The sequence below is a fragment of the Humulus lupulus genome, chromosome 2, assembly GCF_963169125.1.
Source record: "Humulus lupulus chromosome 2, drHumLupu1.1, whole genome shotgun sequence".
Classification (NCBI taxonomy): domain Eukaryota; kingdom Viridiplantae; phylum Streptophyta; class Magnoliopsida; order Rosales; family Cannabaceae; genus Humulus; species Humulus lupulus.
The window spans coordinates 67225067-67297155 of NC_084794.1; the positions used below are offsets into that span (position 1 = coordinate 67225067).

At 36.4% G+C, this 72089-nt stretch overlaps 2 protein-coding genes across 3 annotated transcripts; both read right to left on the reverse strand.

Moving 5' to 3' along the window:
• Nucleotides 1-17863: 17863 nt before the first annotated feature.
• Nucleotides 17864-18854, reverse strand: LOC133817979 (uncharacterized). Of its 2 annotated transcripts, XM_062250654.1 has the most exons (4): nt 18756-18854; nt 18432-18501; nt 18305-18351; nt 17864-18188 (listed from the first exon to the last, which is right to left on the reverse strand). In XM_062250654.1, exons 2-4 carry the CDS (start codon nt 18499-18501, stop codon nt 18075-18077), a joined length of 231 nt encoding a protein of 76 aa, XP_062106638.1. In that variant the 5' UTR covers nt 18756-18854; the 3' UTR covers nt 17864-18074. The 2 variants fall into 2 exon arrangements, with proteins under 2 accessions (XP_062106638.1, XP_062106639.1); XM_062250655.1 differs by having other exon boundaries at nt 18432-18772.
• A 41851-nt stretch (nt 18855-60705) lies between these two features.
• LOC133817980 (cyclic dof factor 2) lies at nt 60706-64091 on the reverse strand. Its single transcript, XM_062250656.1, has 2 exons — nt 63636-64091; nt 60706-62516 (listed from the first exon to the last, which is right to left on the reverse strand). Exons 1-2 carry the CDS (start codon nt 63858-63860, stop codon nt 61182-61184), a joined length of 1560 nt encoding a protein of 519 aa, XP_062106640.1. The 5' UTR covers nt 63861-64091; the 3' UTR covers nt 60706-61181.
• Nucleotides 64092-72089: the final 7998 nt, after the last annotated feature.

Here is a 72089-nt window from a genome sequence, read left to right on the forward strand (position 1 = left end):
CTTGCATTTTGTGGATTTTAAAATCTTAATAATCTTATTTTACATATCTCATTTGAAAACCATTTTTATCATTAATATTTTTATTACTTGTCTTTTATTTTTCTAAAACAAAATCTCATCAAATATTTGGAACTAGGTTAGAATATTCTTGCTTTGTTTGAAATAGTTTCTTTTGATGTTAGTCAACTCCCATGGGTTCGACATCGTACTTACATGAACATTATATTCCGAAACGATTCGTGCACTTGCGAGTTTAATTATTAAAACACACCATCTTTTGGGATCAACAAAAAGCAATATAAAAAAACAAATAAGCTAAAAAAATAATAATCAAATTTCAAACATACCCTTCCAAATTAATAAATCTTGATTAAGAGTAAAATTATGGCATAAACCAACTTTTATACAAAAATATGGAAAAATAAACCCATAAAAGTGAAAATTATTAAAAAAAAAGCCATAGATTAACTTTTTTTTTAAAAAAAAGCCATATTTTTGCACACTCTAATAAAAATCTCATATAAAATGTAATTTCCTCTTTATGCTATGGGCTCATTTCCGATCCATAAACACAATGGATCTGAATAAACTTGGCGACTTGGTTGTCATACAGGGAGTATTGAAAGGGAGAGTAAAGACCTTTTTGAATTAACATAATTTTAGAACTTTTTGTTTTTCTTTTAAATTAGTAAATTATATTATGTTTAGTCATAGCAAAATTTTATAGACGCTAAGTTTTTATTTTTTTAATTGGTAATTTTTAGTATGGTTAGTCTTAATAACAGTTTTTTTTTTTTTTTTGGAGTTTTTAACGGATCGTTAAATAAGTCTACTTTATAAGGGATAATAAAAAATAAAAAAAAATCTCTCAAATAAGTTTTAACGTATTAGTAATTAAAATATGAAATATTCAGTCATACTTATTGTATGAGTTATAACATAGATACAAAACTAACAATTGATCTTCTTCCCCAAAATGACATAACAAATATAATCCATATCTTCTTGAAAAAAAAAAAAGTTGTAATTTATACTTAATACTTGAATCATACGGTAATTATTGTTGTGCGTATTTATAATGTAACCTGGACCGTTGATAACAGAAGGGAAAAAAAGCACCATTAATAAGCTCGTGAAATTGGTCTGTAAATTACTATAAGTTAGATTCAAAATATCCAATATATATGAATTGATTAATTTAATTTGAATTTTGTGGAGCTTATTTGGTTCTCACCGACCTATATTAGTTAAACTCATTTAAAACTATAACAACCTTATCCAATGCTAACGCCTAGGATAGTGTGGGAGGATTTGACACTAGTAGTTCTTCTTTATCCATTCATCACCATTTTCCAAATTTTCATAAATTCAAATTAGGTGCTCTTTATGATCATATTCGTCTTTAAAAAAAAAAAAACAATTTTGGTTTTCTCTCCTCATCCCCAAAGAAAAAAAGCATACACAAATTTTAGGTCAATGGAAGGACACATAAAAGAAAATTGGAAAAATATAGAAGAAAAGGAAGCTCTTTATTTGGTAGGACTTTTCAGTGCTTTCTCATATCTTATTTTTTAAAATTCATCTCAAAACTTTACTCTTATTATTTTATCTATAACTTTTACAACAGATCATATATCAATTTTTCTATTTTTTTTTTTTAAATAAGACAAGAGAATGAGAGATGAGAGTGAAGTGAAAAATTATTATAAAACTACCTATAATTTATTTTTTATTTAAAAAAAAATAATATATACTTGTGACAAAATCATAAATATTAAGTGCAAATACAATTATTTTTGTTAACAATTATATTTATGAAATAAGTTACAGAAATATATTCTTGTAAACTAATTATTACCTAAGAAAAAAAATATATTTTTGTGCAAAAAAATTATAAAACTAATTTTGTAAATATAGATTATATTTTTTGCAACTAACATTAGGAAATTTATTCAATTTCGTAGATAAAATTTACAAAAATGACTATCATAAAAATAACTAAATTTGTAACCAAGTTACAAAAAAAAAAGTAATAATCTATTTAAAAAATCCAGAATTTGGGAATAGAAAAAGACGAAGAAAGAGCTATCATGGATGACTGGGCTTTGTTCTTCTTGACAAGTTGAATTCAATAATACAAAGATCTCCTTGTTTTGATATCGAAGTTGATTGGAAATGAAGATTGAATAAGGTGGTGCCACGAACTTCGAATGGCCCCTCAAGGTGGTCGGTGGTGAGTGAGGCAAATGTTCATGGAAGAAGAAGAAGAAGAGAGAAAATGTAGATTATGTAAATTTCCCCATCCATATATTTTTCTTTTAAAAAAATCAATTTAAGGTGGATTATATAATTTTTCCTAAAAGAATATATATAAAATAAAGAATCGAATTGAGTATTTTTTAATATATATTTTAATGAATATGTAGTTTACATAATTTTTTTAGTGCTTTTATTGGACTTAAGCTCTAGATCTTTTTGTGAATTTAAAAAAAAAAAATTATTGTCTAAATTTCCAGAGTATCTCTTCTTCTTTTTTATGTTGGTTGCAATGTTTTTAAACTAGTAATAAAGATGAACTTCGTATACTTTATAGCTAGACAATTAATTTTTTTGGATTAAAGAAATCTCTCTACCTAATTGTAGCTTTTTTTCTAGCCATATGACTAATTCACTTTTTTAAGAAAAAATATATATATTACCATTTGTGTACTTTATTTATTTCCCACATATAAAGAATTATTATATAGCATGTTTGAATATTACCATGTGTTGTCCATATTTTCCACCACCGACATGTGGCAACCCCTAGTGACTGGTTAGGATGTTTGTGGCCACCCTTGGGGCATGTTACTGTCTGAGGTCTGTAGTCGGAGCAAGGGTCTTCCTATATAAGGTTTTATCCTTGAAAGGGGCAATAGGTGTATTGGTGAGTTACTCCCCGATGTTCGGTCTCGGAGATGGAGGTTCTCCAGCTCAGACAATTAAGGCAAGGGATCTCGTATCTCGATCGCCTCTTAGGTCCGAGGCTCTAGTTCTCGAACCTAAGACAATGAGCAACGTGTCAGTAGGTGCGAGTTTTCAGAGTCGGAGGATCGTCTGACAACCTTTATGGGCGATCCGTCAAAAGTGTTGTCGAGTGTACGACTCGACAATTCACACACCCACTACACTGCTTGACACGGAAGTACATACAGCATGCCCTGATAGTCCCAGGGGCATGTTCCCCGTAAAAGGGTTACCTTTCTGCAGTGGGCCCCGCAAATCTCACCTGGTCCGTAGTCTCCATTCAATGCAGCCCAATGCATTGAAGTGTATTAATCCCCCAATTATGGACATAATGTGTATTAATTGTTGATGATTAACATTAATGACCTCATCCTCTATAAATAGGGTTGGGAGTCTCATTGTAAATGGTTCGATTTTTAGAGAGAAAACTACTTGTACTCAGAGTAATCTAAACGCTGCCTGAGAAGACACTATAAAAGTTTGCAATCACAAGCTTGCAATCTCCCTAATACTAGAGACTCGTGGACTAGGGTTCTTTTATAACCTGAACCACGTAAAAATCTTTAAGCTCTTACAGTGATTTCTTTAACCTCTCTTATAAAAGTTGATAGCAAAAAAGGCAGTCAACATTTTGGTGCTTTCATTGAGAGCTGAACACAAGGAAAAAGATGTTGATGTCATTGAAATTCACCCCAACAACAGCCTGTCCCAAACCATCTCTGTTCAATAATATTTCATACATATATGAACAGTAGCTGGCAGATCCACATGTCTAGGGTCACTTGGGAGTGCCTAAAGGGAGGAGTTACTTTGGAGCATTCCTTCTCCTGGGTTCCTAAACATCCTCTCACCTGGAGGACCTCTCGCTCAGACGACCTCAGGCTTGGAGGAGAACCTCAGGCTCCGGAGGACCTCTCGCTCGGACAACCTCAGGCTTCGAGGACCTCGGACGGCTCGGCCCTAGAGAACCTCAAAACTTGGAGCATTCATCTTGCTCGGTTCGTAGAGAACATCAGAACCTTTGAGCATTCATCTTGCTCGGTTCCTTGAGGTCCTCAGAACCTGGAGCATTCTTCTTGCTTGGTTCCTAGAGGTCTTAAGAACCTTGAGCATTCATTTTTCTTCGTTCCTAGAGGTTCTCAGAACCTTTGAGCATTCATCTTGCTCGGTTCCTAGAGAACCTCGGAACGTGGAGCATTCATCTTGCTCGGTTCGTAGAGAACCTCAAAACCTTTGAGCATTCTTTTTGCTTGGTTCCTAGAGGTCCTCGGAACCTTTGAGCATTCATCTTGCTCGGTTCCTGGAGAACCTCGGAACCTAGAGCATTCATCTTGCTCGATTCGTAGAGAACCTCAGAAGTTTTGAGCATTCATCTTGCTCAGTTCCTTGAGGTGCTTGGAACCTTGAGCATTCTTCTTGTTCGGTTCCTAGAGGCCCTCGGAACCTGGAGCATTCATCTTGCTCGGTTCGTAGAGAACCTCAGAACCTTTGAGCATTCTTTTTGCTTGGTTCCTAGAGGTCCTCGGAACCTTTGAGCATTCATCTTGCTCGGTTCCTGGAAAACCTCGGAACCTGGAGCATTCATCTTGCTCGGTTCCTTGAGAACCTCGAAACCTTTGAGCATTCCTCTTGCTTGGTTCTTGGAGAACCTCGGAACCTCTAAGCATTCCTCTTGCTCGATCCCTTGAGACCCTCGGAACCTGGAGCATTCATCTTGCTCAGTTCCTGGAGAACCTCGGAACCTTTGAGCATTCCTCTTGCTCGGTTCCTTGAGTTCCTAAGAACCTTAAGCATTCTTCTCGCTTGGTTCCTAGAGGTCCTCAAAACCTGGAGCATTCATCTTACTTGGTTCCTAGAGAACCTCGGAACCTGGAGCATTCATTTCGCTTGGTTCCTAAAGGTCCTTGGAACCTGGAGCATTCTTCTTGCTTGGTTCCTAGTGGCCCTCAAAACCTTGAGCATTCATTTTGTTTGGTTCTTGGAGGTCCTAGGAACCACACAAGACAAATTTGTCTCCTCGAGTCACTTGGATCTTCAAGCATAAGAATTGGCTAAGGTCTGTAAGCAACTCATATCTTTTTACTGTCACTATTTGCCATGCTCAGGTCTAAAGCATCTCAAATGGCTTACGAGACAACTCGTGAGGCTATGTGCACTAGAATCACTATTAAAAGATCGACGAAGTCAAATAATTATACGTCCAGGGCCTAAAGGTCTGGTCCTTATGAAGAGAAACCTGAATAGAGTTCACACAATAAGTCAGCCTTATGCAAACATGAAGACTAACTTGGGGGGAAATTGTTATACCCATTTTTGGAGTATTACTACCCATCATCCCAGATCATGCCTAGAGCCTAGTCAATAGTAACTTTGTATAATTCTTGGGCCAAGCCCAATAACATAAGCCCACACTCAAATGTAACCCTAACTCTTCAATAAAAATAAGAGGAGAAGGGAGAGGAGAGAAGGGGAGACAACTTTTCATAGAGAGAGTTCTCTCCATCTTCAATGGAGTCAAATAGCTAAAAGCTAAATACAAATGTAATCCATGGCTTGCCAGATCAATGACAGTGATTAAGTGGATGTAGGCCATCTTTTTGGGGTTGAACCACTATAAAACTCTCTCTATCCATTATTTCTGGGCACTAGACACATTTCTTATACTTTATTTAGCTCTAAAAAATCTTCTCAATATTATTCTTTGGGTGTTAGACGAGTTAACAAAAAAATGATTCAACCTTGTGTAAATAGTAAGTCATGTAATTATTACCTTAGTAACTGCACGGCCTAATAATTGCACTTTATTTTAAAATATTTGGATGTCATATGGTAATTACATATGAATACTTAATATCATATTTGGTAAGATCACTAGTAATTACACAATAAAATATAATATTATATAATAAGTATTATTTAAAATTGATAATAAGTATAATTACACTCAAATTTTATGGGGCTATGAGAATTGAATAATGTAATCGGGATACTTCAATTGCCTCTAATTACATATTTACTGTGTAATTATTTGATTAAACAAACATATTAAATCTAATAATTACCTCGAATTACACTTATGGTGTGTTTGGAAAGTCAAACTGTAATTTGAATTGGGTGTAATGTGAAGTAATTACTCAATTTGACGTATTTGTCTGACTATGTAATTACACAGTAACTATGTAATTTGAAGTAATTAAGGGGTCTCAATTACGCTATCCAATATTGTTGGGATTTTTCCAATTCGCCAACACCAACTCAATGACACATCAAATCACTTAGGGTTAAAACTGTCTTTTTCAAACCTGATTATTTTTTTCTATGCTTACACGTGTTTTGCTTTACCAATTATTTACTTTAAAGTATTGATGTGTTTCTTTTATTTCATATCAAAATCAAAAAGAAGAAAATGGCTTTCACGCACAAGCCTAGAATTTCTAGAGGATTTCATCTGCTATAATTCCACACACACAAATCATTAAAACAAGAATGCAAAACAGAGATTGAAGTGAGAGAGAGATGCAAACACAGATTTATCGAGGTTCAGCTCAGAATTTCCAATCCTACATCCTCGTGAGCTCTCCTCAAAAGATATGGAGATCTTCTTGCACTATTTGAAGCTCCATTACAATGATCTTGAAGGTTCCAGCCACAATCTTGGTCAGGTAACCTCTTTTTCTAACTCTCAACTCTTCTCCCTTTTTCTTTTCTTAGTTACAAAAGTTTCCCTCTTTGTAATGAAATTTTCTCTCTTGTTTTCTCAAGGTCCAAACACCCCAATCTCTTAGGCTTTTTCTTTCTTTGTGATTTTATTTTATATTTATGTATCTTTCACTGATTGGATCTGGAATCTTTATATAGGTTGTGTTAAGATATAGCTGAAAATTGAATTTTGTTAGAGTCAAGTGAATGCTGAGCTGTCTGAAGCCTTTTTCTTTTATTACAGTTAGGATACTGAACCTTTATGTGAGGACTTAACTTCTACAAATTTCACCTAAATCCTTACATAAAGGTTTTAGTTAGTGCAAATTCTTCTGAGGGTCATAGCTCAATAGGTCACCTTAGTCTCCCTTGTCAATACCTATCAAGTTCATACAGTGTTTGAACTTGTTAAGTGTGACAGTCTTAGTACCCATGTCAGCAGGATTGTCTTCAGTGGGAATCTTCTCTATCTAAACCAGTCCATGTATGACCTTTTCCCTTATAAAATGGTATTTTATATCCACATGCTTAGTCCTATCATGAACAACAGAATTTTTGCATAAGTGGATACAACTTTGGTTGTCTGAGTATACCACTGCAGTTTCTTTTAGAAGCTTCAATTCCTTCAATGATCCCTGTAGCCATATTGCCTCTTTAATTGCCTCTGTGATAGCAATGTACTCTGATTTTGTAGAAGATATGGCAACTATTGGTTGTAGTTGAACTTTCCAACTAATGAAATTCCCTCCAAGCATAAAATAGAAAGTTGATGTAGATTTCCTGTTGTCCTTGTCACCAGCAAAGTCAGCATCACTATAGCCTTCTATAGTGGTGCTTGTTGGTTGTTTTCTATATACCAAACCAACCTTAGTTGACCCAATAAGATATCTAAATACCCACTTAATAGCATGTCAATGTTCCTTCCCTGGATTAGCCATAAACCTACTTAAAACACTTATAGCATGGGCAAGGTCAAGTCTAGTGCATACCATTAGGTGCATTATATACCCAACAACATTAGAATAAAGAACCTTGCTCATGTACTCTTGTTCTTCTTGATCTTTGGGGCATTGTTCTTTGGTTATAAGATGCTGATGAGTTATTAGTTGCTTGGTTACCTTAGCTTCCTTCATAGCAAACTTTTCGAATAGCTTCTTGATGTAGATGCTTTGCTTAAGTGTCAGTTTTCCTTCACTTTTGTTTCTCATGATGTCCATCCCCAAAATCTTCTCAGTCATCCCTAAATCTTTCATCTCAAATTTTGATTTGAGTAAATCCATTAGGTTATTAGCATACCTTCTTTCCTTGCCCAAAATGAGCATGTCATCTACATAGTAACAAGTATGTAGATTCAGAATTTGAGTGCCTTGGTAGTAGATACATGTGTCAAAATTCCTTCAGCAAAATCCATGTTTTGTCATAAAGGTGTCAAACATTTTATCCCACTGCCTAGGTGACTGCTTAAGTCCATAGAGAGACTTTATGAGCTTACACACCAAGTCAGATTTGCCTTTTGCTTGAAAACTGTTTTGTTCCATGTATATCTTTTCTTCAAGTTCCCCATGTAGGAAGGTTGTAGTGACATCCATTTGGTCTATTTCTAGATCAAACTGAGTGGCTAAGGATAGCATTATCCTTATAGTTTTGTATTTTACCACAGGGGAGAAAATTTCTGTGAAATATATTCCCTCCCTTTGGGTAAATCCTTTTTCCACAAGCCTGACTTTATATTTCAAAGGGGTTTTTGGGCTCTGTCTTTCCTTGAGCTTAAATAGCCATTTACAAGCTACTCTTTTGTGTCCTTTAGGTCTTGGAACTAGAGTCCTTTGTGTAATGACTTCATTTCTTCCTCCATGGCTGTAATCCACTTCTGAGAGTCATTTCTTCTCAGAGCTTCTTCATAGGAACTAGGCTATACTCTATTAAGACTAGTGGCATTGATAAACGCATAAGCTAATACCTCTTCCCATGCATTGAAACTGAATTTATGAGTAGGCTTGGGAATCCTTCTAGCTCTGTCTCGAGTTAGATGACAGTCTCTTAATTTTTCTTGTTGATTTTGATTTGGTTCTTCTTGTTTAGTGTTATCAACTTCTTGTTCCACCTGAACCAAATTTGGTTCTGTTTTGCCTGGTTCCATCTAATTTAAATCAGGTTCTTGCTCTTCTAAACCTGCATTTTTCAATATTGCTTTAGTATTACATGCAGGGTTAGTATTCTTCTGATTTCCTGCATTTAGATTAGATGTCTTTAAACAAGGAAATTCAGTTTCATGAAATATCACATCTCTACTTGTTAAGGTTTTAAAACCTCCATTTTCCCTATCCCGCAATCTGTACCCTTTAGTGCCTTCTGGGTACAATAGGAATATGCATTTAGTTGCTCTAGGTTCTAACTTTCCAATACTTTGGTGTGCATAAGCTGCACAACCAAAGATCCTTAAATGTGATAAATTTGGGGCTTTCCAGTCCATTTCTCTTCAGGGATTTTACATTCAATAGCACTAGATGGGCATGTGTTAACTAAATATACGACAATCATAACTGCTTCTCCCCAAAATCCCTTAGATAGTCCAGAGTTTATTAGCATGCATATAGTTTTATTTAGTAAATTTATGTTCATCCTTTCGGCTACTCCATTTTTTTGTGTTGTAAGCCTAACAATTTTGTGTCTTTGTATTCCTAGGTCTTTTCAATAGTTATCAAACTCATTGTTACAAAATTCAAGCCCATTGTCAGTCCTTAGTGTTTTTACCTTTTTCATTATGAGGTTCTCTGTTAAAGTTTTCCACTGTTTAAATTTAGTAAAAGCTTCAGATTTATGTTTCAGTAAGTAAACCCACACTTTCCTAGAGTAGTCATTGTAAGTAACGACCCAAATTCCTTAATGTGGCTTGGAACCTGGATTAGGGGGCTGGGAGGTCCATAATTGATTTATTATGCAATTAAATGATTATATGCATGTTTATGTGAATTATATTATTATATGATGATAAATGCATGCATGTGGGTCCACTTTTCATTATAAGAGTATTTTGGTAATTTGGCCCATTAAGGGCATATTTGTATATTTTCATGCATGTTGGTGCATTATGGATGAGGCCATATTATTATGTGGATATGTTCGAGCTAGTCGGCATGAGACGATCTTAGAATGTAGTTAGCGGTTTAGTCATAACAGGGTTATTTACCGCGCTCGGGTAATGAGATATGATTTAATTATTATTGGAGAATATTGGGAATAACAGGAATTGGAGGACGTTAATTATGATTAACAGGATTAGATGGGAAATGACGGTTTAGCCCTTGGTGGCTGTTAAGGAAATAAAATAAGCTTGGGGGCATTTTTATCATTTGACCTTAGGATATATTTGAATTAAGATGGTTGTAGAAGGAAGTAGGCTGAAAACAGAGACTCTTTTTCTTTCTCTCCGATCATCTCTCTTCCTCTTTTCCTTTGAATTTTTGAAGCTAAGATTGAGGGTTCAAGCTTGGGAATTAAGGATGGAGGTTCTAGGCTAGTGTTCAGCCATTGAAGGGGGTGTAATTCTGAGTTGGAGGTAAGATTTCAGCCATGGTTTTTTTTGGTTTTTGCTTTGTTTTCCAGTTGGTTTTGAGTTTATAGTTTGATGCTAGTTTTGGGAATCAATGGGATTTTTGGGAAAATTTGATTGGGTTTTGATGTCTAAGACATGTAGAACTAATTTTTGAGTTCATTTGTGGGTTTGGTTGAGGTTTTGGGTCAGCTTTTGAGGTTTGAAACTCAGAGAACACGAAGAGAAAAACTCAGAGTTTAGCAACTCTAGTTCTGGCGCTACAGCACCCAGTATAGGGTGCTATAGCGCTGTTCAGGTGTTGGCAGCTCTGCCTATAGCGCCATAGCACCTGGAAGGCAGTGCCTGGAAGGCAGTGCTGTAGCGCTACCCTGTTTTTCCAGGGCATGATTTTAGGCACTTTTTAGGGCTTAGGCTCAGGGGTTCAATTCTTAAGGCTTGGGATCGAATCTACTAACCGTTTTAGTACGGTTCGAGGTCCCCGGAGTGAGGTTTTAGACCGTGAACCTTTTATGATTTATTTTATTAATGGGATTCCATATTTGGTTGTGACTAGGTGACCGCTAAGCGCTTAAGGACCGATCTTTCTCAAAGGTCGTTCTTTTATTAATTCTTGCTCGAACCAGAGGTAAGAAAACTGCACTCAGTATGTGACATGCATGGTTATTGATGAGGCATGTTGAGTGCTCTATATATTAACATTGATTGCATAATAAATGCATAGCAGCTTTGCTTATCTGTGTATGGCACTGTCCTATGAGTCAGGAAACAACACGAGTCGTATGGTATTGGCTTATGAGTCAAGAACGGTATTCGCGTGTGCAACGCAAGCTGAAAAGATTAGATCTAATCGACATAAGCATTATCATCATAAGCATGAAATGATTGACCGACCTTAAATTCGATGAAAACAAAAGCGTTTGTCTAGTCTAAAGGCTAGTTACTTAGAACCAGAGCCAAAAGGCTCAGGTGACCGTAATGTCACATGGCTTAGGGTGCGGAGCCCAAGTTCGTAACTTATTAGTTACTTATCTGGTTTAAGTTCGTAACTTATTAGTTACTTATCTAGTTTAAGTTCGTGACTCCATAGTCACTTATCTGGTTCAAGTTTGTGACTCCATAGTCTCTTATCTGGTTTAAGTTCGTAACTTATTAGTTACTTATCTGGTTTAAGTTCATGACTTAATAGTCACTTATTTGATTGGGCTACAAGCCCCAGTATGATTATCATAATCATCTATTGATATTGAATACATGCAGTAATGCGTTTTCTTACTGAGCCTTGGCTCACGGGTGCTATGTGGTGCAGGTAAAGGGAAAGAAAAGCTCACCCAACCTTGAGTGGAGAGCTTAGGTGGTGATGTGTACATATGCAGCCGCTTAACCACCACAGCCAAGGTGTTTCTCAGAGGAACTAGGGGCTAACCCTATTTTTGCCGCTTAGGTCGGCAGGTTGTAACTTTTACACTGTAATGACCATTTTGGATTATAAATAACTTTGTAAACATTTTTATGGGCCATGTACAGTTTTATGTTTTGAATAAAATATTTCCATTCCTTTTAATAGAAAATTTCACCCTAGCCTATTAATGACATCTAAATGAATGTTTATAACCTAATGACTCGTTTAGCGAGTTAAGCACTGTTTAAAGTTCACAGTAACGGTCCTTAAGTAACCAGGGTGTTACAGTCATCTACTATAGATAAAAAATAAGAACTTCCACATAATGTAGGTACCTTTTTCTGGACCCCATAGATCAGCATGCAAATATTCAATTATGTCATTTGATCTATGTGCACTAATTTAAAACTTAAGTCTATGATGCTTCCCTAGAACACAATATTCAAAGAAATCAACTTTACTGATTTTATCCTTACCAAACAATTGTTGACTGCTTAGTAGTTGCAATCCTTTCTTACTAATGTGACCAAGTCTCATGTGCCATAATATTGCATTAGAGTCTTTAGGGGAGTCAAATTGTTGTGTTGTTACTGTGATTCACAGGCTCTCCTTGTAAATAATAAGGTCCATCATGTTTTACTCCTTTCATGATGATCATTGAGCCTTTGCTTAACTTTATTGTACCTGCCTCAGATTTACTCACAATACCCAAGTTATCTAAAACTCTAATTGAAATTAGGTTTCTAGACAGTTTGGGAACATACCTTACTTTAGTTAGAGATCGAGTGATACCTGTTGGGAAAACTTATACAGGATCTTTATTTATTTTCATGTATATCTAATATTAAACAAATTAATACGAGATGGCCTAAAACATGTTTCTAAAATTGAATTCAAAGATAAACAAAGTTTAGAATACTTACAGTATACGCAGCGGAATGAAAGAGTCCTTCCTTAAGTTTCTCTAACTCTTGTATCCTCTCTGTCGCAGAGTATTATCAAGAAACTGAATCGATCTTCTATTTTATTCACAATCTTCCATTGTATCCTTAGAATCACCTAGACTAGTGTAGGAAATTCTCAACACATGAGATAGATATAGAGAGAAGAAGAGAAAATAACAAAGAGGCTTAGAAAATGACTTGTGTTTAGAGAGAATCTAAAACTATCAGAAAACCAGTGATTAAACTTGTGTTTTGACTTCTCTCTAAGCACTCCTTTTATAGACTCAATTAGGCAATTTAATTTAATTAAAAAATCAATAAAATAATAGCCATTTTAAATCCCTAGGTCAAAATTATCATGGGCTTTAGGCCCGTGAAATTTCTCATTTGATTATAAGCCCATTGGACTTAAAATAAAGGCCTGTATTATTTTCTATTGATTTAATTAATTAAATAATTATTTAAATCCTTCATCAAATTAATTATTTATAATTTGAACCTTGATTTAAACTTATTTATTAATTTAGATACCAATTTATCTTAATTAATAAATCTGCCATAATTTATCTTTTCTTCTCAAAATTACATAACTCTGTGAAACTATCCAAAATTGATCTGGTCAACTTTGATAGTTCTAATTGATAATTAAATCAATTAATTGAGACTATCTAGATGATTTTATCCAAGGTACAATGGGGACCATGGGCCTATGAAATCAAGCTCCAATAAGTTATCATAAATCTAACAAATAAATTTACTAACTTATTAATTCCTCGCGACTCCACTATAGACTCAGAATTGTACTCTTAAATTCATAGAACGCTCTATAGCAAATATAGATACGTCATTAATTATCCATTGTTACAACCATAATTGTCACTCAATCCTCTATATACGGTCTACAATGAGATAGGACTAAAATACTGTTTTACCCCTCATTGTATTTTATTCTTAAAACACTTAGTTCCTTGTAAATGATATTTCAGTAAACTAATTTAATTACTGAAATGAGATCTCTATCATTTAACACCTTGAACCAAACTAAAAGGAAACCATCGTTTCACTTCTTCATCAGAAGCTATAGATGTTCATATCTATGATTAACACTCTCACTCAATTATACTACCGAGTTCCCAAGATGTAAGTATGGGCTAGTCCGTAGGGTAAGCTGGTAACGAACAAGTCAAAGAACTCAAATAATACAATCAATTAGAATACTAACCACTCAGAATTGAAATTGAATTGACCTATGGTCAACTATTTGATATGACTAGAATAGATAATAACAGTATGTTTACTTATCTTATCAACTGTCAATATCGGTCCAGTCTGATGTAACAAATACATCCGATCTTATCTACTTTGCTAATGTTCTGGAAATAACATAAACTGTAATGTGTAAGTAGATCATATCGTAGATTGGCAAGCCAATGTAAATCATGTGCACTGACTAATCTTAGGACTAACTTATTTTGAACATATAATCATATTTATATTCCACTATGATTACATCACTATAAATAAGATTACCTATATGCTCGGGATTTAATAGAAGTTTATATTAAACAAATAATCATGAAAATAAAACATGTGAGCAAAGTGATTGACCAAGTAAAAAAATGATTTCTATTCTTTTATTGATAATAAAAAGAGATTACAAAGAATTTGGGTTTTAATTAGGGCATAAAACCCCAATAATACCATCATACATTTTAAATGGAATGGTTCCTGTACCTTCAATCTGACATGTTTCATTATTGCCTAGTATCACCTTCCCTCCTCTAGATTTCCTGAAATCAGAAAACAAGTCTTTATTATTAGTCATGTGAAATGTACAACCCGAGTTTAATATCCAGTCATCTCTAAAAGAGGTGGTTGTGACATAGACTTCCCCATTATCATAATTGTTTACTAAGTTTTTCAAAAACTAGAAATATAATGAGAAATAAGAGCTAGAAAGAAAGGATCAAAGATCAACGAACAACATTTTTATGTGGTTGAGGCGATAATGAGCCTTAGTCCACGAGTCTCTTGTATTAGATTTTAGAGAGATTTTGACAATGGAGTTTTTTGTAAGTTTGAGTAGAGTAATTGCTTACAAGAGAAAATCTCGGATCTCTACTACAGTGCACAACTGGCCCTATTTATAGGCAGTTAGATGCAATGGGTTTGGGCCGGACTAATCTGGACCCAATAGGGATGTAATCATAGTTTGCTCGCTAATGGAGGCATAATTAAAAAAATGTTGCTTATTAAATCATATTAATCAGGGCACATTGGGCCGGCTTGGGTATAGCCAAGCCTTACAGTTGCCAATTGCACGTAACCTTAGACTAGTCCGTATGGGCTTCTAAGGGGATCCCGGGGATAGAATCTGTCAGAGTAGTGACAGTTCTGTTTCCTAGGAACAACATATGTTCCGTGCGTAACCTCTTTTGCAGGTTAGTTGAGGAGACCAACTTCTGTGTTTCTTGGGGACATGTCAGCATCAGGGAAGATCAAACTTGCCCTACTCGGACGTCTGGTTCGGGTTCCTTTACTAATGTCCCGGTTCATTTTCCAAAGTCCGAGTTTGCTCACCAGGACGGGTTCATCCGTGGCAAGGTCTATCCACAGACTAGTGAGTCGACCACCTCTATTGGCATCTCGGAGGGTACAGATAAGTTGGGGCCGGGAAGATGAGTTGGGCCTGCATCTTGGTCCCGGTTCCCTTGTTATGGTCGCACCCATCGAATATTGTTGGGCTCATTGACTATTGGGTCGTTAGGACTTTCTTCTTCTCTGTTCATCACCTGGATGGGCCTAGATCTCTTTGAGGGAGCCCATGGACCCATTGCATCATGCCACGTGTCCCGAGGGGAAAACAGGGATAACAATAACCATCAGTGATATTGGCTAATGACTCTTCTGTGTTGTATCTATTTCTGTTTGTAAAATAATTTGAATGATGTTTATCTAAACTATGTCCTTCAGATCTGCCTTTGTTCTTCTTGAGCCAAAAAATGCATTGTTTCTTGTAATGTCATGTTTTTCCATAGTAAAAACATCCTTTAGGATCTTTTGAGTTTGACCTCCCTCTATCATAATTGTTTCCCTTGTTAGGGCCCCTGCTTTGTCTTCTTCCTCTGTGTTGTGAGCCTTTCTTGTGATATGGTCTTCCCTTACTAAAGTTTAGTTCTCCATCAGAGTTGCTTGCTTTTTCATTTTTCATTTCTAGATCCTTTGACTTGAGAGCTGAAGTGACCTCTTCCAAGGTAATGGATGTTCTCCAATACTTAATAGTTGTTTTAACTTCCCTATAAGTGTCTGGAAGAGAGTTTAAAATTATAATGGCTTGATTCTCGTCACTTAGAGCCTTTCCTTCACCAGAGTTAGACAATTCTATGTGCATCCTTAGGAACTCATCAAGATTCTGATCGAAGGACTTGGCTGGACTCATCTTAAAACCAAATATTCTTTCTTTCAAGAATATTTTGTTAGTCAAGGATTTTTGTTGGAACTGTTCTTCTAATTTCTTCCATATTTTAGCTAGAGTGTCCTCTTTATCAACCAATCTAATTATAGAATCAGAAAGATTGAATATGATTATTCCTGTAGCAATTTCAAGAAACTCTTCTTTCTGAATCTTTGAGGTGTTATCAGGCCATTCTATAGGGCCTTCTAGCACTCTTAGTAGCTTCTGTTGAGCAAGCAGTGATTTGATCTTTCTTCTCCAAATCCTGTAATCCCCTGTACCATCAAATCAATCTATATCAAGTTCTAGATTACTCATTTCTACTTAAAACAGTTGGTAAATAATATTAAAAAAATAATAATCAGTATATTCTCAAAATCCTGAGAAGAAAAAAAATATTGAGTCTTGAGTGTCTTTCCTCCCTGTTCTTATCACCTAGAAAAGTCATTAATCTGAGTTGAATCTTCTGTCGAACCTAGCTCTTGATACCACTGTTGGGATTTTTCCAATCGGCCAATACCAACTCAATGACACATCAAATCACTTAGGATTAAAATTGTCTTTTCAAACCTGATTATTTATTTCTATGCTTACACGTGTTTTGCTTTACCAATTATTTACTTTAAAGTATTGATGTGTTTCTTTTATTTCAGATCAAAATCAAAAAGAAGAAAATGACTTCCCCGCACAAGCCTAGAATTTCTAAAGAATTTCATCTGCTATAATTCCACACACATACAAATCATTTAACAAAGAATGCAAAACAAAGATTGAAGTGAGAGAGAGACGCAAACACTGATTTATCGAGGTTCAGCTCAAAATTTCCAAGCCTACATCCTCGTGAGCTCTCCTCAAAAGATGTGGAGATCTTCTTGCACTATTTGAAGCTCTATTACAATAATCTTAAAGGTTCGAGCCACAATATTGGTCAGGTAACCTTTTTTCCTAACTCTCAACTCTTCTCCCTTTTTCTTTTCTTAGTTACAGAATTTTCCATCTTTCTAATAAAATTTTCTCTCTTATTTTCTTAGGACCCAAGCACCCCAATCTCTCAGACTTTTTCATTGAATTCTGTTAAAGTCGACTGAATGCTGAGCTGTCTGAAGCTTTTTTTTTTATTATTACAATTAGGATACTGAACCTTTATGTGAGGACTTAATTTCTACAACTATTATGTAATTATACCATATAATAATATTTATTACATAATATTATTTTACTGTGTAATTACTAAATATTTTCAAATATAACAATAATAATTCACAAGTAATTACAATTTTACATCTAAACACACTTGTATTTTTCAAAATTAGTATTAGACAAAATATAATAAAAAAATACATATATCATAATAAAGATATAGGTCCAAAAATTAAAAAGAAAAAGCTTCTTTTGATGCATGGATTTCTCTAAAAGAAGTAATCTTATCATAAACCTGGTAGTGCCGTTGAACTCACGTAAAGCTTATATAGCCAATTAAGGCGACTTTAAATCGACGTTTACCAAAAAGCTACCTGTAATAATATGCCTCGATGGAGGAACCAACTTTATATACATATAGGGTCACTCACTAATACATGTTAATGTAATTTGTATATCTTTATATTTATAAATGAAAGTCAAATACTTTAATATATATAGTCACTGATAAAAGAAAAGAAAAAAGGTATCCAATTAGCTAGCTGAAATCGCAAGAAACGTTTCAATGGTTCATTTTCAGTTAATTTACATTAGATAAATAAAACTATTTTCAATTCTCTAATCAACTGACATCAAGTGTGTTATAGCAAGAAAACAAAATAGAATAACACAGAAAACGATAGTACTTTCAGATACAATCTTCAACATCGTCATTATTATTCATACAATATTTTACACTTGAAAAAAAAACTCTAAATCTGCTTAATCAAAACACTAATAAAAGGACAGAAAACAGAAAATCAACAAATTAAGCAAATACATTTTTCTAATAACATAATTTTCTTGTGAAATAAAGAGACTGGGTTGGCGAGATGATCACTTGGGTGGAGGGCTGAAGATATACCCAGCTCTTGGGTTGGTGTTTGGCTCTGGCTCTGCATAATCCATTGTTTCAACCATTTCCCTTGCTTTAACACCACCACTTTCCTCCTGTGTGTTAAATAACCAAACATCGAACATGTTAATCCATGGGGGCGATAAAATCAAAGTACTTAATAAAAATGGGAATTGGGATAGAAAAAATAAATAAATAAATTTGGGCCCACCTTTACTTCTACAGAAGAATCTTCAGTTCTCAGACTCCTCCCAAACCCTTAAAAAAAAAAAGTGTCAGAAAAAAGAGCCATAAAGCGAAATATGAAAAAACACAATGATAAAGGAATAGTAAAATACCATGAGAGAAAAAGAGGAGCATCAAGAAAGAAACAAGGAGAATCGTTGGAAAACAAGCTCGACCCATCATCTGTTATAGGATTGTGAGAAATGGGTAAGTCTCAGAATAATGAATCTGGGCTCTCTCGAGTTTTTATATATGTAGGGTTTGGAAACTCGAGTAACTATACCCACTGCAAATAATATTAATATATAAATTCAAACGATAATAATAATGATAATGGTGTATAGAAACCGTTTCTAAAGTTTCAGATCCAATAAAACGCTTTAATAGCGAAAGTAGTGGAAAATATGAGAAAGAAGACAGAGACAGAGACTACTTACTCATACACACGATTTTTTTTTTTTGTACAGTTATGAAATGAGGAGAGAAGAGCCTCATAATTAATATATATATATATATAATAATAAATGTTCGCTCTCTTCTCTTCTCTTCTCTTCTCTTTACTATAATTGCGCTATTTACTTTTATTTATTTACTTATTGGGAATGAAGCAATTTTTGTTATTTTCTGCCAACCTTATGTAATAAGATAATCTCATGACCTCAAAAATTAATCATTTAGATAATATTTAAACATGTATAACAAGCTGGGATGATAATTTTATTTTATTTTTTTGGTTAAAATATGCCTACCCCTGATGTCCAGGGGGAATCTAAAAGGATGCAGATTGTTATTTAGTGTGTGTCAAAAACAAAAGAAAATATTTTAAAATATATATTTTTTGGGCCTATGCCTCTATGTTTAAGATATTTGTTCCATTAAAAGTAGACAAAATCTTATTCCTTTTGTTAAAATAAAGAAGTAGACTTACTATTTAATTTTTCCAGCCATTGTTATTTATAATAAATTAATTATTGATTCATATATTGGAAATAAATAACATAAAAACTTAATTAATCTGAAATATTTTTCATGTCAACTGCTAAAAACCAAGAACAATCACAGCAGGATATATATGAGAGTCAACTTGTAAGTACGAGAGTATGGGGCTGCTAAATCACTTGTACAGTTGTACTATTATAAAGAGTCAACTTCTCTTTCCCTCTAAAAATATAAACAAATAACAATTAGTCAATTTCTCTCAATGACATTTCTCATTTTAATTTTTTAAATAATAGATCCAGGCGTGCAATTTTCTGTTTTTATTTTGGACGATTAAATTTCGTAATTATACATTATCCTATAAAGAAATTATGACATAATATATTAGATTGAAATTAAAATTTTATGTTGTTAACCGGTATATTAAATCGTAAACATTAAACAAAAAATGTTTGCTCGACTTGTCTTTCTTTTTACAAAATTTAAGCGTTAGTCGATCCTCAAACTATTTTATCATTAACCCAATACTCCCCAACAAACTAATATTCCAACCTAAATAAAAAGTTTGTAAAAAAATAAAAAATATATATAAAGATAAATATAAGGCATAGCTTTTGGTTACTTCCCGTGAACTTCGGTTTTATGCGTCAAGCAAAACAGCTTTTCTAATCAGATGAGAGTAATTATTATTATTATTATTATTATTATTATTATGAAAAAGAAAGTTTGATATTGAAAACATAGTTACAATGAATGAAGGAAAGTTAAAACAATATCAATTATGAGTTGGCTCTTCCTTTTGTGGCCAACTAATAGTTCTTCATATCACCTTGGTACATTTCGACTAGGCAAAAAAGCAAGGGGAAATTTCACACTACATGTATCATATTGTATACTAACTCAATGAGAAATTTCATTTTCTATGCATAAAGTATGCCCAAAATACAAAACATCGCCACCACTATTCATCTTTTTCACTTTGATGCTAAAGATTCATTATGTACCCAAACTACCCCTCTCACCCTCCCCCCCCCCCCCCAAAGCAAAACTTAATTCTCTCTCTCTATCGCTTCCTCTCTCTTTCTCTCGGACCTAACTCAGAGCCCCAAACCCTAAGCCGACGGCACCCAACTTCGTTGCCATTGAGATCGAGTCTGACTTGGGTCCTCTGCAACCATCGCCGCCTCCAAGGAAACAAGACACCCCATCGCCTCCTCCAAGGAAACGAGACAACATCGTCGCCTCCAAGCATTTGACGCGAAATGAGACACCCCATCGCCTCCTCTAAGGTATTTTCGAACCCAAATGCTTCTTTGTTTTTTATTTCTGTATGCAATCTGGGTCGAGGGGTATGAATCGTGTTTCGTGTATTTTTTTCTGGGTTTGCTGATGTTACTCGAAGGGTTCGATGAGAGCTCCATATATGCTCGATTAGATAAACATATTTGGTTCAATAGAAGTTCGATAGTAGCTCGATACAAGCTCGATGGTATTGGTGCATTAGAACTTGATATGGCTCGATGTTAGCTCGATTGGATTAGATTTATGGGTCTCGATAGGGTTCGATAGGATTATTTCTTGATAGGCTTGATAAGGTTCAATAGGATGATTTCTAGATAGGCTCGATAGTTTGTTGATAGGGTTAATAGAATTTGGCTTGATAGGAGCTCGATGAATGCTCGATTATTTCAAAATTAAGACAGATTCTTTTATCTCAATGTGAGCTTGATAGTGTCTCAATAGGCTAGTGTTATAGCTCGAAGATAGCTCGATAGAGCTCGATGACAGTGTTTACTTCAATTTTTTTATGATTTTTTTTTTTTGAATTTTTGTCCAATTCTGTTTAACATTATGTTTTCTTACCAATTGTTTTCATCTGTCGATGTAGATGTCGAAGTTGCTTGTTCCATTTCAAGATCACTTTCTTGGTCGAGTCACATGTAGGGGTGGTAGGACTTTGGTTGATATTAAGAAAAGGTTTGTGGAGCTCGGCCTGATAGAAAGGGCTAAGGAATCCTCTTTCAAGTAGTTCTTCTTGGCTTCAGAGTTTCATTTCTCAGGAGTTTCAATACACGAGCCGATGTTGAGGAAAATAGCAAGTAAAAAAGAAGATGAGGTGCATTTCTTTTTGGGCTCCAAGTCCTGTAGATTCAGTGTGGGAGAGTTTGCTCTGGTGACCAGATTGAATTTCAGTTTTGCACCGTCACAAGCAGAGTTGGATGAGCCTCTAACCAGTGACCACTTGATAAATGAGTATTTAAATGATACTGAGAAAGTAAAGCTCCTACAGTTGGAGAATTCTTTCAAAACTTGTATTGTGATCGAAGATGTGTACAAGCTGGGTATCTGTTTGTTGGTTGCGGGGATTCTAAATGCCATACATGGAAAATTGAATATATGGCGAGATATACTGAAAATGGTTGAGGACATAGACTACTTCTTCAGCTATCCATGGGGGAAGTTATCTTACAAGAGGCTTTTAAATTCTTGTAAGAAGGACATGCAACGCCAGAAGGCTAACTATGAAAAGAAGAAGGATGCCAAGGTGCAACAGGAGTCAAAGTACAGTTTTTATGGTTATGCCCCGGCGTTACAGTATTGGGCATATGAGACCATTCAAAAGCTTGCGACAGAGCTTGTTGTGAGCTCGGGAAATATGGTCCCAAGGATGCTTAGTTGGTCGCATCGAAAGAATAAGAATTTCACCAAGGTTGTCCTCTCACCGATGTTATCGAAGGGCACTGTAAGTTATATTTGATTGACATTAATAAGTTATGTTTAGCTATTTGTTTATCTTTTATGATTATTTGAATTAAATCAATGTTTTATGTTGTTTGCAGTAGATCTTCCTTTCGTTGTTGAAGCCCCAACCATCAGAGGTCGACTATTACAGTTCCTTGATTTTGGGAGATGTTCCCCTATATCCCAGGCTTGGCCAGGTTCTTGAGGAGTTTGATGGGGAGGAGGAGGCTGCTATGGATTTTGAGAAAGTGGTCGAGATAGTTTCTTAGGTTGCCCATGCAGCGAAGATTTTTGATGACGTTGTCCCTGAGGCGGAGGAGGTTGCAGGTACCACCCCTCCCGCTACCGATATCAAAGAATTGATGCAGATGTTGGAGAGAGTCAAGGGTCGATAGGAGACCCTCCTGAAGAACCAGTCAGTGATCATGGACGCAGTCAGTCAGATCCTGACATTTATTAAGGAACGACCGAGGGTCTAGGGAAGATTCGGACTTAGAGTCACTGGATATTCCAGATGACTTTGAACTTGATCCATCCACTCCTCCCACCATTGCTGTGACACCCGATGCTGCGACTTCGGGAGTCACTATTATCAACCTTGAGGAGGTGCATGAGGTTCAGTTTAAGAGGAGAAGACGCAGGCCAGAACGGTTTGAGGACTACACTGATCCAACAAGGAAGAGACCTCGCATTGATGCAGCTGCAAATATAGAGGAGGCATTGGTGCTCGACCCTCTCAAGAAGCCAGATGCCAAATAGTATAGGACACTCTGCAAGTGACTGCTTGGAAACATCCCCAACAAGACTCCGAGGGATGTGAAGACAGGGTGTCACGATTCAGCATGGTTTATGACGTGGAAGACACCCCGGTCGTAGCTTGATGATGGGGTAAGCTATTTATTTAAAATGTTAACCTTGATGATGGTGTAAGGTATTTATTTACAATGTTAACAAATTTTATCATGTTTTACCATTGTTTTAAGTTTTGTTTTGGTTGTCTCGATATGGCTTGATAGGTGCTCAATATGAGCTCGATGGGGGAACAAGCTAGGTGTTAAGTGTTGTGAAAACTTATACACGATCTTATTTATTTTCATGTAAATCATATATTAAACAAATTAATATAAGAAAAACCTAGAACATGTTTCTATAATTTCATTTAAACAAATATAATGATAAAAACACTTACAATATGTGCAACAGAATGAATAAGTCCTTCCTTTAGTCTTTCTAACCCTTGTATCCTTTCTTTCGCATGATATCACCAAGAAACTGAACTGATCTTCTAATTTCTTCATAGTCTTCCAAATTATCCTTAGAATCACCTGGACTAGAGTGGGAAATTCTCAACACATGAAATAGATTCAGAGAGAAGAAGAAAAGGAGATAATATAGAGGCTTAGAAAATGACTTTTGCTGTAGAGAGAGTCTAAAACCTTAAAACATCAAAACTTGATCTTCAGATCACCTAATTTCAACTCATAGCATTCCTTTTATAGGCTCAATTATGTCACTTATTTAAATTTAAAAAATTAATAAAATAATAGGTAATATCAGTCATTAGGTCAAAATTATCATGGGCTTTAGGCCCATGAAATTTCTCATTTAATTATAAGCTCGTTGGACTTAAAATCTAGGCCCGTATTATTTTCTATTGATTAGTTATTTATAATTTGAACCTTGATTTAAACTTATTTATTAATTTAGACACTAATTTATCTTAATTAATAAATATGCCATAAAATCTCTTTTCTTCTCTAAATTGCATAACTTTGTGAAACTATCCAAAATTGATCTAGTGAACTTTGATAATTCTAATTGATAATTAAATCAATTAATTGAGTCTATCTAGATGATTTTATACAAGGTACAGTGGGGAACATGGGCCTATGAAATCAAGATCCAATACGTTATCATAAATTTAACAATTAAATTTACTAACTTATTAATTCATCGTGACTCCACTAAAGACTCAAAATTGCACTCTTGAATTCATAGAACGCTCTATAAGAAATATAAATATGTTATTAGTTATCCATTGTTATAACCATAATTATCACTCAATCCTCTATAGACAGTCTACAATGAGATGGGACTAAAATATTGTTTGACCTCTTATTGTATTTTATCCTTAAAACACTTAGTTTTTTGTAAATGATATTTCAGTAAACTAATATTAATTACTAAAATGGGATCTCTATCATTTAGCACCTTGAACCAAACTAAAAGGAAACTATCATTGTACTTCTTCATCAGAAGCTATAGATGTTTATATCTATGATTAACACTCCCACTCAATTATACTACCGAGTTCCCAAGATGTAAGTATGTGCTAGTCCGTAGGGTAAGCTGGTAATAAACAAGTCAAAGAACTCAAATAATACAATCAATTAGAATACTAACCACTCAAAATTGAGATTGAATTGACCTATGGTCAACTATATGATATGACTAGAATAGATAATAGCAGTATGTTTACTTATCCTATCTACTATCAATATCGATCCAGTCTGATGTAACAAATACATCTGATCTTATCTACTTTGCTAATGTTCTGGAAAGAACATAACACTACAATGTGGAAGTAGATTATATCGTAGATTGTCAAGTAGATTTACTTGCAAAATTTATGCACATAAGGTGTTTGATAAAATGTTTCAGTGACTAATTGTTCTGTTTTGGAGTGAAATTGGTGATAATATTGTGAGAAAATTTTTGGGAGGTATATTGGTGAAGATCGTTGTTGTGTTTGCATTATTTTGGCTATCACCATCGGGATTTCTCTAGGCTTAAACTACAAATAGTAAGCAACTTTGGTAATTAGTTTTGGAATGGAACCAAAAAGAATTCGAAAGGATCTAAGTGAATCCTCTTCTGCTCCTGAAGTTACATATGATCCAAACAACTTTGTGTCTGAAAAAGCGTTTAATGCCTATAAGGAAGCTCTTGTGAAAGGCAAAGCTTGGGTAACGAAACGAGGATTTGATTTAGATATGACTGATTTGCCATCTATTATGACACAAATAGAGTCAAGGAAATGGCAAACATTGTTCTCTCAGCCACAGGCGACAGTCTAGCCTATTATTCGCGAATTTTATGCAAATGTTGTGCAGCGAGCTAACAATATAGTCATATTTCGTGGCGCTCCTGTTAGTTACTCTGTTGCTGCTATCAACAAATTCTACAAACTCTGAGACATCCCTGATGATGAGTTTAGTCAATTAGAGAAGGATCTAGACCTAGATGCTATCATAGCCACTCTTGGAGTCCATCCAGGTGCTAAATGGCATACATTTGAAAATGACCAACAAAGCAAGTTCAAGGCTAAATTTATGGATTTAAATTCTAAAGCCTGGCATAGGTTCATTGGGGAAAAACTCATGCCAACGAAGCATTTCAGTGATGGTGACATTGCTTATGGTGCACTCATTTATGATATCGTTACAGGAAAATTCATTGATGTGGGGAAGGTTATTAAGTCTTCCATCATCAAGAGCATGGAATATGTGCATAATGCCTTTTATCATCACTAGCCCATCACTGCACTATGTGCTAAAGCTGGGGTGGTATGGGATGAGATTGAAGAGTTGTTGTTCCTTATGCACATATTGGATAAATCCAACATCCTTCGCCTCGTTCCAAAGGACAAGACTGAAGCCATTTCGTCTGCACCAGCACCAAGTCAACCTCCAACTAGGAGAGGGAGGAGTCTCACTGACCGTGTGGGCACTGTGGAGCAAGAATTGTACTACACTCACCTAGATTTACAAGCCCATCGCACATAATGTCATGAACATCAGCAGAGAATGATGGAATGGGCCAGTTATCAAGATCTATGTTTTTAGATGCATGCAACTAGTATCAGAGTCAACATGTCTGATTATCCTTCTGCACCAACCTGGTTGCAGCCATATCCTCCATCGATCCCAGTACCACAAGAGACTGCCAATGACGTCCATGATGAGGACCAACCTGGAGACATTCTTTCTTAGATGGACATGCCTGACCAATGACATGATTTTGAGGGAGTTTCTTTTTTCCTTTCCTTTACTTTTACTTTTGTTTATAATAAGTTCCATTGAGGACAATGTACTGTTTAAGTGTGGGGAAAGAGAACAATTTCATTTTTTCTATTGTTGGGTTTATTTTTTCTGTTTTTCATTTTTTAGTCTATTTTTTTTTATTTGTTTGTGTGTTTTCTTGTGTTGGTCTTGTTGAATTTACTGGTTGATGGTGAGAACTATGGATTGTATTGAATGTGATGCTAGATAATGATGAATTCTATATGATTTGTGTGCTTAACCCATGTGTGATTGCTACTTAAGCTTGAGCTTGTATTTTGGAATTTATGTGCACAATTGATTTTACTTCTTATTTGCATTGGAAAAAAATTTTGCATGTTGGAAATTTAAAGTCCCTATCACTCTAGAAAATATTGATTAATTATTTGAGGCGAAATCATGAGTACACATAGTTGGGGAGATGATTAAGGCAAGTTTTTTGGATCGTTTGAGCCTTTCTAGCCTACCCTTGATTTGTTATTCCATAGTTTTCCATTTTTTAGCCATAATGACTATTCTTTTCTTTTATGAACCTAGAATCTACACCTTTGCATCTTTGAAAATTTTAATCATTTCTTGTAACCCATTGCACCATAGTCATAAGTGAATGTTATTTTGTGGGATGGATATTATAAAGAAGGAAGGAAAATTATGTAATGGTTCTTTTGTTTGGGTTGTGCGATGAATGTAAAGGATCTCCTATTTCCCTGTGAAATGTGAATTGAAAAAAAAAAGAGTTTGCAATGAAAATTTTCAAAAATATTTATATTGCAAAAGAATAAGTGTGGGGCAAATAGTGAGATCAATGTGAAAAGAAGAAGATAAAAGATTGTTTATTCTAGATTTGTATGGGAAGTTTGTGGGAAGATCTAAAGATTAGGAAAAAAATGTATGCTATGGTGTGAATTGAGCCTAAATGTAACTTCTCATCTACCTCTAACCTTAGCCTTACATTACAAGCTTATAAAGACATTTTGATTCTTGGTTATATGTATTTATATTAGTGAAGAATAATTGGTCAATGTCTATTGTAATGACCCAAATTTCCTAATAAGGCTTAGGACCTAGATTAGGAGGCCGGGAGGGCCATAATTGATTTATTATGTCACTAAATGATTATATGCATGATTATGTGAGTTATATTATTATATGATGATAAATGCATGCATATGGGTCCACTTTTAATTATAAGGGCATTTTGGTAATTTGGCCCATTGAGGGCGTATTTGTATATTTACATGCATGTTGGTGAATTATGAATGAGGCCACATTATAATGTGGATTTGTTCGAGCTATTCGACATGAGACGATCTTTAAATGCAAGTTAGCAGTTTGGTCATAACAGGGTTAATTTTGGGGCTCGGGGTGAGTCTCGGGGTAATTGATGATTAGTACATTATCGGGAATTAAAGGGTAATGGGATATGATTTATTAGCATTTAAGAATATTGTGAATAACGGGAATTGGAGGACGTTAATTATAATTAACGAGATAGACGGGAAAGGACAATTTTGCCCTTAGGGGCTGTTAAGGAAATTAGATTGACCTAGGGGCATTTTGGTCATTTGACCAGAGGATATATTCAACTAGAAGGCTGTGGATTAAAATTAACCAAAAATAGAGCTCATATTCCTCTTCCTCCCAATCATCCTTTTCTTCCTTTTTCCTTTGAAATTTTGAAGCTCCAATTGAGGATTCAAGCTAGAGAAGCAAGCCTTGAGGGTCTAGGATTGTGTTCTGTCATTGAAGAGGGTTTAATCTTGAGCTTGAGGTAAGAATTCAGCCAAGGAAACTCTGGTTTATACTCTGTTTTTCTATTAGTTTTCAGCTGGAACTTTGGATTGGATAATTGAGAATTCATGGAAGTTTTTGGCAAAGTTTGGTTGGGTTTTGATGCCTAGGACTTGTAGAATGGGTTTTTGGGTCCATTTTTTAGTTTAGTTGAGGTTTGGAATTAGGTTTTGAAGGTTGGAATTTGAAGAAGTCGAAGGGAAAAAACCAGGGCTGAATCACCCTGGTTCTAGCGCTACAGTGCTGTCCACGACATGTCAGCCTTGCTTGTAGCGCCATGGCGCCAGGGGGGCAGTGCTGTAGCGCTACCTTGTTTTTCCAAGGTACTATATTTGGTACTTTTGAGGGTTTTTAGCTCAGGGTTTCAATTCCTAAGGCTCGGGATTGAATCTACTAACCGTTTGAGTACGATTCGAGGTCCTGAGAGTGAGGTTTATACCATGAACCTTTTATTATTGATTTTATTGATGGAGTTCCATATTCGGTTATGACTAGGTGACCGCTAAGGGATCAAAGGATTGATCGTTATCAAGGGTCGTTCTTAACGTATTTCACGCTCGAACCAGAGGTAAGAAAACTGCACCCAGTATGTAACATGCATGGTTATTAATGAGGCATGTAGAGTGCTCTATATGTGGACATTGATTGCATATTAAATGCTTAGCAATCTTGCTTATCTGTGAATGGTACTGACTTATTAGTCAGAATCGGAAATGGTGTCAGTATTGATTGTGAAGCTTTGACTCATTAGTCAAGTTCGGCAGTAGTACTGAGCACTGGTCATATGGTATTGACTTATGAGTCAAGAACGGTATTAGCATGTTTAACGCAAGCCGAAAAGATTAGATCTAATCAACATAAGCATTATCATCATAAGCATGAAACGCTTGACCGACCTTAAGTTTGATGAAAACTAAAATCGCTTGTCTAGTCTAAAGGCTAGTTACATAGAGCCAGGGCTATAAGCTCAGGTGACTGTAACGTCACATGGCTACGAGGGCAAGGGACCTCAGAGATATATTTATCAGTCATATATTTAGAGAGTGACTTATTAGTCAACTATTCAGAGATAGACTTATCAGTCATCTATACAGAGATAGACTTATCAATCATCTATTTTGAGAGTGACTCTTTAGTCACCTATAGAGAGTGTGACTCATTAGTCACACTATCTCAGAGAGTGACTTATTAGTCAACTATTCAGAGATAGACTTATCAGTCATCTACATAAAGGTAGACTTATTAGTCATCTATATAGAAAAACTTATTAGTCATCTATCTCAAAGATAGACTTATCAGTAGGGGTGGCAATTTGGGTCACAACACGATGACACGACACGACACGATTAAGGTAAACACGAACACGACACGTTTAATAATCGTGTCGTGTTCGTGTTTGAGTTTTTTACACGTTTAATAATTGTATCGTGTTCGTGTTTACCTTAATCGTGTCGTGTCATAATCGTGTCAGACACGATAACACGAATACTTTACATACGTTTTATGATTTTTTTTCGTATAGTTATGATTAATCGTGTCATAATCGTGTTCGTGTCATGTTGACCCATTTAATAATCGTGTCGTGTTCGTATTTTTGACACGTTTAATAATCGTGTCGTGTTCGTTTTTACCTTAATCATGTCGTGTCATAATCGTGTCGACACGAATCTGACACATTTACACGAATTGCCAACCCTACTTATCAGTCATCTACCAGAGATAGACTCATTAGTCATCTATACATAGTGTGACTCATTAGTCACCTATACAGGGTGTGACTCATTAGTCATCTATTCAATAAACAGGTCCCTAGAGATTGACTCATTAGTCATCTATTCAAACGCAGGACCCCATAATCATTTATTTGGACTTGCTTGCATGCATGAGTAGGGTTATTACTGCTAGGCATGCCAATTATGATTTAGTAACATGTTATTACCTGTTCATGAGCATATTAAGTTTTCTTGCTGAGATTCGGCTCACGGGTGCTATGTGGTGCAGGTAAAGGCAAAAGAAAGCTGGACCATCCTTGAGTTGGAGAGCTTAGGTGACGATGTGTACATATGCGGCTACTTGACCACCACGGCCGAGGGTTTAAAGAAAAACTAGGGTTAAACCCTATTTTGCCGCTTAGGTTGGCTGGTTGTAAATATTTTGTTGTAATTAATCTTTAAAAATTTATTCTTGAGATCCCAATGTATACAGTAAATGTTTTAGTGAAACATTGTACCTTTGACCAAATTTTTTAACCCTAAATCGTTAATCACAGTTAGTTACACGATTATGGCCAAATGGCTCGGTTAGTGAGTTTAGCACTGTTTAAATTGCAAACCATAACGGTCCTTGGGTAGTAGGGCGTTACATCTATGGAGTGAATTTTCTTTCACGAGAAGTGTTTTTTGTACAAGGGACACACATATATATATATAAATAATTGACATGCAGGGATTGATTTTGATACATCTAAGTGGGTAAGATTGATTGTGAATGAGGTTATAAGGATTGAATTTAAGTATTAATTTATTCTGGGGTTGAAATTCTAATGAATATGGAATTTGGATTTATTCTAGCATTATATATTTGTGTGATTCTCTGAGACAATCATCACTTTCCACAAGATTGTTGCTTAATTGAGTTAGTTTATTTTGTTTGACGTTATTTTTATTATTTTTATTTTTATTTTAGTTTTAATTAGTTGCTAAGGGACTAGAAAAGTTTGAGTGTGGGGGAATTTGATAAGTTCATTGTTATATATTTTTTTTTGCAAGTTCTTTCATATTGGGATGATGCTAATTTGGTGTTTTAAGATATTTTAGCTTCATTTTGTAAGTTTTTGATATTTAAACTAAGTTGTAATTTTTGCTGATGACACTGATATATTTGATGCAATTTTGGTTTAAGAATTTTATAGGCTACAAAAAGGAGCTGCAAGATGAAGTTGAGATGTAATTCTAATGTGTTTTGAAGTCTCTAAGCATATATGGTGATGTTGCGGTGAATGAAGCTTGAGTAGTAGCTTACAAAATCAAGAGAAGTGAAATTTGAGCATTAGTTGCGGCTCAAAGAAGTGGTGGCCGCAACTTAATTACAAGGAATTAGGATTTTGGAAACATCAAGTTTTGGTCGCGGCGAGTACTTCTTCAAGTAGCGCCCAAAATACGATTTTTAAGAGAAATTGTGCACTGGCCGCGGCCACAACTTTTCAAGGTCGTGGCTATAGGCTAAATCATGCACACTAGTCACAGTAACCACTTTTCCAAGCTGCGGCCATTCAACGCGATTTTAGTTTTTTTTTATGTTATTTTTTATTAGATTTTTAAGAGGATTATAAAAAGTTTTAGGGCTAATGTTTTCATAAGTTTTTAATTACAAAATCTGGAGATTATAAGAACAGAGGAGGGGAGAGGACAACAATATTTCCTACATCAAACTAGTTTTTCCTTCTTCTCTTTAAAACTCTTCAATTTTAATTATGATTATGTTATTGGCTATGTTTGTAATTATGGAGTAATCTTCTTTTAGGTGAAGGGTTATTTCAAAACCCAAAACATGGAATTCTTGATTTTCAATAATGAAAGTTATTTCTTGATTTCTCCAATGTTAAATTGTTTCTATTCTTCTATGATTAATGTTATGGATTATGTGATATCTTGTTAGATGGCCAACTAATTCGGATGTTTCATTGTTCTACTGTCATCTTATAATCATTATTCACCTAATAGTTTAGGGTTCTAAGTGTAAGTGATAATTTGCAATTGATAGTATTGTCATAGGTATTATTGATTGTGATGAAGTTTAGAACCTAGGCTAAATGAATTATATACTAAATTGATTTGTTGCTTAGATTAACCTATCTTCACATAAATTAATGTTATTTCTAGGTTAAATAGATTACATGCTTCATGGATCTATTGCTTGGTATAAAGATTTAATTGTTGAGCATTTCGTCTTGATTAATTGTAATTGGGAGACTGGGATAATTGACTATTTCAGCGTTATCTGCGGGATTAATAATTTAATTGGGAAATCATAATAATGTTTATTATTGTTAGTCTTGAATGATTGTGGATGGTGGATAATGACTCTTAAATGTTTCTTTAAATTGTAATATCAACTCATTATTGCTTTTATGTTTATGCTATTTAAGTTTCAGTTTGAGAAAAAAATCTCTTCTTTTATTTCTTTGTTAATTCTTGAATAATAATTTGAACATAGTCCTCGTGGGTTCGACTCGTATTTACTGTTATACTGATATATTTGGTTATATTGAAAAGAAAATAATAATTAAATTTGACACGGCACACAACACCCATCATTAGGTTTTGAGGTTAACTATTTTAACTGGCTCGATAAATGCTCAATATGAGCTCGATGGGGGATATGAGCTCGATGGGGGAACATGCTAGGTTTTGAGGTTAACTGTTTTGACTGGCTCGATAGGGGCTTGATATGATGTAACACCCCAAGTTGCTAATAAGGTTTAGGACCTTGATTAGCGTGCCTGGAGGGTAATAAGTGAATTAACATGATAATATATGAATTTGAATGAATATGTGATTAGAATGCATGTTTAGGTGGAATAAATATGCATGTGGACCCCGTTTGTATGTTAGGGGTAAATTGGTAATTTTGGCCCGCTGAGGGCATAAATGTGATCATTGTATTATGTGATTTGTACCACGTGAGTGTGGTGATATTAATGCGATGCACGTGCCGAGACGGTCCTAGGGAGCTAATTAGTTTAAAAGTCACAAAGGGATTAAATACCCAGCTCGGGAGAAGCCTAGGGGTATTTTGGGAATTTTGTACCTTGAGTTTGTGAGTTATTGGTTATTGGTGATTGAGTAACTTGAGTAACCATTAGTAACTGCTGAGAGTAATAGTTTGTGATGGGAAAATGGTAGAATTGTAATAGAGATGAGATGACAAAAATGCCCTTGAGGTGTAGTTAGGAAAGGGTTTAGATGAAGGGGTAAGATAGTAGTTAGGCAAAGGGTTGGATAAACTTCAGCTGAAGGAAAGGGTGAATCATGTATTATACTTAGTCATATGTTGGTTTATGCTGAAATTAGAGGAGAAAGCTAGAAGGAAAGAGGAGAACAAGAAGGAACCTGAGTTTGAAACCTAGGAGGGGAATCAAGAGGTTTGAGGCAACCAAAATCAAGATAAGGTTAGGATTGCTCAGAGGTAAGAGTTTGTGCTCTGTTTTTGTTGAATTTAAGCCTGAATTTTCAGAGATTGAGTGTGGGAAATTTAAAGGAAATATGGCTGGTTTTACTTGGAAATTCAGTTAGGATAGCAAAAGGAAGGTGGCTTGAAGCTAGAATTGAGGAGAATTCAAGCTGAGCTTTGATTGAGGTATGAATCTTTGGCATGTTTAAATTTCGTATCTGGTGTGGTTTAAGATTTTAGAAGTTTGGTTTGCAGTTTTTAGGCTTTGGTTTATGTTTTAAAAGCCATGGTTTGAACTTCTGAAATTTGAAACTCAAGAATGGATTTTGAGTGTGATTGTGTAAATGAGTTTGTTTTTTATGTTTATAGGTTTTTAAAAGGTTCATTTGGGGTTTTAAATTGATTTTGGGGCTTAGGTACTTGTTTGGGTTGAATTGGAGTTGTTTTTGGCTCAGGAAAAACGCAGGGGAAAACCCAGATTTCTGGGTTTGCGAAGGGGCGCCGCTGCGCGAGGCTGCTTCAGGGCTGGGGGTACTCTCTGACTTGCTGGGCGCCGCGGCGCTAGGCTATTTTCAGGATAGGAAAATTTGCATTTTTGGGCATTTGCTCCAGGGGCTCGGGGGATGTTTCTGATGCATTGTTTTAGGAATTTAGGGATTCCGAGAGTATGGGATTGGTCCCGGGAAGTGGTTTTGGGTTGGTTAGTATTAAAGGATGTTTTATATGTGTTGTGACTAGGTCTTCGAAGAGGCTCGGGATAGAGGACCGTGCTCGAGGCTTTGACGCATTGTGAAGCTCGGGATACAGGTAAGAAAACTGTAACACCCATAGAACAGGGCATGGGCCCATAGTGTTGTTGCAGGGCATGGCCCTAGATTGTATTCTTGTTAGGGTGTAGCTTAAAATGAATTGTTATATGTTTGATTGTTGTTTGAGAATGTTGTATGTGGTTATAGCAGAATGAACGGCATAGGAGCCGGGAACGGCGAAGGGCCAAGAACGGCAGTGGGGCCGGGAATATCACTTAGCACATGGAGTGCTTATGGTTAGGGTGAGACCCTAATGGATACATGGGATATCCTTATGGTGTAGACCGAGATCCCAGGCTTTGGTAACGCTTCTGGGACGGCATGGCCGTATATGTGTTTAAATCTTATGGACTGTCTGATTAGATATGAGTTATCTGCTATAGTGATTGTATGATATGCATATGTTATGTGTTGTATGAGTTTTCTTGCTGGGCTTCGGCTCACAGGTGTTCTGTGGTGCAGGTAAGGGCAAAGAGAAAGTCAACCAGCCATGAGTACGGAGAGCGTGGGGGCAGCGCATACATGTTTGGCCTGCCCGACTGCTTTGGTTGGGGGCATTTTGAGAAATGGCTGTATTAAACTATGTTTTTTATAATTGGTCATCTGTAAACCTATTTTGAATTGTAAATATTTTACGAACCTCACTTTGGGATCCCGAATGTTAATCTCTTAAACTTTTAACGAAATAGAGTACTTTTAAAGATTACAGCCTAGATTCCTATTTAATCACACTTTTATTATTAAAACCTCGTCTAGCAAGCTAATTGCACATTTTAAACTCACTTAGTACCGACTCTAAGGTGGTAGGGCATTACATATGAGCTCGACGGGGCTCGATAGGACTCGATATGAGCTCGATGTATGATTTTCATACTACATTTCAGCCATTTATGATGATTTTTGCTAACTTTTTCTTATGTACTCTCTTTCTAGTACATTGATGCGGCACAACACATGCTTCGTAGGCGTCGCAAGTTTTTTCCCATGACATATCGCCAGAATGTTGTTGTGATGAACATGATGTTCTCACAAGTGATACCTGCCAGATATGATAAGTACAAGAACAATACTAACAAAGAAAAGTACCTTTGTGATGTTGACGTGATGTCCATGGTGACCGACCTCAAGCAACAGTTTCTAGTATCTTGGTCAGGAGCTCAGTGTAATGCCCCGAATTCCTAATGCGGTTTAGAGGCTATATTAGTAGGCCGGGAAGGCCATAACTGTTTAATTATGCCATTAAATGATAATATGCATGTTTATATGAAATATATTATAATATGATGTTATATGCATGCATGTGGGTCCACATTTGAAATATTATGATGTTTTGATAATTTGGCCCATTGAGGGTAAATTTGTGTATTTGGGTGCATGATGTGATTTGTGAATGAGATTCCATTATTATGGAGATATATTCGAGCTATTCGACATGAGACGATCCTATTTAGTGGATTAGCAGTTTTGTCATAACGGGGGTCAATTGTTGGGTAATAAGAATGTTTATTTGATGATAAATTGGGAGTTATTGAGATCAGGTGAAATTTTGGAAGTTTTGACTATAATGTCCCCGGGGGTGTTTTTGGGACCCCGAGCACTAGGTTTTATTTGAGGTTACTTAAGCTTGAAGTAGCTTGTCAGATAGAACATACGTTAGAAAACCTCTCGTTCTTTCCCGTTAGCTCATTTTCACCGTTTGAAGCGTTTTCGAAGATATCTTGAGTTCTAGGAGTTGGAATCAAGCGAGGATCGAGGCATAGTGATCCTAGGAAAGACTAGAAGCTTCTTGACCGAAGGATTTGATGAGAAACAACCTAATCAAAGGTAATATAAGTTTAAAGTTTTGAGTTTTTTTAGAGTTTCTAAGCTCTGAATTGGACTTTGTGAATTGTTGAGTTTTTGGCTCGATTGAACCTTGGGTTTTGATGGTTTTGAAGTATGGGGTAGCTTGGGAACTTTGATTTGATGATTTGTTAATGTTTAGGCATGGTTTTGGAGGCTTTGGGAAGTTGAAAATCGAGTTTGGGCATGTTCTGGGTTGGGCGCCGTGACCCTGTTCTTGGAGAGCCGCGACCCTTGCTTGAAGAAGCAGGTGGGGAAGGTTGTGCCTGCTGGGCGCAGCGGCCCTTGATGATGGGCGCCACGGCCCTTTTTTCAGAGGTGGCTGGGGGTCGCGGCCCTTGATGCCATGGCCGCATCCCTTGAGCAGGGTTGAGCCCGTTTGAGTGTTTTGGCCCCGGGAATATGGTTTTAGGCCTCGAGATCACTCCTACTACCCGGATTAGTGGGGATTGATGTCTCGGAGGCTAGATCTTGGTTTGAGAACCCTTGATTATCATTTTGTTGATGGTATCCTATAATTTGTTATGATTAGGTGACCGTTAGAGGACTAAAAGCTACACCGTTCTCAAGGGTCATTCTTTTATTCATTCTAGCTCGAATCAGAGGTAAGAAAACTGCACCCTATATGTGACATGGATGATTATTCTTGAGGCATGTTGATTGTGTAAATGTGGACATGGATTGATTATTGAATGCTTAGTAAATCTTGCTCACTTATGCATGGTACTGACTCATTAGTCAGAATTGGCATAGGTGTCAGTATCAACTGTGAAGCTGTGACTCATTAGTCAGGTTTGGCAGTGGTACTGGGCACTGGTCACAAAGTGCTTACTCATTAGTCAGGACAGCCTTAGCATATTCAACGTAAGCCAATAAAGATTAGATCTAATCTATATCTGCATTGGATGACTCAAAGAGCATTAATGCCGGACCGACCTCAAGTTCGATGAATATTATAAGCGCTTGTGTGACTTACCCATCAGTCACTCATCTGTTTAAGTTAGAGACTTACCTATCAGTCTCTTGTTTGTTTAAGGCTAGTGGCTTACCTAGCAGCCACTCTTTTGTTTAAATTAGTGACTTGCTTGTCAGTCACCCAGTATGGTTTTCTAGAACCTCAAAGTGATATTCACTCATCTGCTTAAGAGCTATAAGCTCTGTGTGATTATAATGATGATCATTTGATAATGTTTATATTCAATACTGTGTTTTCTTGCTGGGCTTTGGCTCATGGGTGGTATGTAGTGCAGGTAAAGGGAAAGAAAAGCTCATCCAGCCTTGAGTGGAGAGCTTAGGTGGTGATGTGTACATATGCGTCCGCTTGACCACCACGACCAAGGAGTTCTCAGAGGAACTAGGGGGTTTACCCTATTTTTGCTGCTTAGGTCGGCGGGTTTGTAATTTTGAAACAGTAATGACCTTTTTGACTTGTAAATGTTCTTGTGGGCCCATGAACAGTTTTATGTATTAAATAAAACATATCCTTTCCTTTTTATTGATTTTCCACCTTAGCCTGTTAATAACACTTAGAACACGTTTTTAACCAAAGGACTCGGGTAGCGGGTCAAATTTCTGGTTCACCGTTCACCGTAATGGTTCTAGGGTAACCAGGGTGTTACACTCAGGATGTATATTGGTGCTAGAACTATCAACAGTCTCATTAGTTTGCCATTGAGGCTTCTATTTCTAGTTGGACACTCACCATATATGATTCAAACATCTCGATGATTAGTGACACACTGTTGACCCTTGATTTGGCCAACGACACAGAGTCAAATATACGAAAAAAGATAAAATGGCAAGTAAGAAAGATAATTAAATGGAAGAGAAGAAAACACCAAGGATTTATAGTGGTTCGGCCCCAAAAGATGGTAATGACCTACGTCCACTTATTGCTATTATTAAGATTGAATCTCAAAGCAGTGATCAAAGAACTAGGGTTCTTGAGTTTCACAAACCTTAGAAGAAATACAATAAAACGACGGATAATTGCACTATAACTCTCTCTTTTTCTCTATCTTAGCAAAAAGATTCAGGGATCAAAAGTCCTTTCCTTGAGCTATTTCATGCATATTTATAGGCTCAAGGAGGGTTACATGGGCCAACGGACCATATCTTTCCTTAATAACCGCGTATCAAGGTCATAATGAGGAAATATTCAATGTATTAATTATAAGATTACAGTTTAAGAAGGAAACAAATCAAGCTATATATGACCAGCCTGGTCGTATCTAAATGTTAAGCCCCGACGAAGGGATGTGCTTCTGGTCGATAGTTGAGCAGTACTTTGGCCACGTGTCAACCACGTGTGAGAAATCCCTGCCACGTCATCAGCGGCCGTTTTTAGGGTAAACATTTTCCCCCCAAGTTTATTTATTGCAACCAGCAATAAGTAAACTTAGGAAACTGACTCTTCGAACACCCCACGAAATCTGTCAGAGCCGCCCATGCTTTCTCGAAAAAGGGTGATCAATCATGTTAATCAAGTCTTTTCAATTTTCCAATAACTTGTTTGACGGTCATTACACTTCCCCATGTTTTGAAAAGTTACCATTTATGATTACCTTGGTAACCGCTCCTCGGCTAATATAAATAACCCTTCAGAATCAGTTTTTACTTTTTTACGCTTTGACTTTATCCTCAAGAAAACTAAAGAACCGGGAGCTATATTTCCAGAAACCCAGAAACTCAGACAGATCACGAAGCTCCTGCTCAACTGAATCAACTTAGCACCTCAGAACTTTACTCTATCTTTCATACAAGTACGTTTCTTCAAACCTTTTAGTTGTTGATACGCCATGCAACACTTGTTTATCTCTATTTCTGATTTTTGAGTTCTTGGAGATTTTTTACTATTCTTGACTGAAACTGTTTTGGGGAAATTGGAAATGTTAACCGATGCTTGAAAGGGTGATGAAACAACGTCTTGTAAGAGTTAAGAGCCAGTTTGGTAGTCGAGATTGTAGATTTAGGGCGTAAAATCGAAGTAAAAATTCGATATTTAGGCTAGTTGAAAAACTAGGTTTTTCCCTCCCCTTTGGAGTTGAAAAAGATTTTTTCCGAAAAAACTTTTTACTTCTGCTTTTCAATCTGTTTTTCAAACTGCTCGTATAAAACTTAGTGTTTTCGCTAGAATGCTGCTGGCCGTATAAAAGCTTAACTTTTATACGTGAGCAACGTTATTCTAACTCACAACACAGATTTTTAGGCTTTACGTTCTCACCTCCCCCTTTCTCTGTTTGCAGCTTTTCATGCAAGATCCGTGGGGAGGTGAAAGGCCTATCGACGACGACTTGCTTGCCCAATTACTTGAGTAATTGGAGCATCTGTCACTGCTGATACCAGCAATTCCTTTTTCTCGAACCCTACCCAATAGACCTCAGTCAAACCTTCCAACCATGGGTAGAGTAAAATCGACTGCCCAGAAAAAGAAACCTTCAAACCCTTCAAATCAGCCTGCTCCTCAGGCTGGAGTTCCCTCGACCAGTGGTTGGGAAAGAAATATCCCTGACCTTAACATTCAAACTCGCGCTCACCCCGAAACGCCATTCAACCAGATGTTGAATGGTACGTCGCCCCTATCATCCGGGTAACGATCAGGATGATCGCTAATTATATTAAAAAATACGGACTTCCCGGGGTGACACTAGTTCAACCCACTTAAGATCAACAGGCGAACTTGCCTGGAGGGGCCTTCAACGCCTGGTCGAGGTACTACATCGAGGCAGAAGCGACGCTGCCTCTTCATCCTTTTTTCCAGGGGGTGGCCAATTACTTCGAGGTCGCCACTTTTCAAATAACTCCCAACAGATATAGAATGCTTGTTGCACTCTATATCCTCTATAGCCACAAGAAATGGCCAGTCCCCACACCACATAAGGTCAACTATCTGTTTGACCTAAAATCTAACCCCAACCAAGAAAACATGGGGTTTTTCCACTTTTGTCACTAGGAAACAGGTCACACTTTCCTGACTGACACCACTTATATCTCGAACGTAGGGAAGTACCATCAGGAGTATTTCCTGACGACTGACATGGTCGCAAACAACTTGGCCTTCACTCAAGGAGGTAAAGTCTTTGTACCACTGGTCGTTTATCTTTCTTCAATTTTTTTCTGCATTTCCCTTAGAAATTTAGTGCATTTCAGGCCCATGGTTGCGACCAGACCCTACTCCAGACATGGAGATGCAATCAGCCCTCCTGGCCAGCATGACCGACATAGAGAAAAGTCTCAAATAGCTAGTCACAGAGGCCAATCTGAGACTGGTCGGCCTTTTGGCCCCTCATTAGGATGTGAGGGAGTCAACAGCGGGGAGTGCCACTAGCGGAGAGGTTCCCGAGCAGAACCCAGACGTGTCACAACCCCCTCCGAAGAGGGCCACTGGAGTGATAATCAGGGAACCATCCAACACCCCGTTGGCTGCTGCTCCCCCCGCCCCAATGGGAAGGGAAAAAAAAGAAAGCCACCTGACCTCTCGAGCCCCTCGAAGAATCTTCGGATGAGAAAGGTACTGATCTCTCGCTCTTAGATAGTTTGCCAATTCCCTGTCACTTATTTGACGGGTACGGCAATTTTAACTACACTCCCAATTTAGATTCAGACTTCTTCATGCCAGAGAGTGAGTGTAACACTAGTAGAGTATATAATGTAGCGGCTAGTAATGATAGCTCGGGTATTTCACTTACAATTTTCTTTGTTTCTTTTCCTGACGTAACATACTCAATCGTTTATACTATATCACTGTTCGTGTATTTGCTTTTCTTACAGACATGGACTCCAAGAATGTGTTCGACATATACAGTGCCCTCGAGGCTCCCGAAGCTCCCTTGAGCAAGAAGAAAATGAGCAAGAGGCATCTCGGGGAAAGCAGTAAAACACCTCAGGCCAAGAAAGCCCGTATTGCAGGCCCTCTGGCAGACAGACCCTCATCAAATGTAGGACCACCTCCTTCTCCTCACGAGCAGCAAACTCCCCCTGCTCCTGTCGGGTCGACACCTTCTCCACTGACCCCAACCGACCAAACTCAGCAGGCTACTCCTGCTTCCATGGGGGGCGACATATCGAGTCACGCCTTGAGATCGATCAAAGACAGGGTGGCCAAAATTTTGAAGCACGAACGTTGTTGAGAGGTGATGGCTTCGACAGAGATGATGGACGTCGACCAGATCTTAACCCGCGCATTGAATGAGTTTGTCAGTGTAAGTTATTTTTTTTTGTAGAGACAACCCATTTTATATTCTGCAGTCAGTCTAACCTTTGCTCTGATCGCAGGCAATGCTAACCATTACTATCGGCCGACTCCGCTCGGGTCCTGTCTCCTAGCAGTCCAGGACTTTGGAGCAACGGCACATTGAGGAACTCAAAGCTGCCGAAGCGAAATACATTGAGCAGCTTGAGGCAGTGCTTGGGGAGAAGAACAAACTGGCTGAGGAGCTAAGGGAGAAGCAGACTACTCTTGATAAGGCCATCGAGCAAAAAGACAACTTCAAGGAGTCTAACCGTATCAACTATCGTGAGGCTAAAAAGCTCGAGCAGGAATTGGTCGCGAGTAGACAAGAGACTACAATCTTGGAGGGCCGGATCGAGAAGCTTGAACAAGCCAACACCAGCAATTTGGAAAGGTACAAGAACGCCACAGTTAAGTGTTTCTATGACTTATGGAAACACAACCAAGAGGCTGACTTCAGCTACCTTCCCGAGCGCACAAGGCATGCTGAGATAGTCCACTGCGTTGCTTGACTGGCAGAAGAATACAGAGCAAGGGTACCTGCCTTGCCCGAAATCTCCTTGGCAACTGGCGTGGATCGACTCGACAATGAAGCTACAAATGTCGTCGACCAGGGCACCCCTCAAGATCCTCCAGACTCGTAGTCTGCTATTTTTCTCTTTAATTTTTCAAGTACACGGCCTACAGGTCGTGATGTAAAGACACTTATTTTCCAATTGACTATTTATTGCTGCATGGACAACTTTTACTTTTAATTGAACAATTACATTCGAGCAGCGACTGCTCGCGGTGTAAAAGGATACATTTTGATTTTATAATATATTTGCATCTTATTATAACATCTGTTCGCATGACCGAACTTAGCATATTACTTTGGTTTGATTTAACAAAATACAAAATTTTGAAAAATACTCTAAGTACCTTAGCATGCTTTCACTTATTTTGCTCGTGTGTTTACATACCTTTCGATATGCTTTGCTTACTAGATACCTTATATGCCCCCCAAGTGATCGAGGAGCTTTAGGTCCTTGGTCACTTGTCTTGACCAAAACCTGTTTGAACAACATTACTCATAGCAAAATAATTAAAATTGTAATACTGCAAAACAACACACGTAATGAGCAAATACTTGTATAAAATACAATAATTGGCAAGAATGACTGGCTGTGCACAATCACTTATATTTCTTGTAATAAATGGAAAAAACGTGTATGTACGAGTGATCAAAAAGATCTTACACTTATAAGCAATTAATCACATAAAATGACCAACCCTTTTTCATAACTTGTAAAAAGTAAAATTAATACAAGACAATCCTTTAAGAAGGATTGTTCATTGATAGTACTTGCGCAGGTGTTCTCCATTCCAATAGCGAGGAACGAGATCTCTGTTTAAGCGAGCAAGTTTATAGGTGCCTGGGTGAAGGACTTCTTCAATCTGGTATGGCCCTTCCCAATTAGGTCCGAGTACTCCAGCAGCTTGGTCGCGGGTGTTTAGGAAAACTCTTCGAAGTACTAGAATTCCGACATTGAATTTCCTTTCTCGTACTTTAGAATTGAAATACCGAGTGACTTTTTGCTGGTACGCAGCTACTCGGAGTTGGGCTTGCTCATGCTTCTCATCGAGCAAGTCTAGGGATTCCATCAGTAGTTGGCTGTTCGAGCCTTGATCATACGTTATTCTGCGATGCAAAGGCGGATCTAACTCAACAGGCAACATAGCCTCATATCCATAAGCTAAAGAAAATGGAGTATGGCCTGTTGTTGTTCGAAGGGAAGTTCTGTACGACCAAAGGACTTCAAGCAATTGTTCTGGCCACGCCCCCTTAGCTTCTTCTAGTATTTTCTTCAGTGTATCCTTTAGCATTTTGTTGACTGCTTTGACTTGTCCATTTTCTTGGGGATGAGCGACTGAAGAAAAGCTCTTGACAATGCCATGCCGTCCGCAAAAATCCGTGAATAAATCACTATCGAACTGGGTGCCGTTATCCGAGACGATTTTCCTTGGCAATCCATAGCTACAAACGATGTTTTTGATCATGAAATCCAGAACCTTTTTGGTCGTTATGGTTGCGAGCGACTTGACTTCGGCCCATTTAGTGAAGTAGTTGACGGCAACCACGACATACTTGACGCCACCCTTTCCTATGGGCAAAGATCCGATTAGATCTATGCCCCAAACTGCAAACGGCCACGGACTTTGCATCTGTTTAAGCTCATTAGAGGTTGCTCGTGGGGTTTTGGAGAACCTCTGGCACTTGTCGCACCTCCGCACAAACTCCATCGAGTCTTCATTCATTGTGAGCCAGAAGTATCCTTGCCTCAGGATCTTTTTTGATAAGCTTTGCCCCCCAACGTGGTCTCCACAAAAGCCTTCATGTACCTCTTTCATTAATTCTTTGGCCTTTTCTTTTGGAATACATCTGAGGAGTGGCATTGAGTATCCCCTTCGGTACAAGATTCCATCAACCATGATATACTTAGCAACTTGCCACTGAAGGATCCTAGCTTTGTTTCTGTCCATTGGTAACATGCCTTGCGTCAGATACTCTATATATGGTGCCATCCATGTATCTGCCATCTGGACTACCATAGTGGTCTCCTCTGCTTGGATGCTTGGCATATACAGCCACTCAACTGGTACTATATTCAAAGTATTAACATCCTTCGCACTTGCTAACTTGGCCAAAGCATCAGCATTGGAATTCTGGTCGCGAGGTGCTTGATGGAGGGTGTATTTGTCGAACTGAGCCAATAGATCTCTTGTTTTGTTTAAGTAGGCAACCATTTTTAAACCTCGCGCCTGGTATTCTCCCATGACTTGATTCACCACCAGCTGAGAATCACTGTAGATGTCGAGCACCTTTATAATCATGTCCCTGGCTAAACGCAACCTAGCGAGTAGTGCTTCATACTCGGCCTCGTTGTTAGATGCAATGAAGTCAAACCTGATTGCGCAGTGAAATCGATGCCCTTTCAGTGTTACCAATATAACTCCTGCTCCAGCATGGCACTCATTAGAAGAACCATATGTAAATAATTTCCACGAGGGAGCTTGGTTCTGACACTCAGGCTCATTAGGTTCTTCAATTAGCTCGCTATTTGTAAGTTCAGTGAACTCTGCAATGAAGTCAGCCAGGGCTTGCCCTTTTATCGCTGCTCGCGGGAAGTAAGATATATCAAATTGCCCAAGTTCGACTACCCATTTTAACAATCTACCTGCAGCCTGTAGTTTTTGCAGGACTTGTCGTAGAGGCTGGTCGGTCAAAACCGTGATTGGGTGAGCTTGAAAGTAAGGCCGCAGCTTCCTAGAGGCCAAAATTAGGCAATAGGCTAGCTTCTCGATGGATGGGTACCGCTGTTCTGCTCCAATTAGCCTTTTGCTTACATAGTAAACAACCTTCTGCACGCCTTCTTCCTCCCTTACTAAAACGGCACTAGCAGCATACTCTGTGATTGCCAGGTAGATGAACAAAGTTTCCTTATCGTCTGGCTTTGACAGGATGGGTGGTTGCGCCATGTGAGTTTTAAATGCTTGAAAATCCTGCTCGCACTCCTCCGTCCATTCAAACTTTTTGTTGCCTCTAAGTAGATTAAAAAATGGAACGCACTTATTTATTGACTTCAAAATGAATCTACTGAGAGTGGCAATTCTTCCGGTTAAACTTTGAACATCCTTAATCTTCGCTGGCGATTTCATATCGATCAGGGCTTTAATTTTCTCAGGATAGGCTTCAATTCCTCTCGAGTTAACTATAAATCCCAAGAACTTCCCTGTTCCTACCCCGAAGGAGCATTTAAGGGGATTCAACTTCATCTGATATTTATTCAAGACGTTGAAGCATTCCTGCAAATACTTTATATGCCCTTCTGCCTTCTTCGACTTGACCAACATGTCATCGATGTATACCTCCATGTTTGTGCCGACCAGCTCTCTAAACATGTGGTTGACTAGTCGCTGGTAAGTTGCACCAACGTTTTTCAAACCGAAAGGCATTACTTTGTAACAGTAAAACCCTGTATCAGTCTGAAAGCTAGTGTGATCCTCATCAGGGGGATGCATACTAATCTGATTGTACCCTGAGTATGCATCCATGAATGAGAGAATCTTATGTCCTGCAGTGGCATCGACCAGCTGGTTGATTCTTGGGAGTGGGAAACAATCTTTGGGGCAGACTTTATTAAGATCTATGAAATCCACGCACGTGCGCCACTTGCCATTCGGCTTGGGTACTAGCATGGGATTAGAGACCCATGATGGATAAAATGCCACCCTGATGAACCCATTCTCCTTCAGCTTTTCGACTTCTTCTTTTAAGGCCTTTGATCTATCTTTGTCGAGCAGCCTTCTTTTTTGTTGCACCGGTGGAAAACTCTTGTCGTTGTTCAGGACATGGCTGGTGACGGCAGGGTCTATTTCGACCAAGTCTTTGTGCGACCAGGCAAAGACTTCCTGGTTCCTCCTTAAAAACTCCACCAGTGCTTGTTTTGTTGTTGTCTCTAATTTTTTACCGAATTTCACAACCCTGGTCAGATTTTCTTCATCGAGTTGGACCTCCTCAAGGTCCTCGATGGGTCCAATTTTATCACCCGAGTGGGCCTGAGCATCAGTTTCCACTTGCAACTCTTTTCCGGGAACATCTCTCGATACACCCTTCTTTGCCTTGGTGATCGAGGTATTGTAGCACTCCATTTCTTCCCGCTAATTCCCCAAGACGCATCCTACCCCTGCGTCTATCGGGAATTTCATGGCAAGGTGCCATATTGAAGTGACGGCCCGTAGGTTGACCATAATTGGTCTCCGGATTACAGCATTGTATGCTGAAGGACAATCAACTACTATGAAAGTAATGAGTGATGTCCTATTAGCAAGTGCAGTACCTGCTATAACTAGAAGCTTAATTGACCCTGTTGGGGTGAGCCCTTCACCGGAAAAACCATAAATGGTTTTGTTGCATGGCTCCAGGTCTTTGATAGACAACTTCATTCTTTCCAGCGAAGACTTGTACAAGATGTTGACCGAACTTCCTGCATCGACCAACACCCTCTTTACCATCATGTTGGCAATTTGTACGTCTACGACCAATGGATCAGAGTGTGGGAATTGCACGTGCTGGGCCTCGTCTTCAGAGAAGGTTATCAATTCCTCCTCTGTTCAAGCCTTTTTCGGTGCTCGATCCTCCACACTCATCATCTCGATGTCCTGGTCGTGGCGTAGGGTTCGAGCGTATCGTTCCCTTGCCTTCCCACTATCTCCTACAATATGTGGGCCTCCGCAGATGGTGAGTAAAGTGCCTGCCACAGGAGCTGGCTGTAGAGGTGGCGAGTGTTGGAATGCAGGCGCCTGCTCGTTGCCACCTTGAGCCTCTCACTGAGACCCTCCTGCGGCTCACACATATCTTCTTAAATGTCCCTGCCTGATTAGGAACTCAATCTCGTCTTTCAACTGGTTACATTCATTGGTGTCGAGCCCGTAGTCGTTGTGAAAACGACAGAACTTTGTCGTATCTCTCTTGGAGATATCTTTTCTTATAGCTGTGGGTCGTTTGTAAGGCACGCTTGAGTTGGTCGCCTGGTAGACTTCAACTCGGCTTTCGACAAGGGCTGTGTAGTTGGTGAATCTCAACTCGTATCGATTTCCTTTGGGGCATTTACTCTCAGAAGCTGAGGGTTCATTGTTCGCCCGCTTTCCATCGTTCCTACCATTGCCATTGCCATTCCCGTTGCCCTTGCCATTTCCATTGGGCTTTTCCAACCCGTTGGCGGCTTTGGCGGGTTCTTCCTTGGGCCCCTTGTCTTTTGTGGGCGATTTCCCTTCGTTGGCAATCGCTTCTTCAAGCTTGATGTATCGATCAGCCCGATCCAAAAACTCTTGGGTACTTCTTACCCCATTCTTTCTGAGGCTACTCCAGAGGGGTGAATAGTGCCTAAACCCAGCAGTTAGAGCCATCATCTTACCCTCATCGCCCACTGTCTTGGCTCCAGCTGCTGCTCGCATGAAGCGTTGGACATATTCTAGTTATATTATTTTAAATAATATTATGTTAGATTAAATAATGTGACATAATGTGATTTGTCACACCTTGTAACATATTATTGAGAGTCACAAAATTGGACACATATATGTGCCCAAATGTGACATATTTTGGAGTTACAAACTTGTAACTCCCAAATATTACCCAATAATGTGTAGATTTGATATTACACATTTTGATTTGAATTTCTTAAAGATATATGTGAAATATGGCTGTTAGAGATGTGATTTTAACTCCCATAATGGTATGGAAGTTACAAAATCAAGTGGGAATGAATTTGGAACGTTTTGGCAAATTTGGAAAATTGGTTGCTGAAAAAACGACTTAGGCCGCTGCCTATGTTTTTCAGGCCGCGGCCTAAGAGGCAAAAATAAGCTAAATCACACCGTAGGCCGCGGCTCGTGTTTTTCAGGCCGTGGCCTGAGCGGCTGACAGCATTTTCCAACTTCGGTTTTTATCCAATTTTGAACGTTTCCAACAGCCAAGTAACTCCCAAATCTCTATTTTAATTCCATAAAATATCCAATTAATCATTGGTAACAGCCATGGGGGTTGGTGGAATTTGAAATTCAAAGGGTGTCTCAAAACTCTATAAATAGGAGCCTAATGCTCACTTGTAAGACACACCATTTTTCATCCACAAAGCACTTGGCTGAAAAATACACCAAAAGGCTTGATAATTCCAGAGAGCTATTTCCTAGAGAGATCCCTTAGTGCTTAGAGAATAGGGGGAAATAAGATTTTGGACAAAGGTCTTGAACCTTGTTCAAGTTGGTGATCCCTACTACTCTACACTTTGGTTGTGTGAGAGTTTGTTTGTATTTTCATTCTTTTGTTCTTCTTGTTTTTCTCATTTACTTGTATTGTTATAGTATTGAGTTTGTAATCTTCTTCTTCTACATCTTTTTATTTACTTGTATTTTGAACAATTGAGTTGTAATACTTATTTAATAAATATTATCTTGTCCATTGTATTTTTGCATAGAGTTGTAATTGGTTTTTCCATATTTCCATTGAGCAATAATATATATTCTCTAACAATTCTTTCAAGGGCTCTCCCTCTTTCTGGCGTATCTCGACCAGCTGGTTGGCCTTTGTGAGGTGTACGCGACCCATGTAGAACTGTCCGTAAAATTCATTTATGAACATCTCCCAAGATACTATACTAGCAGGAGGGAATTTAAAAAACCACTCCTGGGCAGTGTCAGACAGTGTCGCAAGGAAGATCCGGCAGCGGGCGTCTTCCGACACTTTCTGTATATCCATTTGTATCTCAAACTTATTAATGTGAGATACCGGGTCTCTGTACCCTGTCAAAATTACGCAATGTAGGCATCTTGAACTTACTGGGGGTTTCGGCCGCAGCAATCCTCTGTACAAAGGGGGTGCCCCTCCTCCTATCGTACTCAATATGGGACGTTCGTCCCTCGACCAGTTGAGAGCATCAATCTGAGCCTGAACAGCTTCTGGGACTGCTGGGGCCACCGGTGCCAAGGGAGTGTACTCGTCGTGCCTCTCACGGCGGTCATTAAGTACATCCCTTAGATCATCGTCTCTGCTCGCTAGCTCCTACCCAACTTAAGATGTTCTGCTGCCTGGGTTGCCCCCCAGCGTTGTTGCTAGCTAGCCTATTTTCTCTAGGTGGGGGGCTTCTGCCTCCACCTCTTTCTTCATTTCTCCGGCCAGCATTTCTTCTGCCGGAATCAGCTTCATTATAGTCATGGCCATCTCTGAATTGTGGCTGACTACAGTGCGACCGGCTGTTCACACTATTTCCTCCTCGGGCTGGTATTTCCCGAGCGTCAGGGGGAGGCCTACGCTGGTCGTTGGGTCCCCTTGCATTGTTATGCTGTGGGGGGCCCCTGACCGCCGAGCCTGACTCGGTGTTCCACCTGTTGGCAGAAGGACGTAGGCCCCCTGCTCGGTAGATTCGGCTCTTCATCCCCTGGGTGTCTAGGGCTACGGGGCGGCTACCCTGCCCTATTCTAACCCGGGCGCTGGGGATTGCCTTGACCAGCCTGGGATGAAGGCTTCTGCTCAGGATTCCTAGGCGGGACATCATCTTGAGCCACAGGTGGCTGCTCTAGGCTTTGAGGGCTTGATGGCTGGAGCGGAGGGCTTGGATTGGGACCTCTTTGAGGTGGTGCATTTAGTGGCTAATCTGGCTGGGAGGCTGGCACAACCTGACTTCTGGCCAGTTGAATGGCTGCTTCAAGGGCAGCCATGGCATCCCTCTGCTGACGATCCATTTCCGCCTGCCGCTCAATCAGCTCTTAGCGCTGGCGTTCTTTTTCTCTTTGCTGCAGCGCCATTGTCTCTGCAGCATTCTCCTGATTGGCCCTCAGATTAGCCAACTCATCTTGCAACACTCCTAGCATTGCCCTCAGTGTTTCGGAATCTAATTCCCCATCATCGAACTCCAAATGTGGTTCATTCTCAGCCATATTTGGGGGAGGAGGTTGGGATGGTGCAGCGCCAGCAGCCTGTCCAGTCTTCTTGGATGTTTTCGCCATTAGATTTTTCCACAGTTTTTTGTCAAACTCTCAATGAAAGCACCAGAATGTTGACCCTTGATTTGGCCAACAACACAGAGTCAAATATATGACAAAAGATAAAACGGCAAGTAAGAAAGATAATCTAATGGAAGAGAAGAAAACACCAAGGATTTATAGTGGTTCGGCCCCAAAAGATGGTAATGACCTACATCCACTTAGTGCTATTATTAAGATTAAATCTCAAAGCAGTGATCAAAGAACTAGGGTTCTTGAGTTTCACAAACCTTAGAAGAAATACAATAAAACGACGGATAATTACACTATAACTCTCTCTTTTTCTCTATCTTAGCAAAAAGAGTCAGGGATCAAAAGTCCCTTCCTTGAGCTATTTCATGCATATTTATAGGCTCAAGGAGGGTTACATGGGCCAACGGGCCATATCTTTCCTTAATAACCGTGTATCAAGGTCATAATGAGGAAATATTCAATGTATTAATTATAAGATTACAGTTTAAGAAGGAAACAAATCAAGCTATATGACCACCCTGGTCGTATCTAAATGTTAAGCCCCGACGAAGCGATGTGCTTCTGGTCGATAATCGAGCAGTACTTTGGCCACGTGTGAGAAATCCCTGGCACGTCATCAGCGGCCGTTTTAAGGGTAAACACACACAAATGGAGGATATTATGAAGCCATGGTGCATATTGTTTTCTTCCTTGTTGCTGCAGAGTAAACTCTTCAAGGATAGCTTGATGTTGAAGATTCCTGCAACAAGAAAGAGGCCACATCAGTTCGTATGGCACCGTCTACAATGACACGAGCTCACTCAATCCAAGAAAAGGTAAATAACATCATCTCTATACTATATCAATATCTAAGGAAATTTATAGTACTATACATTTATATGTTTTTTACAGTGGAGATTGTGGTGTGTGTGCTGTCAAGCATATTGAGCATCTCATTTCTGGCCTTCCATTGGACACCATTTGCGATGAAAATATTGAGTTGTTTAGGAACAAGTGGATGACAGACTTATGGTATCAAAATGTGCGACCTTGACTAACTTCCACACCATCAGATACTTGTATATTTTGTTTTTTTATTGGACATATTTTATAAGAGCGATTATAATAGGCTCTTCATTTTTTATGATGACTGTATATATAAAGGTTCTTTACATGTTCTATTTGTGTTTTTGATTTCTTTGTGATAACTATAGAACTATATAACTGTTGTAAAGGTATTACTGAGCTCCATCAAGCTGTAATTGAGCTCCATCGATCTGTAATCGAGCTCTATCGAGTTGTAATCGATCTCTATCGAGCTGTAATCGAGCAACATACATATTCAACTTTAAATTTAATTTAAGAAGATATTATCGAGCAACTATTGAGCTCATATCAAGTAGTCATCGAGAAGTCATTGAGCATTCATCGAGCTATTATTGAACATATCGAGTTTATATTGAGCTACTCGGAATTTGGGGAAAAAAAGAAAAATAAGGGAAACAAAACAAAGTTAATAATAAAAACGTGTCCAAATTGATACAAATAGTTTATTGTCTAACTTTACATGAAGCCATGTTGTGGCCAAGGCCACCACACATACTACATTTACGCTTTTTGCGCAACACTTCGTCAGTCGATGGATAACATTTTGTCTTCGTTCTTCCTACCTTTTTCTTCTTCGGTCGACCAACTGGTTGTTTCTCAACGGGTGCCCCAACTTGCATATTCTTTATGTCCTCGGGAACTGTCCACTCGTCCTCGTTACCAGTTGGGTAAATTGTTTCTTTATACGACTCATTCCATATCTCAGTAATGTAGAAAGGGGAACACAGTGAGTAAATGTTGATACCATGGTCAGTGGCTGCAGCCACTGCATGAACACAAGGTATCCCTATAATCTGAAACATGCCACAGGAGCATGATTTGGTCATCAAATTCACTTAACCATCACCATTTGGGTCAACCACATGAAATTCAAATTGTCCAAGAGCATTGACTTTCAAGTACCTTGCATCAGCTGCAATACCTGCCAAATATTTCTCCATTAGTGGTGATAATTTGGATGTTCACTTCTCTACCTCATCACGGCGCCCAGCAAACCACGACTGAAGTGTGAAACTAATGAATTTCACAAAAGTAGCGACTGGAAAGGTTCCTGCGTCTCTGGTTTTATTGTTGAAGTTTTGACATAGTTGCTTGTCATTATATTGTATCGATTCCCAAGAAAGTAAGCACGAGTCCACTTATTAAAGCTAATACCCTCGAGATATTGACCGATGGCAGGATCCATTTGCTTTATATTGTCAAAGAACCTGTGAAATTTTGAGTTCAGAAATGCATATGCTGCATTCCACATCTCCGTGTGACAGTGATCAGTCTTAAACTTAGTGATTATGTTCATACTTATATGATGGTAGCATGCACCGCGGTAGGCATCAGGGAAGACTACCTCAAGAGCATGAATAATGCTAGCATGCATGTTTGATACAAAATCCAGATTATCAAAAACTCCAATGACTTCCTTCAATTTCATCACGAAATACTTCCAAGAATTGTGATTCTTACTATCCACCAACGCGAACGCAATTGGATAAATGTGGCTATTCGCTTCCAATGCAACGGCACACCATCTGGCCACCATATCTCATCTTCAAGAAAGTGCCATCCACACATATCATAGGACAACATGATGTAAATCCCCTTCTATAAACTCCAAGTGAGAAGAAGCAATAAAGAAAGTGACCATCCTCAGTAACAAAATCAGTTATTGTACCTGATTCTTTTGCTGCAACATGTGCAACAAGAAGGTAACTTGCAGTAGGATTCTTCAGCTGTCCCCCTGACATAACCGAGTGCCTTCTCTCTAGATCTCCATGCCTTCAAATAACTCATATCGATCCTAAAAGATTTCTTCATATCCTCCTTTATGTTGTTTGCCATGTAGCTAGTTCCATCAATAACATATTTGTTCTTGATAAGGTGCCCAACAACCCAAGGTGCTGCTTGACGGTGGTCTTTTTGTCGCACTTCTAGTGAGCACGTATGTACACTATTGTAAACAGTGATCTCAAACGTGGAAGACCGCACTACTTTTTTCCTTCTTAATCTCTAACCAGAGTCAGAATCCTTACAAATGATATACCACACATCAGTACCAGACTTCTTCACCAAAAACTCAAATTTGTTCTTCATTGCAAAAAGTGCTGCTTTGGTTTTCAAATCCATCTTGTTCTCAATCATCTTCCCAAGTTGTATTTCTCCCAACGGTGCACCGAAAGAGGATGTATGTGATTGATCAGAGGCCATAATATCTTCTTCCTTATACATGGAAGCACTCCATCTTCTGTTGAAAATATTGGAACTTTCCCTGTAATGTTATCTTCTGTTCCACCAGGACGACTAGAGTTGGTGCTAGGTGCTCGATGTCCTTGGCTTGGTAGGTTCGCCTGTGCAATAGGACGTACTGGCTCATCTTGTACTTGTTCGACTTGCAAATCATTAGACTTGTCAATCGACATTTCTGCACTATAATATGCCTATGAATCGTACCCTGATCCCTCATTAAATTCAGCTACTGGATCATCATTCACATATGGGTCGTATTCATACTGGTTGTCCCTTAGGTCATCAATAGGACCTCCCACAAGATCTCCCTCAGGTTCAACAGTACCGACATGATCAACACCAACAGTACCCATAGGATCTCCCACAAGATCTCTTTCTGGAAGAAATGTGTCCACCTCACTACGAACTTTATTAACAATCTTCTTAACAGGAGTGACACACAAGGCAATTCTTTCTTTCGTTGTTACTCCTAAGAATGCACAGACACCATAATCACTTTCAACATGAACTGGTGTAAATGGTTGGTTTCCACATGTGTAAGGAACCTTCAAGTTCAACCCATACATTTGTTTATCAACACGAAGTTCCTTGTGCAATATGTCAAGAAGTTGCAAGTACGTTATGTCATTCTCCATCAGTATCACCATGCATTGAGCATCCTTGAAAATCTACTTCCACCCTTCTGTTTCCCAAACACCATTGTAAGACACAAAAGGGTAAATAGTGGAACATGTGATGAAAAAAAACCAAGAAATTGTTAAAAAAAATTGTAATTTTTTTTCAAGCTTCAAAAATAAATCTACCGAGATGTAATCGAACATATATCGAGCTCCTATCGAACTTATATCGAGCAACAAGTTTTTAAACCGAACATAACCCTAAACAAACATTGCATTGAGCTCCATCGAGAACCCCTATCTATCCACAATCGAGATCTTAACAGAACCCTCACCATCTTCCTATTATCGAGCCCTTATTGATCACCCATCGAGAAAAAATAAACCAAATAGTCAAGGGTCCAATCGAACCATTGTCGAGTTCTTATCGAGCACCATCAAGAAATAATTGCTTTACCTATCAAGCTATCATCAAGCCACTATCGAGCAACATCGAGCTCATACCTTATCCGTCTTCTACATAGTATCGAGCCCCTATCAAGTTGTTATCAAGCTCAAAATGCAGAAAAACCAGAAGAAAAAAAACAGACCGCGAAATCTCTTTAACAAACCCCAAAAAATACACCAATACAAGCTCAGATCTGTTTGAAATAGCCAAAAAAAAAAAGTAAAATAGTACCTAACACAAAAGAAGGAACAATCTTCTTACCCATGATTTTTCTCCTCCAAAATCCCTCAAAATGGATATTGCCTTTGATATTGGGATCTTTACAGAGACAATGGAGATGGCTAACAACGATTTCAGCAAGAGCTTTGGCACTCACCGTGGGTTTTGGTGAGAGTTTCGTGAGAGAGAAAGAGAGAGAGAGAGAGAAGAGAGAGGAAGCGAGGGTTTTGGTCTTCTTGATCTAATAGGAGGGGTATTTTGGGTAGATGGAGAATGTTTAGCATCAAAATGAAAGAGTGAATTGTGGTGGTATTTTTTGGTAATATTAGAGACTATTAGGCATAAAGAGTGAAATTGCATGCGAATATTAGCATGCACCCCTAAACTATGCCATTTTGTAAAAAAAATAGACTTTATTGCTCCTCTTATTGTTAAGAGTCCCAAACTCTCTCCCTCTATCTCTACGAACTCTCTCTCTTTCTAAGACAATACCACCACCCGCCACCATGACCTCTCCACAACAAAAAAAAACACCACATCACAATGCCAATGTCACCATTAATATCCTCATTACCATTAACGTCGTCACCTCCACCACCGTTGAAGTGTCTCTCCATTTTTTTTTTAGTTTTAATGATGAAAAATATACTCTGAAACTTAAACCCAAGAAAAAATTGACTTAAAATACTAATTTATAGATCAAACACTTATATACAAGATTTTTGGGGTTTATTTGTATTTTTTTTTCAGATCTAGAACTCTGAAAATTTGAAAAACAAAATGATGTCTAACGAAGCAGTTGCGACGATGCCTTGAAAACTTGGTTTTTGGAAAAAACGATGTTGATGCGATGGTGCCTTAAAAACACAGTTTTAGGCAAAAAAAAAAGTCTATGTCTAACGATGTTGGTGCGATGCCAATGCGATGGTGCATTGAAAACATAGTTTTTGACCAAAACGATGTTGATGCGATGCCGGTGCGATTTCAGTACGATGGTGCATTGAAAACATGGTTTTTTGCAACAAAAAAAGGATGCCTAGCGACGCCGATGTGATGCCAGTGCGATGGTGCATTGAAAACATAGTTTTTGGCCAAAAAACAATGTCTAAAGATGCCGATGCGATGGTGCATTGAAAATATTATTTTTGACCAAAAAAATGATGTTTTCAATACACCATTTCATCGGCATCATTTTTGGTCAAAAACCATGGTTTTCAATCCACCATCGTACCGGTATCACATTAGCATCGTTAGACATCGTTTCAGTCAAAAATCATGTTTTCAATGCATCATCACATCAGTATCGCAGTAGCATCGTTAGGCATCGTAGAGAGAGAGGGAGAGTTTGGGACTCTTAGGGGCAATATAGTACATTTTTTTTTAAAAAATTGTATAGTTTTGGGATGCATGCTAAGAGCATCTCAGTGGAGTGCTATAAAAGTGGTGTATAGCCATTTTTTAGCTCATCTTCATAAAATTGAACTCCAATGGTAGTTTAAAATATATGTCAACTTTGGTATAAGTTAAAAGTTGTACCAAATTTGACACAAAATATAGCATTGACCAAATTTAACCCACAATAAATATCAACTTTTTTAATTACTTATTTGACACTTATTAATACAAATTATTAATTTTTTAATTTTTAATTTATCTTTTAATAAAAAAATTAATTATTTTTGTATATTTCAATAAACATTAATAGTTATATTTAGCTAGTTTGTACCTTGTGCATTAAAGTACAAATACAAAAAATAGGTCAAATATATCATTGACACATATTTTAAGCCAAATTTGACACAAATTATATACTATCCATTATAGATGATCTAATATTGACGTATGTTTGAATTAGTATACTCAGCATGTGAAATTTCCCAAAGCAAGTCAATAATAATAATAGTAGTACATTCCAAATGGTTATTCTCTAGATCAATTATTTCAAGAAAAGATTGTGTGTGTGTTTTTTTGGAAAAATTAAATGGTTAAAATAGAACAAAATTCAAAAGGGTAATTTTATTGGCACTTTTTTTTTCTTCACACTCTCTCTTAATTAATTAATTATTTCTATTTATATCTTAATATCCTTAATGGTTATTTCTATTTATATCTTAATTAATTTATATCTTTGATATAAGGTTGCACAAATATCTTTAATAGTTATTTAACAATAAAATTATATTTCTTCACACACTTTTAAAATATAAACTAAATAACAAGTATAAAATAAATTAAAAATGTTAAAAAAAAAATTTTGTATATATTTTAATTTTTACATAAACATGAAGCCAAATACATTGTAATTTATTAATTTGTTATGAGGTCATTTGTTTAATTTAAATATTATTTGTTCTTATTTTTTTATTTCAGAGAATAAAATTAAAATCTGGAAATTGATTTAACTTTTAAAATATGGAGAAATATTTTTCTTTATTATTTTAATAAAGATGGGTGTTGAAAAAATGTAATTTTCTACCAAATGAAAATTAGTAAGGGGTTTGATTTTTTTTTCAATTTTTAAATTTTATGAGGAGTGTAATTAGAAAAAAGGCGAGGAGGAGAGAATAAAAGTAGGTGCCAATAAAAGTACCCAATTCAAAATTAATTTTGAAATGCTCATTTATCAAATACAAATATTTTTTTTTAAAAAGTATGTTTTGTTATTGGAAGCTTTTTTAGAAAGTGTTTGACTCTTTAACTAAAAATATTGTTTTTTAAAACATATATAGGTGTTTGGCATTATTTTCATAAAATAATATTTAAAAATAAAGTTATAAAAAAATATAAAATTTTGAGAATAACAAATTTTTTTTTTTTTAGTTTTTAAATTTTTTAATCTATTTTTTCTCTCATATCACTCTCTTTGTCATCCATTTATCTCTCATCACTTTCTCTCTCATCACATTTATCTTCTCATTTTCTCTCTACTTATTTTTTCTCTCACCACTTTCTCTCTCACTATTTTCTATCTCCTCGTTTTTTTTTCTCTCATCACTTATTATCTTCTCATTTTCTCTCTCATCACTTACTATCTCCTTATTTTCTATCTCGTCACTTTCTCTATTCATTTTCCATCGACACTTACTATCTCTTCATTTTCTCTATCATCACTTACTATCTCATCATTTTCTCTCTCGTCAATTTCTCTGCTCATTTTCTTTCTTATCACTCACTATCTCTTCATGTTATCTCTCTTGCCATTTTATCTCTCTTCACTCTTCTTTCTTCACTTTCTCTCATTTTTTCTCGCATTAGTTTCTCTTTTCTCATTTTATCTCTCATCACATTCTCTTTCATTAACTTTTCTCCTTACTTTCTCACTCATTACTTTTCATCATTTTTTTCACATTAATTTTTTTCATTATTTATTATAAACTTTTAAAAGATTTTCCTCTTTATAAATATATTTATTGATTTTTTATTTAAGGTTTTTCTTAAAAAAAATAAAGAAAATCTATTTTTTTAAACAATAACCAAAAGCCTTTTACTTTTTGAAAACTATAAAAACTATTTTTTATTTTCATTTTTGAAAACACAACTTTAAAAACAAAATACAATGTCAAACTAGCACTCAGTGTCCATTTACTTCTCTAAGAAGTTCTTTTGAAAAAACAAGAGAAATTGTGTTTAAGTTTTGATGAAATTTAAAATTCTTATTTTGTTCATTTTCAATAATAAATTTCCTATTTTGTCTTTATTTTAGTCAAAGAAAAAATTAATTCTATTTAAACATATTTTTGTGATTTTAAAAGCTCATTTAAGTAGACTATCCAAATAACAATTAAAAATACTTATGCGAAATCTTTAAAAGGTCTTCTTCTATTGTCTAGAAATAGAAGTAAATGTTATGCAAACAAACCTAAAAGCCAACCAAATCATTATAATGGAGGACTAGAAGAGGGATAACAGCAAAGAAGATAAACTAATCAAAACCCACACACGGAATCAAATTTCCCAATGATTAAAACAATTTAGGTAAATTAACAATCGAGGCTGAAATGGCAAACCCAATCCGAGACGTGAAACACTTACTTATACCATCTAGTGCTGAGCTGAGAAAAGATCAGAATAAAATATGGCAAAAGCCAAAGCTTTCTAAATACTATTATTGAATAAACCAAAACAAAACAAAAACAAAGCAAAACAGTAAAACAACACCAGGTGTTATTCTCTTGGCTTGGCACTAATATATAGTTATCCAATCAAGTTAAGGTTAATCTGAATTTAAATAAATAATTTAATGATATGTTTAACTTTCTTTTGTAGTTTAGTTCATACTAATGAAGAGTTATCAGTAATGCTAACTGCGATTGCACGTGGGTTATGGGCATAATATAGTGGTGAGTATAATTAATTAAGAGTAATTATAAGCATTCATGAAGAAACCTGCAAATTGGAAACCCAAGAATGACATCCACGTGCTAAAGGCTTTTTCTTTTTTCACTCCATTAATAATAAATACAACCTGCTAGTTTCTAGCTTATTCATTTTACTCTCTTTTTTTTTTTCATTTTTTAAATTTATTTCTCCACTTATTTAGATCTCAACTTTGTTAAAGTAAACAAAAGGGTTTAAGGATCTCAACTTTAAATCCTATCTATTCTTTATAATTTGTTAAAAGTAATACTTTGCCTCCCTTCTAGGTATTCTTTAGGTTGGCCTTTTTTCACCTGTAAATAAATAGAGAGTTAGGCAAGTTGGGTATCTTGCTTTTTAAGGCTTTAGCAAGAAGTTTCACTCAAACTTCCTTATATTTTAAGATATGTTTCTCTCTCTCTCTCTCTCTCTCTCTCTCTCTTGTTTCTTTTAAGTGCATCATCTTAAATATTTTCTTGTGGATGGGGGAGCACTTAGATTAACAGAATATGCATGAATAATATATCATATTTTGAAGTTATGAATGCGTTTTGTAGGTTTCGACAATGGAAACAGAAGAAATAATACTCATTCATGTTTGCGATGTTATTTTATGAGTTTTGGATTCTTCCTATTTTAGGGACAAATCTCGTCATAGAATTAATGCACTTTGGGGTTAGTCGAACAACTATGAGCTAAATAGAATTCATCCATAGTGGGACAAAAGTGGTGGGAATATCCATATCCATATCCCAATCCAAATGTGTGTATGAAATAACATAGGATAGAGCAAACCAGGGTAATGGATTACAGAGTCATTAAGCATTTTCAATAGTTGGGACCCAAATTGGGTTACATCTTAATGGCTTTGAAAAAATCATAATAATTATTATATAATGTTATGAGTGGATGAGTTGACTTTTAGGCTTAAAATTCCAATGGTTTGGTTCAAATTGTAAAGTTAAAAACTAAAACCGTGTCCCAGCCACCAAGAAAAAGATGTAACCAGGTAAGTTCTGTAACATGTTTGTATCTATCCTGAATTTGTTGTAACAGGCATATTAGACCGCTTCGATGGTTCTTGTTATATACGAACAAGAGTATAATAATATGTTTTTTTTCCAGTCACTGTTGTCAGTGGGAAAATAACAGAACAAACCACTTTTTATTTGGAGGTGTAGTTTTGAGTGTTACATAGATAGTTTAGCATAGACATTTAGTATGATTTTTTTTATTTATTTTCCATATTTACCCCGACCTAGTACAGTTTCATCAACCAGAATCACCACCAAGGTCAAAATCAAACTATTTGTATACGGATAAGATTTTTCAATTATGAGGTCAGAATTTGACGAAGTCCCAGCGAATCTAAAAGTGAGACTTAAATATGTATGGAAGGGGTTTTTTGGAGAAGAAACTATTGACATAATCGGCACAGATTTTCCTTATTTATTAGGCATTTTGCAAACGAAATAAAAGCATTAAAGGCTATAAAAAGACCTAATGGGATCACATGCATAGGTCCCAAACACAGCTCATGTCACACAAAAAGTTTGTCCATTATAGCAGAAAATATCCTAAATGTTTGTTACCGGTCTAACTATTAAAAGGACAGATATCATAAACATTTTAGATGGATTTACAGACTGAAGTAATAAATGAAGTGAGAACACAAGTTACAACCATATAAAGTAGGTAGGCAATCAACTGAAATAATACATATTTCATTTTATAATCTCACTCGTCATTACATAAATACCCTTTTATAAGTTTCAAGGGGGTCCCTATTTTCCCTTTTACAGGGTTTGGCTTGGCTCCACTTTAAGGGAATAATTATTATATAAACTCGTGAAAAGTTGGCAAGATAAAGATGGGAAAAAGAGAAAGCTACTAGAAAATGAAGACAGGAAAACGTTATTGCTCTTTGTGACTCTAGTCTCTAGTTGTCTAGTTCTGTACTATAGAAACGGGAATGAGGATTTGACTTTTTGTGAACCTAGTGTATCAAGGATGAGGAGGAGGGCCTACAACCTTTTGTGATTTTTCAGTCTTTTAGATTAAGTTCCAGCCCGAAGTTTTGTATTGCTTAGACCCACATGCCTCTCTACTCCCCCACTCACATCATTACTTCACGGCTCACTCTGAGCTTTGAAAATGACCATATCTTGGTTACATTCTGGTGTTGCCTCTTATCTGTTTTCTTGTAATTTTTTTCATCAAAGATGAACAAGCTTTCATCAAGTGCCTGGTACCCAAGTGTGAAAACTTCAAAACAAAATTTGCATGTTAAGCCAGGAAGCACAATATATTGACTACATTAGAAGAGGTAAAACAAAAAGTTGGGATACAACTCTAACCAAAGGAGGAAAAGCTGAATTTGAATTCCCACATTATTTACTTGCATATGGGATTTATAGTACGCAAAACTTAATCTCTTCTAGCTCTCACTATTACATATAAAAATATGTACAAACTGCGAACAAGATGCATTTGTTTCTCTAGCACACGGAGGAAGAAAAAAAAAATCAGTAACTACTTGAGCTAAAAGTAAATGACGCCTACTCTTAAGAGGAACTTGCAAGAAAATCCTCTTGCAAGTTTACTCCGTGGCCAGATACAAGAATTGTTTCTTGCTTATGAGACTGGCAACTCTTATGTTTTCTGTGCATTAGAAAGTTTAAGCTTCTTCCATTCTACCAGGGTGTCACAAACCTGTCAGCAACACTAGGAACCAACTGCTTCAAAAGTACTAATTTACGACCTCTCTTGAAAGCTTAGCGATCTTGACAATGCTGCTGGATTGGCTTGTAAGACTGAGTGTTCTGCTCTGCGGTTCTTTTCATCATTCTTTGGTTGGAAAGCCTTGAAAAGTCCTCCCCCACTGATTGAATCAGATTTATCATTCTTAATCCCCAGTGTTGCCCATATAGAGCTCCTCGCAGCTTCGCCTGGGTCATCAATCCTCAATGTTTTTGGAATCCAAAGGTATCTCTCAGAACTGCTTTCTTTTGGTTGCTCCTCTTCTGAGGAATTTGGTTTAACTGTGTTTTCATCCCTTGAATGTTTCCCCAATGTAGGTGAGTTAGGACCAGAGCTTGGGGCGACTGGGTTTGGAGATGTTGGCAGAGGAAGCCAAGGGATGTTCCACGTGCCTGGTACATTACAACCCCAATAAGCTGCTGCAGGGTAGAATGGCATAGGATATCCTGGAGGGCAGAAAGCAGGCATTGGAACTGAAGGGTTCCACTGAGCAGCATTCCAGGGGTAAGGCCAAGGCGGCCCTGGAAAGCATGGCATTTGGGGGGGAACACCCTGAGAATTTTGTATGACTTGTTCTTGTGAAACATTTTTGCACGCCTCATCCTTTGAATTTGATGTTGTAACTGAAGATCCATCAACATTGTTATCTCCACTTTCTACACTTCCATAAGGTACAGGAGTCCTTACTTCTTCAGGTTTTTGGAAACCAGTCCTTAGTTCTTCAGGTTTATGAAAACCATTCTGTGTGCAGTTCCGCATTGTTTTATCAGCAAGATTCAGAACAGACGCCATTGATTCACAGAGGGGTGCGTCAGAGCCAAATGTCAGAACAGTAGCATTAGATTTCATTGCAAGATGGGGAGAATGGACCCCGGTTGAAACATCAGTTCGAGCATTCTGAAGAGCTTCAGAAACAGTTATGTGACGGTAGTGAGAAGCAGAGTTCTTGTTCTTACGACGACCAGCCCCCACAGGTACATTCCTCATGGTCCCACCAGCAGTCCAATATCTTTGGCATTTCTTGCAGAAGTGTCGGGGTTGGTTAACATTGTAATTGTTGTAGTAACAGAACTTGGTGTCCATACTATTACAGCGGGGGCATGGAAGTATCTTGTCTGGTTTCTTCAAGGTCTTTTCTTGTGAATTAGTTCCCTCACTTTGCTCTTCTTCAGTCTTTGAAGCTTTCGGTGTAGTACTCTCCTTATCAACGTGTGTTGTCGGGTTCTCAGAAATTCCAGAAGTTGCATCTGAATTTCTTGGCTCTTCTGGAGACATAGGTTGGTTTCCATCTTCCTCTTTAGTCTCTGTGGGATTTCCTTTTGCTGTTTCCTGAATTTACCAAAATTTCTATTAAGAAAGATTTCAAGACTGAATCATATTCAAACAGTAGGAAAATTTTAGCCAAGGGGTTGAAAAACAAAAAGCATTTTGAGAATCAATGCTTCGTGTAACAGAAACTAACTCTGCTCCATACCACTAAATTCTACTCCGCACGAACAGACTAAATCACACTAACTCTGATCTATCATATAGCAGGATCATATCTACAAAATTCAGCTAGACGACTTCATAACATAACAAAGACATGAAAACTCCTATCCTAACTCTCCTGTATGCCGTATAGTATTTGATAGAGACTAAAAGCATATATGACCACCTGAGGGATAATACAAGATCAAACTATTAAATGAAAGCTACAAATAGGCGTGAGTAAGACAGAGAAACTTCACAGCCAAAAAAATGTAGAAAATATTTTTATTCAAACAGATCCAAATTAAAAACAAGACCCAAGGATGTCGATTTATAACAAGTTCTCAAATAAATAAACCTCAGAAAAGTAAATAAAGCAAATTTTCGATTTGTGTTCCCAAAAAAAGAAGGTAATGAGAAAATTTTGGATTCTAAACGATTAGTTACAACTTGTTCAGAAACCTACAATCCAAAATCTAGAAACTGAAACGGGTAACTATTTTAAACAGCCAAGAATCAAATATAGAAGGCAATAAATAACAAAGGTCCTTCTTTGGATAAAATTGAGTGAAATGGATTGTAAGAGTGGAAATCTCGAAACCAAAAATGACCAAATTAGCTCAGCAAAATTGATCCTTGTCTGCTAAATTGTTTTATAAAGCATGGAGTCACATCAGAACAAACAAATCAAAACAAGCAAAATAATTCCAATAACATGTCGCACTTTCCAACTTAAGATTACAAAAACCGAATCCCACAAAGGAAACTCGGCAATTCAACTCAAACACCCAAAATCCCAGAAATCAAACACTACCCAGAAACAAAGCCAAGCCACAACACCAAAAAAGTCAACAAACGAAGCACAAAATGCCTAATAAAGACCACCCAACAATAATCTCCAGGTTACAAATAATGGGTAGTCTCTCGAATTTGAAAAGAAGAAACTCAATCTCAAAAATAACAAAAACAATCCTTTACCTTTTCTGTTTCTCTATCTTCCTCATCTTTACTGGTATTGACCTCAGAAGAAGAGTTTCGTTTAGAAGCAGGTTCCTGATCCGTATTATCGTCAACAGAAGTCGCACAAGCCGAAACTGAAGGTCCTTGAGACCCACCGGAGATACCCGGAACTTCCGCCACCGGTATAGTCTTCCCGAAGAGCTTGATCGCCGGGTCTTTAGCCTCCGACATTTCTGCTCTCATTTTTTTTTACCCTTTTGTTCTTTTCTTTTCCCTTTATTTTTTGTTCTTTTTTCGTCAGATAACAAAAACTGAGGAAAATCCTAGAGAGAGAAGAGAGAGATCTGAGTGACACGTTGGTATGGGTTTCGTCGTCGCCTTGTTTGAAACATTTTGTTGATCCGTCTAAGCAGGTGGGGGTTGCCACGTCAGCTCGAGGGAGAATTCTCAGCCACAAAACTCTTTGTGGCCTTAAAAAGATATCTGTCTTTCCACTTTTTGATTCTCTTTCTTCTTTTAAATATAAAATTTCTTTACTTGGCATATTTGTTTTTGAATCTCATTTTCCTTCCATATATTAAAATAATAATAATAAAGTTAAGCAAAAATTAATAATAATAATAAATTCTCCCGATTCAGCTTTTCTTCTTTAATTTAAAAAATCGCCAATTCCTCGGCTGCTGCTGGCCAAACTAATATATTCTAACTTTTTAAAATGTTTTATTTTGAGTTACTAGTTTTTGTGGATGAGAATATTAGATGGCCCATTTTTGATGTCTCTTTATCTAATTATTATTCTTTTATTATAAATAAAAAAAAACGTGGATTTCCATTCTAAGAAACTTGTGTCCTCTATTCACTTAATATTTAATCATCATTACATTTTTTTTATTATGGCCCTCGGACCTTTTGCTTTTTAAGACTTAGCCACATATTTTATGTAACTCTTTAATGTTTTAATTTCCAAATTAATAATTTCGAATTTTCGAGGAGGTAACTGGACTAACTTCAACTCTTTTTGTCTTGTCTTTAATTTTGAAACTTATGGCGAAAAAGGTAAATATTATTTTAGACTTAGGACCTATATTGTGTAATAATTATCGATTGGACTCTTTATTTTACTAAATGATAATTTAAATTTTATATTTTGCATAATTAAATAAAATAATACACTGAGTTTAATTTTAGTCAATTTTTTTTAAATATGACAAAAATGTCATTAATTTTTTAATTATTAATTATTTTTAAATTTTATTATATTAAATTAATTTAAATTATTAAAAAAATTAAATAATGTATATTTTAATTTATAAAATGGGTAAATACTATTTTGGATCCTGTATTTTACAAAAGTTACTGATCGGACCATCTATTTTGTTAAATGACTATTTGGACCCTACGTTTTGCAAAATGGAACAAAATAATATCTTAGACTAGAATTTGGTTAAACTTTTTTTTTAAATATGACTAAAATGCCCCCGGATTTTATAAATTAATTCATTAAAAGAACGAAGAAAAAAAATTAAAAAAATATATTTAAATAATAAAATAATTAAACAATATTAAAGTATAAAAATAAAATCAAAATTAAAACTTAAATTTATACTTAATAAAATAAAACACAAAATAAAATCATCTGATTAAACTAAAACTTTTATTTTTTTCTTCATGTTCTTCATCACTTATCAAACCCATATTTCATTAACAACACAAATTCTTCACACTTTCCCCTATTTTTTTTGTTCTTCTCTAATAAACCCAGCAAAAACAAACTCATGACAACCAAAATCAACTAAGATTTATCAACAAAAATTATTCAAAATAACATCACAATTCAGCACAAACAAATATGATCAGATTTTCACCAAAATGCACAATAAATTTATATTGAACAAATTCAAAACTCAAAAGAAATGAAAAATTAAATATGCTTAACATTCACTACAATGAAGAACACTCATTCTCTCACCTCTCTGTCTCCTCCATCTTTTTCTTTAGCTATATATCTCTTTTCTCTCTAAACTAAAAATCACCATTGTTGTCCAAAGTCACGGTGGCGACCCACTCACAGCAACCCAGCAACCGAGTCTTAACTCACGGCAACCCATCGACCCAGCCTGATTCATGGCAACCCATCGACCTAACCCAAACTCATGGTGACCCAGCCTGTTCAAAGCCTAGTCCCACGGTGAGCACCTCCACCTTCGACCCACTCACAACAACCCAGCGACCCAGCCTGATTCACAGCAACCCAGAGATCCAACCCAAAGTCATGGCGACCCAACCTGTTCGAAGCCTAGTCCCACGGCAACCCAACATGTTCTAAGCTTAGTCCCACAGCGAGCACCTCCACCTTCGTTCGACGGTGAACACATCCACCTCCATCCAAAGCTTGTATTCACAATAACCCAACCCCACCTTTGTTTGAAGTAGATCCGAGAAGGAGGAAGCCTAGATCCACGAAAAGCAAAAGCCGAAATCTAGAGGAAGCTTTGGTAAGGGAAGAAGTAGAATAATGTGGAAGTTTGGGGTTAGGATTTGTTCATGGAAGAAGAAGAAGAAGAAGAAGAAGAAGAAGAAAAAAGAGTGGGGGAGTAGTTTAGGATTAGGGTTTCTTAAGAATATGTATTTTATTTTAAATCTGAATATAGATTTTTATTAATTTGATATTTAAATTAGTTTTATTCTTTTTTTTAATTTTTTTAATTAAATAACATTTTATTAGCATTATTAAATTAACTAGTTTATAAAATCTGGGGGCATTTTAGTCATATTTAAAAAAAGTTTGACCAAATTTTGGTCCAGGGTATTATTTTGTTCCATTTTGCAAAACGTAGAATCCAAATTGTCATTTACCAAAACAGAGGGTCCGATCGGTAACTTTTGCAAAACACAAGATCCAAAATAGTATTTACTCTTATAAAATATATATATTAATTAATTAATTAAAAGTTAAATATGTTTTTAAATAGAATTAAAGTAAAAATAAAAAACAAAATCAAAGATTAAATCTATCAAACACAGATTGCTTCCGCCTATTAAATTAGATTCAGACAAAATAATAAAAAAATAAAAAATATTCCTTGATTTTCTTCTCAAACTTTGAGCAAGATGAACACTACTCAAATTTATTCACAAGAACAAAACAAATATAAGCTAAATCAACCAATATTTAAACCTAATATCATATAGAATCAACCTAAATTTATGCCCAAAACACAATAACAAATCACATTTTACATTTGTCACATATGTGATTCAAAATATCAAATTACATTAAAAAAAATGTAAATATCATTTTGGACTCTGTGTTTTGCAAAAGTTACTGATCGGACTCTGTGTTTTGTTAAATGACAATTTAGATCTATCATTTTGCAAAATGGAACAAAAAAGTACCCTGACTACATTTTGGTCAAACTTTCTTTAAATATGACCAAAATGCCCTCATATATTTATTAATTGATGAATTATTTGAATAATTAAAAATAAATATTAAATAAAAAATTATATAAATTAATTTTAAAATAAAAAAATATTAAAAAAAATGTTATAACCCTTTATTAATTAAAAATTAACATAAAGAACCAATATTTAACCCTAAATAAAATCACAATTTAATTTATCATCAAATTAATCACTTAAAAAAAATCTCAAATATCACCACTTAAATATATATATATATATATATATATAGTGTTTATATTCACAAGTTCATCATAGAACCCAGATTCAAAAACAAAAAAACTTCATCAACATCACAAATTATGATCCAAAACCCATAACAAAATTGATCCATTCCATTTTAGACCCAATTTCATACAAAAATCATGAGCAAAAATCCAATAAAAACATCAACAAAAATTAATACAGTTTCATACATAAATCATGAGCAAAAATCCAATAAAAACATCAACAAAAACCAGTACAAGCTTCACAAGCACCTTCACAACCCAATGCAAGCTTCAAAACCCAGTCGCACAACAAACTACGGATCTACCCAGTCGCACAAACACCCTCGCCCAACCACCTTTCAGATCTACCCCAATCGCTCAAGAACCCTCTTATTCATGCCAATCCTTTGCAAAATGAAGTTGCCCATCCCGAACATCTGAAAAAAAAATCACACTAGATCCCCGTGGACCTAGCCTCCTCACACCAGATCCTGTTGACCCAGCCTCGTCGCACCAAACCCCCTTGCTGAACCCAACCTCCGCTTGACACTTGTTGCACCGGTCTCCATCGTCCCAGCATCCAGTAAAGAAGAAGAAGAAGAAGAAGAAGAAGAAGAGGAAGCAAAATAGGCATAAAGGAAAGACTCAAGCTCTAGATCTCAGAACCACGACGTCTCCATCCCATCGAAGGCATCCATCTGCAAGCCCCAAACTACAGTGCCTCCATTGTTGCTCTACAACCAAGCTGGCGAAGTACTGAGCCTCGAACAACCACCTCGTCAACTTCAGATCTTTTTGCGCCTCCATTATTGCTCTGCAGCCAAGCTAGCGAAGTACCTACAAACAAGAAACATGGAGGAATTAATTAAGAAGAAGAATAGGGTGAATAAATTTAGGGTTTATTAGTTTTAGGTTTTTTTTCAGTTGAGAATATAATTAGATTTTAGGTTTTATTTTTTATTTTAGAAAGATTTTGATTTATTTTTTTATTTTATATTTTATATCTTAATTCTAAAATTTGAAATTAAAAATATTTATATTTTTAATTATTTTTTTATTTTAAAATCAATTTATAAGACTTTTTATTTAATATGCATTTTTAATTATTTAAATAATTCATTAATTAATCAAATATAAGGGTATTTTGGTCATATTTAAAAGAAAGCGTGACCAAAATCTGGCCCAATGTACTCTTTTGTTCCATTTTGCAAGATGCATGGTCCAAATTATCTTTTAATATAATACAGAGTTTGATCGGTAACTTTTACAAAACATAGGGGCCAAAATAATATTTACCCTTAAAAAACCCTAGAAATTTTCATTCATGCCAGAAACCATGATTCTCTAGCTCTTCCAAACCTCTGAAGTTTTTGCTTCCCAAGATCTACCCAGAAAATTGTACCAAAAAAATCGACATGCTCACACACAGGCCCTGATCTTGCTTCCCCAGATCTCACCCAAAAATCGCACTAAAAGTTCTTGCTTCCCTAGATCCATCGCACACAAGCCCTCCCCATCGTGACTTAACCCATCCCCGTCAACTTCAGATCGCCCTTTGCTTGCAAGCCCTTTGCAATCTTTGTCAACTTTGATCTCCATCGGCTCAATCCATCCGTCGCGGCTTTGATCTTCGTCAAATGCTCACCACACACAAGGCCTCCTCGTCGTTCTCCATCTCAGTAGTGCCCCCATCGCGACTCAGATCTGGGTTTTAGGGTACCTGCAAAAAAATAACATGGATGAGACAAGAAGAAGAAGAAGAAGATTATGATGATGAAGAGAGTGAAGAAGCATTATGTTTTAAATTTTGGAAATATTTTTTAATTTAGTAGGTTTTAGGTTTGATTTTTTAGTTTAGAAAGCTTTAGTTTAAATTTAATTCTTTAATTTATTTTTGAAATTAAAAAAAATTACATTTCTTAATTTTAGTTTAAATCAATTTTGCAAAACGCAAGGTCCAAATTGTCATTTAACAAAACAGAGAAGTCTGATAGGTAACTTTTGCACAACACAAAGGTCCAAAATGGTATTTACCCAAGTAAAAACTAGTATAAAATCTTTTGATTTATAGAATTGTTTTAAATCACTATTGGAAATATATATATAAAATAGGCAACTAAAATTTGCATTATGGATACATACAATCATACAACAAGTCATGTCTTCAAATACAAAAATGAAGTACTTTTTGAGTCACACTAGAGACTTTTTTTTAATTTCCACAAAAAATATAATAATTATAATGTGTAATTAATATCAACTATTTATATATGAAACTTTCATATATTACATTGTGTAGTTATAAATAATGATGCATCATAATATATTTATATATATATTGGAGCACTTTTAATGGTTACTTTAATGTTAATTATTGAATTAAAATTAATGGTCAATATTTATAATTGCTAATTAATATTTCTAAAAATAAATTTTGACTTTTCAAACTTTTGGAAGGGCTACACGATGACATGTTGTCACATATTTATTAATTAAATAATATAAAAAATCTTATTTAATATTCATTTTCCATTTATTCTTCATTCTTGAGTCATTTTTTTTTATCTATTCCATGAGGAAAAAAAATATTTTGGAATTAATGGGAATAATTAACGTAATTATTATCTTTCAAATTAATGTTTATTGCCTAATGAATCTAAAAAAATTAAAATTATTGATTTTATATATTTTATTTATTTATTTTTATCATCATTATAATCATTCATCGTCAAAAACTTATTTAGTGATTTATAGTAATCATTCATGAGTAATAACCATTGAGAAGTTTTCTATTTATATTATGTGTAAACAGTGGTGGACCCAAGATTCAACTTTAGTAAGGTGATTTTTTTTTTGAAATAATATAATAAGTAAAAAAAATTATTAAGAAATTGAGACAAACTTTGTGAATTACGACATATATGAATTTTGAATATTAAACCATTTAAATCGATACTAAACAATAAAAAATATACACAATATAATAAAATTTTAACAAAAAAAAATCAATTTTAACTCATTTTATTGTGCATCTCTTTGACATTCGCGCAGTCAATTACACATATTTTGAAAAAAAAAGAAGCTAAAATCTCACCTTCTAAAATAATATAAGTCTAAAAAAAGCTATATATATTATATTTTTTTATTGGAAAATGTTCATATTGGGAGATTACGTAGAAGAAAATTGAAGCAAAGTTTAATTTTATAGGAGTCATATATGTGTTTTTCTTAAGATAAACTGCATATATATATATATATATAAAAGAAAAGAAAATGTCCTTGTTGGGATTTGAACTCTTGTAAATAAAGGGTAACTCCATGAACTCTTGTAAACTTGACCATTACATTAAACTCTTAATTTTTAAATATTAACATCAATTAAAAATATATATTAATTAGAATATATATATATATATATAAATATTTTATATATTTTTTTCACTCGGTGCGGCCGCCTACCTTTAACTCTATGTGAGTCCTCCCCAATGTGTAAATTTGGTGTATTGTGCCCCTAGCAATATTCTTTAAAAAAATACAAAATCTATATTATAAGTGAGAACGGTACAATATTCATAGTAAATTTGGAAAAAAAATTCATCAACTCATAAATTATAATCATAAATTAATTGCACCATTAATGTACAGCACCTACCTATAATGCATAAGAATTTAATGCAGTCAAATTATTAGTTTTTTTTAATATAAAACTATATATAATAACTAATTATTAAAGAGGTTATAAACTAAAACTGGTGACACCTATCATTTGTTGAATGCTGAGATCTTGATATTAACTTGGAGGTAGGTTCACAACCTGAGATTATAATGTAGTCACTCTATTTGCCTTTGATTTTCGAGGGAAACATGCAGGGTGATCTGATGAAGGGTATTGTTTGTCTTGTTATAGATATATAAATAAAGTATTTATTTAGGGAGATTAGAGAGAGAATGTCTCATTTTTAAGCTTAGTTAACATTTAATGAGGGGGTCGATGCCTTAAAACCTATAGCATCTTAAAGGTTTGGATTGATCATCCCATCCAGAGTTAATTAATATAGGCCACTCAAGTTGGGTTGGGGCCACTTTGTCAGAGGTCAAGTCATGTTATGATTTCACAATTTCTTGACTCTTATACTATGTTTTGGTAAAAAGGATGGAGAGTACAAAGGAGGATAGGGTAGTAGTAATCCCTTCCAATTGTTTAGTGAGAATGATGGAGAGTTAAAATGATAGATCATTACTTAATTTTAAAATTATGTTATTATTCTTATAAATCAAATAGAAAGGATAGTCAAAATCCTTCCAATGGATTATAAATGGTGGGCCCTTTGAGATTTTTAATACTTCAAACTATTCTCTCCCTCCCACAATCCTCTATGCCAAACAAATGAATTTCACATTTACCTTATTCTCTTTTCATCCACTCATATCTCTTTCTTAGGCTATGTTTGGTAGGAATGATGGAGATGAGGAAAGATGAATATGGTAGGAAGGATGGAGAAAGTAGAGGAGTGAAAAGGAATTGAGTGATCATTTATGTTGTTTCGCAAGTTAGGAAGGATGGAAGATAATATTCTATCATTTTGTTTGGTATTTGAAAGAAGAATAAATATCATTTTTGCCCCCTGAATGTTTGACTCTATTAGATTGTGCTTCATAAAATATACAGTTGGTTAAAATTTTCCCTTGAGTTATTGATATTATCAGATCGTGCCTCATATTATGATTTGCATAAAATAATTAATATTTTTGTCCTCTGAACTTTGACAACTATCAAATTGTGACCCATTTAATTATAAAA

What these genes read in the sequence shown, in the direction of transcription:
- LOC133817980 (XM_062250656.1), bottom strand. Translation starts at nt 63,860, where the DNA reads ATGAGAGCAGAAATGTCGGAGGCTAAAGACCCGGCGATCAAGCTCTTC. An exon ending in AAGATAGAGAAACAGAAAAG is followed by an intron (nt 62,517 to 63,635) that starts GTAAAGGATTGT and finishes TGGTAAATTCAG; the next exon opens with GAAACAGCAAAAGGAAATCC.
- LOC133817979 (XM_062250654.1), bottom strand. Translation starts at nt 18,501, where the DNA reads ATGATGGGTCGAGCTTGTTTTCCAACGATTCTCCTTGTTTCTTTCTTG. An exon ending in GCTCCTCTTTTTCTCTCATG is followed by an intron (nt 18,352 to 18,431) that starts GTATTTTACTAT and finishes TTTTTTTTTAAG; the next exon opens with GGTTTGGGAGGAGTCTGAGA. An exon ending in ATTCTTCTGTAGAAGTAAAG is followed by an intron (nt 18,189 to 18,304) that starts GTGGGCCCAAAT and finishes TTTAACACACAG; the next exon opens with GAGGAAAGTGGTGGTGTTAA.